General features: G+C 51.3%; 1 protein-coding gene across 1 annotated transcript; it reads left to right on the forward strand.

The window, feature by feature from the left end:
* Positions 1–419: 419 nt before the first annotated feature.
* Positions 420–60,655, forward strand: FERMT2 (FERM domain containing kindlin 2). The gene is given in 17 exon segments (XM_074148419.1): positions 420–534; positions 1,362–1,530; positions 21,722–21,955; positions 37,853–37,987; positions 42,431–42,648; positions 42,650–42,657; positions 43,404–43,506; positions 43,824–43,931; positions 45,748–45,882; positions 47,829–47,878; positions 50,627–50,751; positions 52,182–52,288; positions 53,235–53,456; positions 56,066–56,086; positions 56,609–56,733; positions 56,924–57,065; positions 59,122–60,655. Coding segments are annotated over 17 exon segments (2,136 nt in total). The 5' UTR covers positions 420–474; the 3' UTR covers positions 59,296–60,655.
* Positions 60,656–70,443: the final 9,788 nt, after the last annotated feature.

Below are 70,443 nucleotides of genomic sequence, written 5' to 3' on the forward strand. Positions count from 1 at the left end.
ATGGGAAAGCAGAGGAGCAGCCCTTTATAGATATCTCCATTATAACAGCAAAAGAGAAAAGGTGGCAAAGCTTTACCATCCCCACTCAGAGGGTTTTTGTTGCCTTCACGATGGCAAAGCTCCCACTGCCGTCCGCAGCCCAGGAGGCGGGAATGGCGCTCATGGACAAAGCTCTGGGCCAGCAGAGCCACCCCCGAGGTAGCCGGGGAGGGCACGGCTTTGTTGGGATGTGGCTTCCCATCGCCCGGCACGGCACGGGATGCATCCCGCCGCCACCACCGACCACCGCAGGCAGCCCTTTCCGTGTGGCGGTTTTTCAGGAAGCCCGGTTGCCGTGGCGGGATGTGTGTATCATTGGGTGGAGAGCTACAGGAAGCGGATAATATTAATTTATTATTTTTTTTTTTTTTACTCCATTTGTGCCTCTTCGGACCCTTATTTAAAGTCAGTTCCTATTTCCTAGATTCACCGAGGATGAGGATGGAGGGAACCACCAGCGTGGGCTCGGCGCGGGCCACGGACTGCGACGCTAAGGTAAGGGTTTGCCCAACGGGGAGTATTTTGCTTATGAATTAGTGAATTCATGAATTATGAAAATACGCTTTTTAAGGGGCAGCGTTAAAAAGAAGTAAGACACCCTAAAGGCAGCAAAAAACAAGAGACCCTAAAGGCAGCAGAATTGGGCAAGGGCTGCCACGAGAAGGCAGAACCGCGAGAGTTCGGGTCACCGGCTTGCTGGGGTGGCTCATGAGTCCCCCGCTCCGCTCGCCCCGGGACCACCGACCGCCGAGCTCAGCCGAAGCGGGCCGAGCTGGGCCGAACCTAGCCGGGCCCAACCGAGGCGAGGCGAGGCGAGGCGAGGCGAACCCAGCCGGGCTGATTCGAGCTGAACTGGGCCGAGCCGAGCCGAGCCGAGCCGAGCCGAATCGAACCCAACCGAGCCGAGCCGCCCCCCGGCGAGTCCCGGATGTTGGAGCTGCCCCGCTTGCTCCGTCCTTCGCTTCCATAAAAGGCCAAGGGGCCCGGCGGCGCAGGGCGCGTTTTTCCTTTAATTATTATCCCCCTCCTCCTCCTCCTCCTCCCGCCTCGCCTCCTCCTCCCTCTCCCCGCCCGCCCCTTCTCCTCCCGCGGCGGCCCCGCAGGCAGCGGCTGGGGGGCGGCGGGGCAGCGCTGCAAACTCCCCCCCCCCCCGCCTCGCGATCCCGCCCCACCGCGCCCCCATCCCACCCCCACTCCCACACACCCCACCCCCCCCCCCCCCGCCACCCCCGGGGCAGCGCTGAGGCGGGCCGGGCCGTGGCGGGCCGGGCCGAGCCGTGCCGTACCGGCGGGCGGGCGGTGAGGCGCGGCTGGCGGCGCAGGAGGCCGGGGCCATGGCGCTGGACGGGATCCGCATGCCGGACGGCTGCTACGCCGATGGGACGTGGGAGCTGAGCGTCCATGTCACCGACCTGGGCCGCGACGTCACCCTGCGGGTCACCGGCGAGATCCACATCGGCGGCGTCATGCTGCGCCTCGTCGAGAAGCTCGGTGAGTCCCCGGGACCCTCCACACACACACACACACACACACACACCCCCAGCACAGCACCCTGCCCCGGCATCCTCCCGGCATCTCGCCCCGGCACCCAGCACCCTGCCCCAGTGCGGTGCTTGAGGTCCCAGTACGGTGCTTGAGGTCCCAGCAGCCTGCCCCAGTGCAGTGCTCTAGGTCCCAGCACCCAGGACCCTGCCCCACTGCGGTGCTTGAGGTCCCAGTACGGTGCTTGAGGTCCCAGCACCCTGCCCCAGTGCGGTGCTTTAGGTCCCAGTACAGTGCTTGAGCACCCAGGACCCTGCCCCAGTGCAGCGCTCTAGGTCCCAGCACGGTGCTTGAGGTCCCAGCACCCAGGACCCTGCCCCACTGCGGTGCTTGAGGTCCCAGCACGGCGCTTGAGGTCCCAGCACCCTGCCCCAGCACGGCGCTTGAGGTCCCAGCACCCTGCCCCAGCACGGCGCTTGAGGTCCCAGCACCCTGCCCCAGTACGGCGCTTGAGGTCCCAGCACCCTGCCCCAGTGTGGTGCTTGAGGCCCCAGTGCGGCGCTTGAGGTCCCAGCACCCTGCCCCAGTGCGGTGCTTGAGGTCCCAGTGCGGTGCTTGAGGTCCCAGCACCCTGGCCCAGTATAGTGCTTTGGCTCCCAGCACCTTGCCCCAGCACAGTGCTTGAGGTCCCAGTACAGTGCTTTAGCTCCCAGGATCCTCCTCCAGCACCCAGGATCCTGCCCCAGTACTGTGCTTTAGCTCCCAGCACCCAGCATCTTGCCCAGCACCCTGCCCCAGTACAGTGCTTGAGCATCCAGCACCCAGAACCCTGCCCCAGTACAGCGCTTTAGGTCCCAGTACAGTGCATGAGTACCCAGGACCCTGGCCCAGCACCCAGCATCCTGCCCCAGTACAGTGCTTTAGCTCCCAGCACCCGGGATCCTGCCCCAGTACGGTGCTTTAGCTCCCAGCACCCGGGATCCTGCCCCAGTACGGTGCTTTAGCTCCCAGCACCCGGGATCCTGCCCCAGTACGGTGCTTTAGCTCCCAGCACCCGGGATCCTGCCCCAGTACGGTGCTTTAGCTCCCAGCACCCGGGATCCTGCCCCAGTACGGTGCTTTAGCTCCCAGCACCCGGGATCCTGCCCCAGTACGGTGCTTTAGCTCCCAGCACCCGGGATCCTGCCCCAGTACGGTGCTTTAGCTCCCAGCACCCGGGATCCTGCCCCAGTACGGTGCTTTAGCTCCCAGCACCCGGGATCCTGCCCCAGTACGGTGCTTTAGCTCCCAGCACCCGGGATCCTGCCCCAGTACGGTGCTTTAGCTCCCAGCACCCGGGATCCTGCCCCAGTACGGTGCTTTAGCTCCCAGCACCCGGGATCCTGCCCCAGTACGGTGCTTTAGCTCCCAGCACCCGGGATCCTGCCCCAGTACGGTGCTTTAGCTCCCAGCACCCGGGATCCTGCCCCAGTACGGTGCTTTAGCTCCCAGCACCCGGGATCCTGCCCCAGTACGGTGCTTTAGCTCCCAGCACCCGGGATCCTGCCCCAGTACGGTGCTTTAGCTCCCAGCACCCGGGATCCTGCCCCAGTACGGTGCTTTAGCTCCCAGCACCCGGGATCCTGCCCCAGTACGGTGCTTTAGCTCCCAGCACCCGGGATCCTGCCCCAGTACGGTGCTTTAGCTCCCAGCACCCGGGATCCTGCCCCAGTACAGCGCTTTAGCTCCCAGCACCCAGCATCTTGCCCCAGTACAGCGCTTTAGCTCCCAGCACCCAGGACCCTGCCCCAGTACAGTATCCAACCCCCAGCATCCTGCCCCAGTACAGCGCTTTAGCTCCCAGCACCCAGGACCCTGCCCCAGTACAGTATCCAACCCCCAGCATCCTGCCCCAGTACAGCGCTTTAGCTCCCAGCACCCAGGACCCTGCCCCAGTACAGTATCCAACCCCCAGCATCCTGCCCCAGTACAGCGCTTTAGCTCCCAGCACCCAGGACCCTGCCCCAGTACAGTATCCAACCCCCAGCATCCTGCCCCAGTACAGCGCTTTAGCTCCCAGCACCCAGGACCCTGCCCCAGTACGGTGCTTTAGCTCCCAGCACCCAGGACCCTGCCCCAGTACAGTATCCAACCCCCAGCATCCTGCCCCAGTACAGAGCTTTAGCTCCCAGCACCCTGCCCACCCCAGGTCCCAGCCCTCAGCCCGCCCAACACCCTGCCATATCACCCTCCTCCTAGCACCCCATCCTACCCCTGGGCTGCCCCATGCACCCTTCCCAGCTCAAACCCCCCCTCATCCCCCCAGAAGCCCCCACTCCCCGGCAGCACCCATGCTCCCAGACGGGTGCTGCCACCTTCCCACCACCTCAGCCCAAAACCACCCAAAATTTCACACCCCGAGGCTGGTTTCCCCGTGGCGGGGGCCTCACCCCCATCCACCGGCTGCTTTGCACGCTGGATTTTACACCCAGCCGGGAAACAACAACGTCATTTTTGGGGTGTGGGGGGTGTGGGGTGGATTTTTAGGGGTGCTCTGCAGTTTACAGAAAGATTTAATCCTGAAGTTGTCGCCGGCTCCGCGCTGCTTTGGAGGAGGGAAGCGCCTCCGAGGGCCCTTTGCGATTAACGGGGTGGCATGGGAGGGAGGGAAGGAGGGGACACACTTGGGGACAGCACGGTGCCCCGGTGGCTTTGGGTGCGCACCTGGACAAAGAGCCCGTTTGTCTGGGACGCGTGGGAACGTGCGGCCGAAGCCACCGGGGACGGCTTTGTGGCCGGAGGAGCCAGCTGGGGCCACGTTCCCGGCCGAAAAACCAGCGCCCCGAGACGCCGGCTGCGGGGAGCTCTGTCCCGCCAACCCGTGTGTCCCATTCCCCCCCCCCCCCCCCCCCCCCCCCGCCTCGTCTTTTTTTATCAGCTCTTTATGGCTCGGGTGTGTTTACTCAACGGTATAGTCCGGGCTGATGACTGTAATTGCGCAAATAAAATATTAATTGCGAGGTCCCCGCGCGTGCCTGCGGCTGTGGGAGTAGCGGAGCTGTCAGCTGCAGGTCCCGGGGAAATGCAAAGCCCTGGTGCGGCTTTAAAAATACCATCTTCCCCCCCGGCCCGTGCTTAGGTTTTGATTTATTAATTATCTGAAGTTAAAGGAAGGAAGAGACGGATATAAATATGCTTGTTTCGAAAGGAAGCGAGCGCTCGCATCAAAGGGTCTCGTGGTGGAGATAGCCTTGACTCTCCGAAAACTTGATTTGTTTTTTTATTTTTTTTGGGGGGGGGGAGGGCTGGAGCTGCGGAAAGATTTGCTGAAGTTGAGGACTTAGTGGCTCGGGAGAAAAAAAAAAAAAAAAAAAAAAAAAAACAAAAAAACCAGCTTTCTAGAGATGATAAGAAGCCATCCCGTTGATCACGGATGAATTAGCGATGCTCCCCTGGGTCTCGGGCTCTGCACTGCCTGTCGGGGCTGGGAGATGCCGGGGCCGAGTTGTGTGTCAAAAGCCGGGCGCCTGCACGGGGACGAAGCCCAGCGAGGACTTAAATTAGAGCCTGACGTAATGCGTCCCGTCCCCCCCCTCCCCGTCCCCCAAATGTGTTTGCCCGGATCCTCTCCACTTGTTAAATTAGGGATTGTATTAGAGGGAAGGAATGCAGCGGCCGCAGCGCCGGCCCCGGGCGGGGGGAGCGGGGATGCTGCTCCCCCGGGGGGCTCAGCCCCAACGTCCCCCCCCACCCGGGGACGGTCAGGAATCACAGATATCTCCGATTGTTGCCTTCCCTTTCCCCTTGGCTTTTGTCACCGAGCCAAGCTATACGTATTTAGTTCCTTTTAATCTTCCTGCGTGTCAGCTCTTCCAGCCCTCTCATTATTTTTATGGCTCTTCTTTGAGCTCCTGCCAGTTTATCGGGGTCGGGTTTAGCAGAGCGGGGTGGGACGGGACTCACTCCTCACCCTCCTGTGCCTCCTCGATGCCCTCCTTCATCCAACCTCTGCCGCTCCTTCCTCTCCACGTATATTAATTTTGCAATTTTTTCCCCGTTGAAACCCTTCCCCTGCGTTTTTAACCTGTTGCTCCCCCTCGTTCCTCTGTCCCTGACGGTGTTTGTTTCCCTTTTTTTTTTTTTTTTTAACAACACAGCGTTAAAAACATTATTCATTTTTTTTGCAAAGCGGATTTCTTTTACTGTGAGTTTTGAGGCGATGTCTTAAAAATAAAGGTTTCTTGTGGCACTGGGTTTCCCGATGGGCTGCTGGTGGGGGGGGGGGAAGGAAGGAGGAGCTGTGCCTTGGGCGAGGGTTTGCCGGCTCCATCCTTTGGGACAAACATCCCGTGGCTTCGTGCTGCCGGAGGACAGGGAAAGCGGATTTCTGTGGCCTGTCCAGGGTTTGGCTGAAGTTTTGGGGCATGTCTGTGAATCTGCATTAATCTGGCCCCATTCTGGTTGTAGAAGCTCTTCAACCATTATGTGCGTGGGGGAAATGCCTTCCCTCCTCCCAGCAGCAAGGAGAGCTTGGAAAAGGGAAAACGTAGATTTACATTAGTATTTTCAGGTGTTTTTAGGAGAAAATGACGGCAGTAAATAGCCCTTTGCCTTGGAGAGGGCTGGGGTGCACAGGAAGGTGTATTGGGGTGCTGTGCCCGGAGCAGGAGATCGGGAAAGTCTCTCTTCCCTAATTGCAAAGCTTCAGATATCGGTAAATCTCACCGACTCGGTCCTTGCCCGCCCGGAGCGGCTGCGGTCGGACTGTTTGGGAATAGGCAATTAAAATCTGTCACTTAATGCAGGGCAAGGAGTTGGAAAAAGCCCAAGCGACGGGTAGGGATTCTGGTTACTCAAGTGAATTGCAATGACCTGTTCTCTCCTCTGTTATTTATCACCCCGCTGGATTAAGCCACTTCGTTAATTGAGCCGTGCCGTGCGCTTGGCAGAGTCATCTCTGAAAAACAGGCAAAAAAAAAAAAGCCAAACCCATCAAAAACTGCTGAGGTTTTAAGAGCCGTAGTATTTAGTTGGTCCGTGCGGGTTGGGGTCTGTGCTGGAAGCTCCCGGTGCTCACCCAGGGTTTTTTAGGAATTTTGCCGCTATTGACTTCCAAACAAAAAAAAACAAACAAAAAAAAAGGCTTAAAATCACTGGGAGCAGAGGAAGGAAGGAAGTGAACGCAGGTTATTGTTGTTGTCAACTTAAGGCTGTTTTAAACACATGCAAGAAAAACAAACTGCTTTTTTCTTTTTTTTTTTTTTTGGAATGCACTTGGGTGAGTTTTGTGGGATATAAGTTAAAGGCAGGATGGGGTTTGAGGGACGCTCCGTACGGTAGCGGGAATAAAAGAATAGCTGACAGAAAAAGGGAAGGGGGGGACAAATGGTGGCTGGCAGAAGAATGGCTGAGGACAGATGACCTAAATGTGCACTGAGCAGATTCAGAAAGTCCACGGATGGAAGTTTTGCAGTGGAAACGCAGATTTCTCCCAAGGTTTCTTGCGCAGCCGGCTCCAGCTGTGAGGATGCGCTGGGAGCACTGGGGGAAGACTGGGCACCTTTAGGGGTTCGCACCTGAAGAAAATAGGTAAGAGAATGAAAGAAAACCCAACTAGGTTTGGAATAACAGCAGTCCTTCTGGACCCAAAGGCTTTAACGCCTTTAACTGCTGCATCGTCTAGCCAAGGCGGGAGGATGGCTCGAGGTGCTGCCCTGTGGTGACATCCCCGTTTTATCCATCCGGGATGGGCACGCAGCCTGTACCATGGATAAATGTCAAAGGAAGCCCCCTGCCCTCATGGATAGTGGATGATGACGGCAGGCAGTGATGACATCTTCTAAGGCCTTGGGGTTTTTTTGTGAATCACGTCTTCGATAAGGGTTGGGGCAACTGGTTTAAACTCCATGGTTCCCGTTGGCAGCTCCTCCGCCATCTCCTCTCCATCACGTGGGAGAGGGCGGGATGTCACCTGAGGGACTGGCACAGGAGTTGTCACATGCAGAGTGTTTCGCTGTAGGTGACAGAGCACGTCGAAGCACATCAGACTCTTTTCTTTTGCTGGTTTTAGCCTCCAAATGTGTCTGGGATTCACCCCAGGGCTCTGTTCCCCATCGGATGGACTCCGCCCATGTTATCTTGCCAATGGCTTCAGCTGTACTTTTTACAAGATCGATTGAAAATATTTAGTGTTCTCCCTCTAAAGTCTTATTTTCTTAATGGACCCCTTAAAGGGTTATGAATAAAACACCAAGAAAGTGCAGCGTCATTGATTTCCCCAGCTTTATGTTTGAGGTTCTGCAGCGTTTATAAATGCTCCGAGCCATCCTGAGACTTGCTGGGGAAATTCTTTGCCTTGAAATTGGAATGAGCTCTTTGATACAGCTTAAGGCTACGGAAGAGAAACGCGGAGTCCTTGCCCCAGCCCGTTTCTATTGCAAACACGAGGCAGGAGGAGTCTGCAGCGCTGGCTTGGAGGTGGACCTGCTCTTTTTCCTTGGACTTCTCCGGGGACGCTTGGGTAGAGGCTCATTAGGTGACAACGTGTTAGAAGAGGTGAGAGGAACGGGTTGGAGGCGAAAGAGAAATAAAGGAAGAGGTTTATTGTGGCCACGCTTTCCAAAAATACTTATCTGAGCATCAGTGCTTGGTGCCTGGAGTGTGGTCGGGCCGTTTCTCCGGTCCGTGCCACCAGGATGACAGCTGAGTATCTTCATCTGCAAGATCTGCAGATACTCCTCTGGCCGCCGGCTGTCGAGTCGAGACGAGAAGGATGTTTTGCTTTAAAATCAGCGCTCGGTCACTCCTCACTGTTGCTTTTCAAGTACATGGCGTCCACGAGAGGACTCTGAGTGCAATTTAATATGCCGGGAGGCTTGCGGGAAGCTGTTTGTGTTCCCTTTGAGGCGGGGGGTGGTGAGCGGTTGTCTCCAATAACATGATAAACGGTGGTGGCATTTGCTGCTTGGGGACAACTGGGGCTGCTCCAACCCTCCGTACCGACCCAGCTCCTCATTTCCCCCAAGAAACTTCATCCCAGGCTTTTTAACAGGAAAACCTGCACAGGTGGGATGGTGAGCCCAGAGGCTGGGGGGACCTGACATGCTGCTGAGCGCAGAAGTCCTCCTGCTTCAGAAACAAGCAGTGATTTTGGGCCATCTTGAGGCGAAAGTGGTACCCTGGAGGCTGCTGGATCATAGAATCATAGAATCATCCAGGTTGGAAGAGACCCTTGGGATCATCGAGTCCAACCATCTACCTTACACTACAAAGTTCTTCCCTACACCATATCCCCCAACACCACATCTAAACGGCTCTTAAACACATCCAGGGATGGTGACTCAACCCCCTCCCTGGGCAGCCTGTTCTAGTGTCTGACCACTCTTTCTGTGAAAAATTCTTTCCTAATGTTCAGTCTAAACCTACCCTGCTGGAGCTTGAAGCCATTCCCTCTCGTTCTGCCATTAATTACCTGTGCAAAGAGACCAGCACCAACCTCTCTACAGTGTCCTTTCAAGTACTTGGAGAGAGTGATGAGGTCTCCCCTCAGCCTCCTCTTCCTCATACTAAACAGTCCCAGCAATGCTGGGATTGATGCTCCAGGCTGGGATGATGCTCCAGGCAGAGATGCTCCCACTTCAGCATCTCCAACAGAGTTGGAGGTTTGTCATATTGCACCCTGCATTGACGTATTGCCACTTAATCCATATTTTTGCTAAGGACCTGTGCTGAATCCTTGTCCCCCGAATAACGCATTTTTTCCCGTCATTTAAGTGAGAATATACAAGTGCGTCTTAACACGCATCTCTGGCCGCGCACGTTTTGCTGCGTGGGGCTGGCTCTTTATTTTACATCCAGCATTTGCCTCCAGGAAGCTTCCACGTAGGCCCACGCCAAATTACAGGATTGTGGCTCAAATAATGTCCTCTTTGTTAGCCGAAGTGGAATATTCAGCTGAACTGCCAATGACCAGAGGAATTTGGGGTGGGGGTAGGTAAAAGCCGTACGCTGGCAGCCCCAAGCTGCGGTCACGGCAATTAATATTTCTACCCAGAGTGTGGAAGCTAGGAAAAAAAAAAAAAAAAATAATTAAATTTTAAAATTTTATTTGTATTTGATTTTTTTTTTTTTAAATCTATTTTATTTTTAATTTTTTTTTTTTTTTCACTCCGAGCCATCCGCTTTGGTTCAAAAGAAGCCGGCTGATGACACGGATCCCGGTTGGAGGGGGAAGAGAGCGGGGCGGGAGGCGGCGTTCCCGCGAATACCAGAGCCTGGGTTTGTCGTACCACAGACAGGAAATTGTTGGGTTTGCTGCTCCCACCCAGCCCAAATCAGTAGTTTCCTCTTCCAGCTCCTTCAGGTTTCGATTTGACGTAAAGCACGCGGGGAAGCCGGCGCGGGGACCTGCGTTCACGTCACTCGGAGGGAGCTGAAATGATAGAAATTGTCACGTTCACACATTTCCCTTTATTTTTTTTTTTTAGTAATTTATTTCTTTCACCCCCCCGCCACAGCCATCCTTTCTTTTTCCCCACCCTTCTCCATCAGGGCTTGTGTTTCACCCAGGCATCTGGCTGAGTCTCTCTCAACATTATAAAAACCCCAAACAAATTGTACTCAAAATAGTTTAAAATTTCTATATGGAAGCCAAATGCCTCCGGGTGTCCCCTGGCAGGGATTTCTGAACCCTCTTCCTTTGTTACATGTGCAATGGTTGCATCCGTAGCAGGCACCATCCTCCTCTGGGTACCGGGGTAAAATTCTGCCCCACCTCTGATTATTTTTTATTATTTTTTTTTTTATTTATTTAAAGAAATGGCTTTTTGTAGTTATCTGTCTGCAGCTTGCAAACCAAAAACCTGGGTTTTAACCCTTGGTCTCTGATTATATGGCAGGGGCAAAAAAAAAAAAAAAAAAGGATTGTGGATAACTGCATGAAATTGTGGATGTGTTTACCGAGTTGGGAAAGAGCAGCGGGAGTATTTGCACTGCAAACTCGGGTTGTTTCAACATCACCGGTGACACAGCCACAGCAAGCTCCTATTTTGGGTATTCAGGGGATTTTTTATTTTATTTTATTTATTTATTTATTTTTTTTAAGTCGTGGTTTTTCTTACAGACAAGGGGAAGGAAGGAGATTTACAGCGCTCGTGGAGTTTGTGGCACACCGACTTCAGCCCAGCATCCAACCCTGGGCTTGGGGGGAAAAAAGATTCCTCCTGTTAAAACATCTTAAAGAAAATGCATTTCTTCCTTCTCGTTTTGAAACGTCTGTCAGCTGATAGCTTACAGAGGGGCGGAGAAACAAAACCGAGCAAAACCTGTGAGCTGGTGGGATTCAGTTCTGAATGTTCTCGGCGGTTTTTCAGGTGTTATAATTCTGAAAAATACCGAGAACGCCGCATTCCTGCTGGACGGAGAAATAACGAGTATGAGCAGAGTTGCAATATCTTAGTTTTCTTGCTCAGCTTTTCTCTGTGCACGTTGCTCCAGGCTGGAGCTTCCACCAGGTAGATCTGATGGGGCAGGAGAAGAAAAGTGCCCAGCAAACCAGTGGAAAGCTTTTTTTATTTTCTTATTTATTTGGGGAGAACTCTGCTCCTGGGCTTTTTTTGCGCTGTTTTCCGGTGAGGTTGCAGCAGCTCTGGCTGCTGCTTACGCTCCGGGGCCATTCACATATCAACCTCGGTCGGGAGCTGTGGCATGTCCATGTGCCAGCCTTGGTCCCTCTTCTGATGACCAGGTGGGACCTTGGAAGCCTCCAATTTTCAGTAAAACGTGGCTGAATTAGGACAACAGGTTTGGAACAACGTTGGGAGGGGGTTCACGTAGGCAAACAGGGGCACCAGCAGATGTATAAACCTTCCCTTTTATAATCTCAGCTGGTTTCTAGCTTGCAAAACAACCAGAGAGCCACCAAAAATTCATCTTGCCAATTATTACATTTTAAATCTCTTACCAACTGATTATACGTGTTTGTGGGGCGGTTGTTTTCTTTCCTTTTTTTTTTTTTCCCCTCTTCCCTGCAGGCGTATGTACTTTTTGGAAGGGTTAATAGATGAAACTCCAGATTCAATTAGAAAGTCTGCATTTTATGAAATTGCCTGGAAAGAGCGTTATCTCTGTCTTGCTGAGCTTCCCTTCCTCGCTGATAATGCACAGAGCTTTGCTCGACACGGTGTCTGCCTCGAGAGCCGTCTGCGGCAGAAATTGTCTTCTCCACCCCACCTGTCCTACCCTACAGCTTTTGGGCCTGAGCTTGGTTGCATGATGGGTGAGGTGGACCCAAGCTCAAGGTTAGACATCTTGAAGCCCTTTAAAAGTGTGTTGTGTGCATCATAGAATGGTTCAGGTTGGAAGGGACCTTAAAGATCATCCAGTTCCAACCCCCTGCCCTGGGCAGGGACACCTCCCACCAGACCAGGTTGCTCAAAGCTCCATCCAGCCTGGTCTCGATGAGCTTGGGCTAAGTGATGCAGAAATAAATAAGAAAAATGGTGGGGTTTCATGGTGCTGCGAAGGACCCAGGGCAGAAACCAGCTTCACCCCACGTCTTGCTTTGCCCCAGGAGCTCATCCCAAAACACGTACCAGGGAAGGCTGGTGGCACTGCTGGGGAGGGACGAGGCTCCTTTCCCTTATGGTCTTCCCCAGGGGATGCGCTTTGGATGAAATCTGGATGGTTTGGTGTCCCTCTCCTGCAGACCAGGATCCCATCTGGTCTGGAGGAGAGGGACCAACAGGTTTGGTGTGGGGTGAGGCTGCCCGAGGCATCTCGAGGGTTGCAAACCTTGCTTTCTAGAGGGACTAAGCTTTATCAGAGAATAACCATCATTAAGGCAAATTGGGGAATTGCCTGGTGGGACTGAAGCTTCAGAGGAGAGGTTGGGAATTCAGGTTGCCCGTTCCCTCCTCCTTTATCTGCCCTAAGCATCCATCCTGCCAAACGTTCTCTGGCTCCGTCATGGGGTATGATGTCTTTTTGGCAGGGATGGGCTCCCTGATGTCTCAGAGGTTGGTTGGGGGTGAGTCAGGACTGCCGGCTGCTGGCACTGTCACCCCAGGACACTTTTCCTTTTTGGTGAGGGAAGGGAAGCATGATAAACGGCTGGAGGGTGAGGGAGCGCCTGGGCTGATAGTCAAGGCAGTTGAGTGCTCCCTGGAGAAGTGGTTCTTCCTTCCTTCCTTCCTCTGCTGCCGTGTTTTCTGTCCGATGCTTCCTATTTTGCGCCGGATGAATCATGGAAACCACGCTCCCTAATTGAGTTTTCTGCCATTTCTCTTGGTTCCGCAGGAGACAGGGAGCAGCCGGCGAAAGCCTCCTCCTGGAGGGGTGCTTGATGGGTGGGGGAAAACACACAGCAAAAATGGGGTTGTAAAGGTCCTGGTTTGATTTTTAAAAAATTTAAAAAATAATAATTCGCACTTGATTTTATTTATTCCCTCACGTAGAAAAATGAGCAAGCCAAATAGCTCTGGGGTGACGGTGCAGAGATTTAAAACAAGTCTGCACGGTGCTCGCAAAGACCTTCCTGAGCCGATTGGTGCTTGGGGATGTTGGGGGACTCAAGGTGGCCCCCGGTTCCAGATCTGCCAGAGGATTTCCTGACGTTTCAGCTGCGTTCAGCATCGCTGCAAAACTGTTTTCCCTGCCCAGGCGTTTAAACAGGGTTAGGTCTGGCTGCACTTTGCAGGTGAGCAGCTTGGAGGAACCCATAGACCTCCTGCTGCAAGAGATGCTGAGAAATAAAATAGATTTTATGATGTATATGTATGTATAATACAGAAAACCGTAATAAAAGTAGGTCATTACCTCTAGGCTTGGTTCACAGGCTGTGGTACAGGTTGCCTGTGCCTTTTCCATTTGTGGAGTAGCCACAAATGCTGCGTTTCAGAGGTGTAAAGCAAATTTAAAGGGGGTTTTGCTGCTTTTTCCACAGGCAAGTGGCATCCGTTCAGGGCAGAGGTGTTTGCCGGTGTGGCCGGCACAAGATAAATCATTTCAGCCCAAGGAGGAGGAGGAATTTGTGTTTCAGTGATAGCGGTGCAAGTAGTAGATCCTGCAGTGGCATCTTAATGAATTAAATTTCCAAGTGCTATTCGAGTAATGCTATTAACACTGAAAAGAGCTTCCTTCCTAGAGTTTACTTTAAACAAAAAAAAAAAAAGTAACTTTCAGGCTTGTTGGGGTTTGTTCCTCTCCTGAAGTGCGGACCTGGCTCCGGCAGAGATGCTCGAAGGCTCAGCATCCCACGGATGAAGGAGCAAAGCCTTGCGCTGCCAGGAGCAGGATTTTGGGGAGATTTGGGTTCAATAGATCAACCTCATGTTTTTACAAAGATGCTGATGGACAGTCTGGGCTTGTACAGCATCCCTGCTCCGCACGTGGGGTACAAAAGAACACCAGTGATTTATTAGAAACCAGGGGGTGATGTTTCATGGTGGGCTCTTCAGGAGGAGGGTTTGGGTTTGAGCAACAAAAAGATTGACAATTGCGTTTATTTTGTCACCTCTTTGGCCCTTCGCTTGCTCTCCCTGCCTTGTCGAGACGTGGACCTGCCCTTGGAAACCCCATTTATAAACCCAATAAAAGGACACTTCTTTTCCCAGCAGCATGTTCCTTCATTAGCAGAAGACGCTCCGTGATCTTTCCCAGCAAGGACACGTTGAACATCTGCATTCAGCATCGTCTCCCGATGTGCTCAGTGTCCTCCACAGGCTTTTTTTTTTTTTTTTTTTTCCCCCTCTCCTCCTTTTTTTCACGGCTTTTGAATAGCTCTCTGCGACTACATGGCGTGCTTTGACGTCAGGATTTTGTGGCGGTGAACCATGAGCGTGTCCCCTGGCACGCCGGGACAAGAGGGAGGTCTCCTGCGCTCACAGGAATCGCAGTGTTGGGAACAAGGCTGCTTTTGTCCGTATTTTTATTTATTTATTTATTTATTTTATTTTATTTTTTAACCAATCAAACTATTTTTCACGCAAGAAATGTTCTTCTTAAATTTAAATTCCAGCACAGGTCTGCCCTGTTTTGGACGCCTCCGCGGGTGTGTGGAGATGTTCTCCTGAATATTTGTTCTCCTGGAAACAAAGCAGGATAAAATAGCGGTGATAGTTGGTCGTGGTGGTAGATGCAGGAGAATTTGAGGTATCGCTTTGTATTTAAGCCCTTCTGCAGGTGGTTGCTGCAGGGTGGCTGCTCTACATTGTATTTTTCGTAGCCTGTGTCAAACACGTCTGGGGCACCCGATTAAAACCCCCTGTTAAATCTCGTTAGCACCAAGAGCGTCGGATTGTTGTGGCCGCAGCTTTATTACGGCGGTCTGATAATAATAATTCCGTAGGATATTTATCGCTGTGTTTCAAAGTATAATTTTTCAAGCGTCGTGACCGGAGGCTGGAAGGATTTTTGTTCCGTTTTGAACTTTGCTCTGCGATTAAATCCCCCTTGGGGGGTGGAGGAGAGTCTGCTCCAGTTCGTACCATACCCCAAAAGACTTAAATCCACACTAAAAATTAGATTTTGCCCCAAGACATTGAGGGTGTCGCTCAGCAAAACACAGCAGCGTTTCTGCTGGACTCAAGATAAATGAAACCACTTCTGGGTTTTATTTTTTATTTTCCCATAATTGTCCTAGAAGGAGTGGCTTTGGCATGTTTAAAGGAATCTGTTTTTAAAGAGGTCGGTATGAGCAGCGAGGAGGTGACGTCCTGTCCCTCCCCATAGGGAGCAACGGGGCTATATAGATACGTGTGTACGTGTGTGTATATATATACACCCATAAAGTACTGATACAGCTTTAAATGTACCCATATTTTTATATATAAATATATATTTACGTTTGCATGTATAAATAGATATTTGATAAATACATTATATAGATGTACACACCTATATATATGCATATATATATTTTTTTTTTTTTTTAAAATTAAATATATATCCCTGCATCAGCATCCTTGTGTGGGGGAAGGAAACACAGTGGTATTTAATGGTTATATCAGTAGTTTTTGAAAAGTAAATAATATTAATGACCAGGAGAGCGGGCGCTGGCTGGAGCGGGACCTTCAGCAATGCTCTCGGCTATAAAAACCCTTCTTTATTCTTTTCCCACCCCAGCCCCTCTGTCCTGCTCCAGCCACCAGATTAGGCATTTTTTGGTACTTCCGAGTCTTTTGGGAGCATTTGCGATATTCTCTGATGTTTTTCGTGATGGGAAGATGTGCCTTCAGACCTCATTGACACACACCTCTTGATCGTATGTGAAAAAGGAAAACCTTCCAAAGCAACCAGATGAGGTTACACGCCACAATTTTTGGGGTGAGGTTGGCTTTTTTCCTCCCCTCTTTTTTACTTTTAGACTTCAATTGCTTTCCTTTTCAAGTTTTTACATATTTCTGCCTTGCTTTCCGTGCGCGGTGGCCGTGCGGTGCATCCCGAGGGGACAGGAGGGCGGAGGGGAGGGAACATCCCATCCCCACCAGCTCGCCCAGGACACAGCGGCACTCCCCAGCTATTTATTGCTGGAAGTCTCTTTTATTTTATTTTATTTTTTTTTTTCCCCTTTGAAGGAGTTTTTCTTCCCCGCTGGCTTCCCAAGTAGGGTGTGTAACCAGCCAACACCCAGCCTCTGGCTTGGAGAGCCCCTGGCCGCTCCTCGGGGCTTGCGAGCGCTGGATTAATGTGTTATCAGCAGGTATTTGAGTTTAAAGGTACTTTAATCCCCCAACTGCCTCTCGAGCTGTCTGCTGCCGGCAGTCGGGGTTTTAAACGTGCTGCCCACATCTGTATTTTTTTCAACAGAATGTGTATTCCTTGTTAATTAAAAAAAAAAAAAAAAGAAATGCAACCCACTTTTTTTTTTTTTTTTCCTTCCATCCTTATAAAAACCCTCGACCAATTCCAACCCAGGCTCATTGAAAAGCTGGAAAGTTGTTTTTCCTTGGTGGTTTATTAAGTTAAAAAAAAAAAAAGAAAAATCACTTTTTGCAAGAGGAAATGCTTGGCTTGTGAGTTGGTTTCAGCCCTTGCACCACATCTTTTACGTAGCATTTATATATATATATATTTGTGTGTGTGTCTGTGTAAACGTGTGTGTATATGACACCTATGTATGTGTGTATATATTTTATATACGCATACATTTTATGTGTGTATATGCATATATTTTATATGTATATATATGATGTAAATGTGCATATATATATTTATATGCATAATATATATTTTTTAATCTATATATGGATCAATTTGAGGTTTTGTGTGGGTAATGGAAAGGCATTTTACTACCTCGACTTCCCGAGCGTGACTAAACCAGAGCAGGAATAATCCTCATTAAAGGCCCCCCCGGCACACGTTCCCCGCTGGGGAAGAGCCAGGAGCGGGGAGGGATGCTCTGCTAATTCTGTTCCTACGGAAAAACAACCGGTGGGATGGACGGGCTTTGGTTCTGCCCTGTTTTGTACCGGAGGCGGATGATCCTTTCGTATTGCTCCCCCAGGAGGGCTGAAGACTTGAATCCATGGCTCTAAAAAGCCATCAATTATAATTAAGAAATGAACTGAAACCTCTGCTTTGGCTGCCTCTGCCGCCCCTCCTAAGGTGAAAAGTATTGCAAGGGAAACCAGCTTCAGCTGCAAGTCTTTGTTTCCAAAAATCAAACAGTGATGGAAACCAGGTTTGCAGAAGTTCCCCACGTACCTACCGAAGTTTATGCAGGAGCTTTTTAATAATCTGCCTGTGATTTTTAAGGTGATGGAGGCGTTCACGGGCTCTTTGCTGTGCGGTGGATTTAATCAGGGATGTGTGTGTGAAAGGGGATCCGGTGCTACCCCGTGGGAACCTTTCCCAGAGGTGGAGACCACCGCTGCTGGAGATTGCTGCTCTCCAAATACCAATCGAGTGGGGTTTAACCGTGTGCCAGGGAATGGGGGAGGGAGGGGAAAAAAAAAAAAAAAAAGTTTTATTCATTATATATTGAGTTTTATTCAGGGCTCTTTTGTTCTGAGCGGTGCACGGAAGGAGGGCCCATCTGCAATAGGGGATATCCCAAAATAACAAGGCAAATACAGTGTTTATTTAACGCCGGAGACTTGTATACTATTGCTCGTAAGTCATAAGCCCGCGCGGAGAGCCTGCCAAGTGACGGCAATGCTTCTGAAGAAGGGAGGTTCAATAGCTGCTGCAGGAGCGAAGCAGAAAAGGGACTTTTAAAATCCACGGATAGGCAGAGGGGAAGGCGTTTGGAGCAGCCAGCTCCTGGGACAAATGGGATAAATGGGCCATCGGGCAGAGCGGATGGGGCTGCCTCGATTTTCCTGGCCAAAATTTAGCTTTGTGGCTGAAATGGTAATTGTGTACGTGTGTGTCTGTGCAGTAGCAAGCCCAGGATTAAGGTACACTTTGTCTGCGTCTCAATTAAGACTTATTTTCTGCTGCTTGAATTGTAGATGTGGATTTAGTGGTAGCCGTGGGAATACAAACGGGCAGTTGTAATTACGCTGGACAAGCGGGTGTGATGTGGCTGCGGCGAGGCACCGGCACGAATTGAAAACGAAGGACGTTTAAAGTTCAAAACACTATTTATTGAGCAGCTCTTCGTCTCTTCTCGTAATGTTCTGTCCTCTGCAGCCGTCTGGGTGATTTAAGGTGCCTCTTGGATTTGCAGGGCCGTCTGAACAGCTTCTCAAGGTGGGCGGCGAGCTTCCTCCCTGGGTTTTGCTGTACAAAATGTCCTCAGCATCACCTGTCCCACGTCTCTGCCTCTTGGCAAATGCAAAATCAGGTTCTTCCTCAAAAAAAAAATAAAAATCCTAGCCGCGTCCCCCACACCTCCTGGGCTCCCGGCAGGCGAGGTTTCCCTTCAGGCTGCTCAGGGAGGTGGAGGAAGTGGGGAGCAGGGATTGTTTTTGATGCCGGGAAGGAAGTGCCGTGTTTCCCTTTCCCGCTGGGCTCCTGGAGCTCCCCGTCTCCTCCGCCACTGACAGCTCCAGCCTCCCCGAAAGCCCCACAGCCTTCACCTGGCAGGTTCCCTGCCTGGAAGGGTCGCATCGGTGGCAATGGTTTGCCCTAGCAAATGTGTACAGCTTGTTTCCAAGCATCCCTCTGTGCTCTCCAAGATGACCGTGGTGGGAGGATGCTTCTTCATTGCACTGAGGACACCTAAATCCTGGTGGCTCTGGTGTTCCTCTCCCCTCGCCGTGCAGGAATCAGCCTGATTTGGAGTAATCTGGGTGGATTTTCCCACCTCACCAAACAATTCCATTTCTTTTCTTATTTGCTTTGATTGAGATGCTGATGGGCACTTGCTGGCTTTGACCATTTCTGCTTCTTTGCGTAACAGCGTTGCCAAAAGGAACCTTCCAACCGCTTAAAGGCTGGAAACAGCAGCTCAGGGATGTGCAGGGAGCATTTAACAGCTCAGAGGAGCTTCTGGATCTACAGACCCCTCCGCTGAGCTTTGCAGCGTGGCTTTGGACCTGTAGTAACCACATAAATTTGAGGTTCTGGGATCTCTAAAATGAGTTTGTGGTGCTGGGAGACTTACCCGGGCTCTGATAAATATGAAAAAGCCAGTCCTGCAGCCCAGGGAGGTGATGGAGTCTCCTTCTCTGGAGACAATCAAAACCTGCCTGGACACGTTCCTGTGCAACCTACTCTAGGTGGACCTGCTTTGGCAGCAGGGGGGTTGAACTAGATGATCTCCAGAGGTCTCTTCCAACCCCATATCTGTGATTCTGTGACAGTAGTTAATGGGCAAAGACAGAGCCGAAACAATAAGCCTTGTCGTAAAGCTGTAACCTCGACAAATCAGTAACTCGTGAATTGGGACCCTGGTGAAGATTTATGAACCTTTGATCAGATTTAACCAGGCGGTTGGCGTTCCCCGGTGTGCAGGGGATTGCTCCGAGCCCCGGGTCGTGCCTGCTGCCTCACAAAGCACCGGAGTTTTTCTTGTCAACGTGTTAGTGTTAAACTCGACCCCACAACTCAGCTGCTAAACATTTGCCAAGCTCTTTTATATGTAACTACCCCGTGGGGCAGCCGCAGACCTTTACCTTTCTGGGCATAGCCAACATCTCACTGTTAATTCAAAGCGTTAATTACTCTCCGGCCGAAAGACGATGCTGCGCATGGCCTGAAAGGTTAATCTGCAGCGCAAACCCAAATCCCCTCTGTCAGGAATAAGGTTTAGTGATTCAAAATGCCTCTTTTTCTTTTTTTCCCTCCCCCCGGACTTTCGGTGCCAATTTGTTCAGCTTTCAGTAGGGCAGAAGTTGGACTTCATTACCAAAGTCCATTGTAATGATTTCTCAGATTTTTTTGAGAGTAGCCAAGGCTTGTGCAAGTTTGCATGCTTTTCTATATTTGGTTTTGTTTAATTTGATTGTACAAAGCTGTTGAAAAGTCTAGCTGAACATTTCCACTTTCTGGCTGCACGACTATACCATTATACCAGGAGTTCAAAGGAAAAAAAAAAAAGAAGAAAGCTTCTGCTGGCTTTTCTCAGTAACTCCGAGCTCGAGATCCCTTTTTCAGATAGGAGCAGAAAATAGTTCATTTGTCACATTGTTCTCATCTCGATCAAGATCAGACGTGGCTCGTTGGGGAATAGGCTTCATGCTGTCTGTCCCGGAGTGTGTTCTTCGGTACCTTCAGCCTGTTTTGGCTGGTGTGTCTGCTGGGATTTCGCTCCTGGATTCTGCTGGGTTTGCCCCTGGCTTTTCTGGCTGGTGCACGAGCGTTGCTGCCCAAGGACGGAGGAAGGAATTTTTGTAATAAATGTCAGCTGGCAGTTTTCGTTTGGGTTAAACTGATGTTTCAGGTTGGGAACCCAAGATCTGAAGAGCATCTGGAGCTGAAAACAGAATTATTTTTTTACTGGTGCCTTAACCTGCAAAGTGCCTTGCTTTCCAGCTCTGTTTTTATTATGAAAATTAAAATAACCTTATGCAAAGTCCATAACCTCAAAACTTACTGATAACTCTTCCGTTCGCAATATCAAGTGCAGAAATGTCCCTGTGACTTGTCCTGCAGCATCTCGAGGCTCTCATGTGCTTGCCCAGATGGCATCCTGCGGAAACGTTTGCTTTTTCCGTTGAAACGAGATCTTTGGCTGTCCGCACTGCTCTCACTGTCGATGCTGACTCCCCCCCTCGGTTGGTATTTTTGGGGAGGAGATGGAGGGTTTAGGCAAATCAGAGCTTTGCTAAATGCACCTGCAGCGTCTGGATCATACCCTCTCGTTCTTCTTGCCTTTCTCCTGCATGGTGGTGAGACCCTGGCCCAGGTTGCCCAGAGAAGCTGTGGCTGCCCCATCCCTGGAGGGGTTCAAGGCCAGGCTGGATGGGGCTTTGAGCAACCTGGTCTGGTGGGAGGTGTCCCTGCCCAGGGCAGAGGGGGGTGGTACAAGATGGTCTTAAAGGTCCCTTCCAACCCAAACCATTCCATGATTCTATGACATTGCACCATTAATGCCGGTCAGTGGTTGTTGGACTGGAAGATGCTCCACAGGAATGGCAGGGGGCTGTAGGGAGAGCAGGGCAGGTGTTAGCGGAAACTACTCCAGGTGTTAGGGAAAATACTGCACCGTGGCTGTCTTTTGGAGTTATCACCAGGCTTTGGCTCCCAAAATGCTTCCCAACTCAGATGTGACCTTCAAAGAGCCCGTGGTTATGCCCCTGCTGGAAGGAGATGTGGCCGTTGGGTTTTGCGCTGTTGTTCCTTTGGGAAGTAACTTCAGTTTCATTTGGGAATTTTCCAGTTTTGTCTATAGAAACTGAAAGCCCTGGAGAAGACACGCTGTTGAATTCTTCTCGCAGACCTCCTCCTAGTTCTGCTTTCTGTGTATGCGCAGGTGGCTGCGCTCACCGTCGGGTAGCACAGGTTTCCAACACAGTGCAAAATCCCTCCCGGGGAAGGTGTGAGGGGGTTCATGACCCCCTTGGCTTCATGCTCCAGCCTCATTGCTGCCGGGCTGAGAGATCCACAGACACGTTGTGTCTCACCCTTATTCCTCTTGGGTTCTTTCCTATTTTTATTTCCAAGGTAACTTCTAGATGCTGTTGAGTACAGGCAATTATTTGTATCTGAAAAGGGCTGCCGGCATTTTTGGATCGATAGTCACTTTGTAGTTAAATGCATTTAAACTTCTGCTTTTGTCTTTTGAGGGCTAATTCTGGTCCTGGCTTTAACTGGTAAAATGCTTTCTTTGTTCCAGATGTCAAGAAAGACTGGTCGGATCACGCGCTGTGGTGGGAAAAGAAGAAAACTTGGCTCCTTAAAACACACTGGACGTTGGACAAATACGGGATACAGGCTGATGCCAAGCTCCAGTTCACACCTCAGCACAAGCTGCTTCGCCTTCAGCTGCCCAACATGAAGTACGTCAAGGTGAAAGTCAACTTCTCCGACAGGGTCTTCAAGGCGGTCTCTGACATCTGCAAAACCTTCAGTAAGTAGAGAGAGCCAAAAGCCACCGGTTTCCTGCTGCCGGTGGGGAGGTCATCGTTTGGTTTGGCTCCTACCTGTCCTTCGACATGTGTCCTCATCTCATAAACTTCTTAAATTAACGTTATTTTCCAGCTTCAGCCACCCAGCGGTCACCTGGGCATCAAGCAGCTTGGGTATCTGCTATTTTTCCCTTGCAAATCTAATGTTTTATGTCTAAATACTTAAATAACGGGACAGATCATACCACAAACATGAGAAGAAATACATTTTTTATACTGAATTCTGTTTCGTAGGAAGGCTTTTCTCGGTTTGGTCTTAGGCAAGGTGGTAGCAGCCCTGCTTTATGTTAAAGCTGCTGGTGCTGGGTCGTGTATTTTTTCCTGCAGATTTATGTGCTAGATGAAAAACAAACCCTGAAATAGGAAACCTGCCAGCTCCGTGGGTTCTCTTTCAGTGGAAAAATCATATTAGAGATTAAGTGATGATGCTTCACTGTAAAACTGTCTGGTGGAGGGAAGGAACTGAGCCTCCCCCTCTCCTCTCCAGAGCCTCTTCGTGTTCTTTTCCCTTGTTGAGGAGAAGCCCCAGTAGAAAGGGTGGATTATTTCCTACCAGGTACCAAAGGCAATCAACGAAGGCAAGTGTAGGGTGCTGCAGCTGGGGAGAAATAACCCCCTGCACCAGTACAGGTTGCTGGAGAGCAGCTCTGAGGAGAAAGACCTAGGAGTCCTGGTGGACAAGAGGATGACCATGAGCTGACAATGTGCCCTTGTGGCCAAGAAGGCCGATGGCATCCTGGGGTGCATCAGGAAGAGTGTGGCCAGCAGGTGGAGGGAGGTCATCCTCCCCCTCTGCTCTGCTCTGGTGAGGCCCCATCTGGAGCACTGTGTCCAGTTCTGGGCTCCCCAGTTCAAGAAGGACAGGGAACTGCTGGAGAGGGTACAGCAGAGGGCTACAAAGATGATGAGGGGCCTGGAGCATCTCCCTTACGAGGAGAGGCTGAGGGACTTGGGTCTTTTTAGTCTGGAGAAGAGAAGGCTGAGGGGGGATCTGATCAACACCTATAAATACTTAAAGGGTGGGTGTCAGGAGGATGGGGCCAGTCTTTTTTCAGTGGTGCCCAGGAACAGGACAAGAGAAAATGGGCATGAACTTGAATATAAGAAGTTCCACCTAAACATGAGGAGGAACTTCTTTCCTGTGAGGGTGGCAGAGCCCTGGAAGAGGCTGCCCAGAGAGGTGGTGGAGTCGTCTTCTCTGGAGACATTCAGACCCCACCTGGACACGTTCCTGTGCAACCTGCTGTAGGTGGACCCTGCTTTGGCAGGGGTGTTGGACTAGATGATCTCCAGAGGTCCCTTCCAACCCCATATGATTCTGTGATACCCAGGGCTCGTCATCGGCTGATGCTTTGTGCGTCACTTTTTACCCGTCTTCACAAATTTCTCTTCCCAAAAGCTGGTGCTTCTTTCTCCAGTCCCCAGAAAACCTCCCCAGGAGATGATAACTCCGCTCCGAGGAACTCGGCGTGGGCTCCGTACCATGTGTCCTTCCCGCTTGCTCCCCTCCACAAAAGGATCCTGCAACCCGACCTCAGCCGTAGTAAATCTATTTCTGCTCTCCAAAAGCAGCCAGGGTTCCTCTTGGCTGACCCAGTTATTTCGTGCGGCAGGAAGAGCTCGGCCGTACGTGCGGTGTTACGGCGCATCTGTGGTTAGGTCGGTATTATATATAGCTGATTACGAATTTCTGCTATTTCTTTCCTGGGTTGGTTTTTTTTTTTGTGTTCTGTTTTTTTTTTTTTTTAAAAAAAAATATAAATATTGGGCAATTTCTCCTTAAAATAGAAAAGGCTTAGCCAGCGTTATTTCTTCCCCCGCCCCGTCTCCCATTGCCTTTTTTAATGCCATGCTAGACGGAGAGGTCTCAGGCGTCTGCGTGGTTGCTGATGAGTCTTTCTAGCAGTGAGTCACGTCAGGAAATTCTGATACAGTTAATCACGTAACAAGAGGTCTTTCGCTGGCGACGCCGAGCAGTCAGAACCTTACATGGGCCTGAAGCAGCTCTTTATTCAACTCCAGGGCTCTGGGTGTATTTATGAACAAACCGGCAGAATCGTGCTAATATTTAAAGATGTGGAAGGGGGAAAAAGCCGCTGGGATGGCGGGAACCCAGCTGTGGTAGGAGTTCTTTGCAGCAGGGGGAGGGGGGGACGCATCTCTCGAGGGTGGTTTCTGACTTCCCTCCCATGGCATCCGACCTGCTGGAATAAATATTCCAGATTTTGGGGAAGGCGGGATTTTTGCTGGGAACATCGCTCTCCTTTTAGTGACTCTTAACTAGTGAGGACAGACGGAAACTACGTGGCCCAATAGAGCGATTAAATCTTGTTTAGCCCTTGTCTTTGCGTTTACTGGGAGACAGATGTTGAGCAGGGAAGACGGCTCAGCATCAGCTCGAGGGACGAGGGCGTCGGGATGCGGGGATGTGGCAGTGCTGGAGCTGGAGGGGCTGGGAGGCTTTTCCCTGGACCACAGAGATGTTTGGACACCTATATAATATAGATAGAATAGGTGTATTTGGACCTATATGTATTGGTATATATAATAGGTGTATATGGTGTCCAAATAAGATATACACCTGTGTATAATGGATGTCCAAATACACCTATTTAGGTGTCCAAATACCTTTGCAGACCGGGGAATTTCACTGAATTTCACTGAATTTTTAGAGTTGGAAGGGACCATAAAGATCATCTAGTCCAACTCCCCTGCCGAAGCAGGATTGCCCAGAGCGTGTCAGAGCATGTTACTCAGGACTGCATCCAGGCGGGTCTTGAAAATCTCCGGAGAAGGGGACTCCACACCCTCCCTGGGCAGCCTGTTCCAGGGCTCTGGCACCCTCACCGTGAAGAGGTTTCTTCTCATATTTGAGTGAAACCTCCTATGTTCCAGCTTGTGCCCGTTGCCCCTCGTCCTGTCACTGGGAACCACTGAAAAGAGTCTGGCTCCCTCCTCCTTCAACCCACCCTTTAGATACTTATAAGCATTGATAAGGTCTCCCCTCAGCCTTCTCCTCTCCAGGCTAAAGTGTCCCAGCTCTCTCAGCCTTTCTTCATAAGGGAGATGCTCCAATCCTTGAATCATCCTCGTTGCCCTTCGCTGGACTCTTTCCAGTAGTTCCCTGTCCCTCTTGAATTGGGGAGCCCAGAACTGGACGCAGTATTCCAGTTGTGGCCTCACCAGTGCAGAGTAGAGGGGGAGAATGACTTCCCTCGACCTACTGGCCACGCTCTTCCCTAGGCAGCCCAGGATTCCGTTGGCCTTCCTGGCCACAAGAGCACACTGCTTGCTCATTGTCATTTTGCTGTCTACCAGGACCCCCAGATCTTTCTCTTCAGAACTTGACTCCAGCAGGTCCACCCCTAACCTGTATCGGTGCCTGACATTCTTCTTCCCCAGGTGCAGGACCCTACGCTTTTCCCTGTTGAACCTCATGAGGTTCTTCCTTGCCCAGCTCTCCAGCCTGTCCAGGTCTGGCTGGATGGCGGCACGGCCCTCCGGGGTGTCAGCCACCCCTCCCAGTTTGGTATCATCAGCCAACTTGCTGAGGATACACTTGGTCCCCTCATCCACGTTGCTGATGAATATGTTGAACGGGACTGGACCGAGTATTGACCCCTGGGGGACATCACTGGGGGTGGAAGAGTGGTGTCTTCCACTTCCGCGTGGAAGAGCTTCCCAGTGGGATGACACAGAGATTATTAATTATTTTTATATATATATATATATATATATGGTATATAGGAACAAAAAGCTCCTTGGGGCAAACACCAAACCACCCCACGCAAATCCCAGTCGCCGTCCGTCCTTCCTTCCCCTGTGTGTGACCTTGGTGCTGTGCCGTGGGTCACAGACCTCCCCAAGCGCGAGGTCCCGGAGCCGAGCGCTGATGGAGGCAGGAGCTAATCTCGGCCGGGAGGTCACGCGCTTGGCGGGCGAGAGGCTTTTTGCCCTGCAAAATCATCCGGGGGCTGTCACGCTGATTCTCCGCAGGGCGTTTCCTTCCTGGAAGGCGTGGGGAATATCTGCCCCACGCCTCGGCGCCCGCTGCGGCTTGCCAAAAATGAGGATGGGTGTAGAGTGGTGGGGTCATCTCACCTTGGGGAGCTTGCATTGTCCTTTTTCTCCAACACAACCATCTCTTGGGTACTTGCAGGCCATGCTATAGCAGGCTTTCCCAAGCCTGTTTTCCTCTTTTTTTCTTTTATTTTTTCCCTGGGTTAATGTTTATGCTGCCCCATTTTTCTCCATTACTGTTTTCCTGCCCTCCACAGCATCTCTGCACAGGAAAACTCGTACCCCCTATTAATCATGCTAATTGTCTCCCCAAGGAAAACTGGGTAGATATTTCAAGGCAGAAGGGAAAGAAGTAGTCCCTGCTCTAACAGCGTAGCTCTTGTCTCTGGAAATCCCTTGATTTCTAAAGTTAGGGTCCGATGTGGCCTGGACCCATGTCCAGCAGAGAGAACTGTGCTTGTGAGTTGCTCGTATTTTGGCTATAACTGTTTGCTGTCTTTGCCCCCCGAGCATTTAATTACACGCTTCAGTAACTCTAGCATATGGCATGATTAATGAGTAATGTAAGTAATTCCTTGTGTTGCCGGGACTATAGCTGGTTGCGTTTATAAAATCCTCAGTACGCAAGTGGGAACACACTTGGGTGAATTATTTAGGGTTGTGCCTTTTTCTTATATTCCTTTTAAATTGCACCTAGAGGTGTCACCTTTGCAGCGTGTGGTTGCTTTTTAAAGAAAAGTCTCTGTTCTCGTGCAAAGTTACTGCAAAGGGCAGATCTCGCCGCGGCTCCCGGGGGACAGCCCGGAGGTGGCTGTGGGAAGACGCTGGAGCCTCTCGTACATCCCTCGCTTCCTTGGAGGTCGTGCGAAGCCGGAAAAAACCTCGATCTCATTCCCAGTGGCTGGATCGCAGCCCCTCCATTTTCCCACAGCAACCGGTGGGGAGGGTTAACGGCAGGGATTGACCCTGCCTGCGGCAGGAGGAGGCAGGAGGAGAGGATCCGGTCGGTGGATGGGGATGGGCAGCCCTCACCCGAAGGGTGGCCTGGAAGCCTGCCCGGAGGCAGCTGCTGGCAGGCAGCGCTGGCCTGACGGGCCGGCTTTGATCTGCAATTAAAGACCAGAGAAAGAGAAAGTAAAACTTGACTTATGATGGGGTTTTTTTTATTATTTTTTTGGAGCGGCAGGGATTTGTGCTGCCTGTCTGACCGGCTGCGGGCCACGGAGGTTGGGATGGGATGCTGCCTGTGGGGCTCCCGCTTGCCCCCTCTCCTCTCCTTGTCCCGCTGGGGAGATAGTTCTGCCCAGCAGACAAACGGCCCATCAAATACACAAATGGAATTTGATGGGGCTGCGGTCAACACTTTGGGGTGGGTGGGAATATTTGAGACAGTCTCCCACAGCATCCTCATAGGTGAGCTTAGGAAGTGTGGATTAGAGGAATGGACAGTGAGGTGGATTGAAAACTGGCTGAAAGACAGAGCTCAGAGGGTTGTTATTAGGGGCACAGAGTCTAGTTGGAGGTCTGTAACAAGCGGAGTCCCCCCGGGGTCACTAGCAGGTCCAGTCCTCTTCAGTATATTCGTCAATGACCTGGATGAGGGGATGGAGTGTACCCGCAGCAAGTTTGCTGACGATACAAAACTGGGAGGTGTTGTTGACATGCCGGAGGGCTGTGCTGCCATACAGCGAGACCTGGACAGGCTGGAGAGTTGGGCAGAGAGGAACCTGATGACCTTCAATAAAGGCAAGTGTAGGGTGCTGCAGCTGGGGAGAAATAACCCCCTGCACCAGTACAGGTTGGGGGCTGAGCTGCTGGAGAGCAGCTCTGAGGAGAAAGACCTATGAGTCCTGGTGGACAATAGGATGACCATGAGCTGACAATGTGCCCTTGTGGCCAAGAAGGCCGATGGCATCCTGGGGTGCATCAGGAAGAGTGTGGGCAGCAGGTGGAGGGAGGTCATCCTCCCCCTCTGCTCTGCACTGGTGAGGCCCCATCTGGAGCACTGTGTCCAGTTCTGGGCTCCCCAGTTCAAGAAGGACAGGGAACTGCTGGAGAGGGTACAGCAGAGGGCTACAAAGATGATGAGGGGCCTGGAGCTCCTCTCTTACGAGGAAAGGCTGAGGGACTTGGGTCTTTTTAGTCTGGAGAAGAGAAGGCTGAGGGGAGATCTGATCAACACCTATAAATACTTAAAGGGTGGGTGTCAAGAGGATGGGGCCGGTCTTTTTTCAGTGGTGCCCAGGGACAGGGCAAGAGGAAATGGGCACAAACTTGAACATAGGAAGTTCCACCTAAACATGAGGAGGAACTTCTTTACTTTGAAGGTGGCAGAGCCCTGGAAGAGGCTGCCCAGAGAGGTGGTGGAGTCTCCGTCTCTGGAGACATTCAGAACCCACCTGGACACATTCCTGTGCAACCTGCTGTAGGTGGACCCTGCTCTGGCAGGTGGTTGGACTAGATGATCTCCAGAGGTCCCTTCCAACCCCATGTGATTCTGTGAATATCCTCAATGGAAAGCGGGATTTGGGGAGATAGGAGATGTGGCTCCATTGCAAAGCTCCCGCTAAACCATCATCCTACATAACAACAAGCAGCAAAATCCTCTTTTCTTCCATAATGGTTTCATTGCAAGAGCTCCCGCTAACCCATCATCCTACGATGTGGAAAAATCCTCTTTTTCTCCTCAACAGCTTCATTTGATTCCAGGAGAGCGGACGCCTTGCATCTGCTGATGCCCTGAAGCTGCTTCCTCACGCCATCCCCTTTTCTCCTGCTGCCGCCTGTATGTTTTTTCCATGTGTCCTGGGAGCAGTGAGGGACTCCAAGCAGGATCCGCTGCTGCTGTGTGGGCACGTGGGAGAGGAAAAGCAAACAGCGAGATGGAAGTGTGAAGGTTTTTTCCCATGCCTCGGCATTTCCTGCCCCGGTGATGCTGCTTCTCCTGGGGAAACGGCGTGTGTTGCAGAGCCCCAGGGTGAGGGGAGATGCTGGGAATGGGGTAAAAGCTTCCATCCTTCTCCTCTTCTGGCTGTGAAGATTTGAGACCTGTGCTGTCCTCCAGCCTGAGCAGAGAAGCAAGGATCATTCCAGTTCATGCTGGCAGGAGCTGTTGGGGTTGTTCAGCCTGGAGAAGAGAAGGCTCTGGGGAGACCTTAGAGCCCCTTCCAGTCCCTCAGGGGGCTCCAGGAAAGCTGGGGAGGGACTCTTGATCAGGGAGGGGAGCCATAGGACGAGGAGGAACGGTTTTAAACTGAAGGAGGAGAGTTTACGTGAGATATTAGGAAGAAATTGTTGACTGTGAGGGTGGTGAGACCCTGGCCCAGGTTGCCCAGAGAAGCTGTGGCTGCCCCATCCCTGGAGGGGTTCAAGGTCAGGTTGGAGGGGGCTTTGAGCAGCCTGGTCTGGTGGGAGGTGTCCCTGCCCAGGGCAGGGGGCTGGAACTCAATGATTTTTAAGGTCCCTTCCAATTCGAACCATTCTATGATTCTCTGTGGTGCTGGAGCTGGGAGGAGGCCGCTCTGGGAGGAAGCTCTCCAAAACTCATGACTGCTCCCTCCCTTACCCGCCCTGAGGCTGTGCAAGAGGAAGAAATTCCCTTCAGGTCTTTTATTATATTTTTTTTCCCCAGAGGCTGGTAGGGCATCACACCCAGCTCCTGCCTCGTAACCCTCAAAGAACTTCGTGTGAATTAATCACCTGTTTTGGAAGTTGAAGTCTGGGGAGCATCCTGTGTTGGGCAGTGACAGTTTCCATGCCCGCATCCCGTCTCGCTCCAGTCCCCAGCTCCCCGGGGGGCGAGGGACACCAGGAAATTGGGACCCCTCTTGCATAGGGTAAGGGTGGTCCTATCCTGCGGAGCTTGTGGGGCTGAGGGAGGAGGGATGGGATGCCCCAAAAACCATGAGGTGCCCGAGGCCGTGTGACGGATGGGAAGGCGACAGCCAGTCGTCCTTGCTTCAGCCTCCAGCAGCCTGAGGTGACGGTGGCATTTGGCAGCAGCGTGACACAAGCCCAGCCCGAGGAAGGCGACACCATCCAGCAGTCTAGACACCGAATATGAACCTACCTTTTTTTTTTTTTCTTTATAAATGGTCTCCGCTCCAGTACAGAACGTCCTCTGACTTCTGAAGTATTTGTAATATTTCCACGCCCTCAGTTGCCAAAAAAACTTCTATAAAAAGCCGCTGTATTTTATTTTTTTTTTTTATTTTATTTTTATTTTTTTTTTGCAAAACTGAAACCCCTTGGTACTCCAAGATGCTCAGCGTTCCCAGGGCTCTGCCCGTGCCCGTTAGCACGTGGAGCTGCGGCCCCGGCCCAGTTGCAGAGCTTCCTGGAGTTAATCCTTGCTCATTGCAAACCTATTTTCTTCCTTCATGCTCCACCGGAAAACGAAGCAGCGTTTTTCCTAAAACGGCGGGGCTAAAATGAAGTCCTGGTGGATGCATGTGAGCATCTCGGAGGGTATTTGGGGGATGACACCACCATCTTGTGATACAGCCTCTGGATGCTGAGTAGCCTCCGTGAGGATGCTTGGGGACGGCGTTCGTGTCCCGGGAAGGAGATGGACGTGGTGAAACGCCGAGGAATGGTTTTGCTGCCTTTTGCTGCTGCGAGCAGAGAGGTTTGGCAGTAGCGCAGCTATTTCTAAATATGTCTAGGGGATGGGTGGGGAAGGAAATCTTACCATTTAGAGAGTCGGCCAAATTGCAATGTACTCAGCTTTTTAAATTGCGAGGCCCAAGTGTACCGCTGCCAGCTTCTTCATTTCGGTCTTTTCCTCTTTTCTTGCTTGCCTTATATTCATCTGCAGCTGTGGCCTAGCATCCAGACGAACACCAGAAACTGGTCTGTAAGGGAAATAACGAGATTTAATTGCAAAGCAACTGAAATGGAAACAAAAAAAAAAGATTCCCCTTTCTCTCCCCCCCCGTCCCCACCCCGGTCCCTGTTCTGCCTGTCGAGTAGCGTCAGGTTGTATGTCACCGCGTGAGTCAGTGGATTTTTTCATCCTCACTCCGCTGTTGACAAGAGACCCTTTAAATAGACTTTCATCCTGAAGACATTAGGAGATGCTGGCAAACACAATGCCACCTCCTTCCTTAAGATTACTCTGATTGCTCTTTATGGTCCGATGCAGACAGTATAAGTGGATTTTTTCCTCTTGTTTGTGGTGCCTAATTTAATTGAGTTTGATTTGACTTCAGCTGCAGTTCAGATGCTGCAGAGGAAAGGCTGGAAGTGCTGTCTGTGCTCTGAGAGGCATCCGGATAACTGGAGTCTGGGGATTTCGTCCCGCTTGTGGAAAAAAACCCCATCCAAACATTCAGCATTTGTTGACTCTTTCTCTCCGACGGCCCTTTTTATTAGCCTTGCAATAACGCCTTGGCTCCATCGCCACTGGTTGCCTCTTCCTCCTCCTCCTCTTCCTCCTCCTGGGTCCCTCCTGGCTGATTTCGGCTCTGGGTACCACTCACAGGCGGCACTTGTGAGCAGCGGTTGCACTGCTACAAACCCCATTGATCTCGGTTTTCGGGTGGTTTTGCAGGTGGCTACTGCGGTGGCAAGTCAATAAGTCAATGGGCACTTGGGTTTTCCACGCTGAATTTGGGAAGGCTCTGGTAAAGCCCCTTCCCAGGGTCAGCCCCAGTTTGGCCTGCGCCCGTTGGGCATCTCAGGAGGCTTTGTGGGATGTCCTGACAGAGCTGCATGGCCCGGGGCAGCAAGTGGAGAACTTGGCTTGTACCCAAATAAATATTTAAGCAACCAGGCAGCTGAAGAACCCATAATAAAATGTTCTGAATGTAGGCGGGGGTACAAACCTAGTAAACTCTGCTAAGGGGGGGTGAGGGCCAGCTCCGCCATCAGATACTGCCCAGCGCCCGGTACAACCGCGGTCTTATCTCCAGGCTCTTCAAAAGTCACATAAGTATTTTTAAAATTTTTTTTTTTTGCCTCTGGTTTGTTTTGCAAAACTTTATCTTGACCGAATTTATGTTGAAGAGAAGTCGGATACTTCATTCTCTAAACTCAGGAATTCTGTAAATTCAGGAACCACAATCTACAGAATTCACTCAATCCAAAGAAAAATTTTTATTTTTTTTTTTTAAAGTCTGAAATGGGCGAGAAATGGGGTTTGAGGTCTCATTTTTCTAGGAATCGTCATGTCGATGCGCAAAGGCTGTAATTTTTATGAGTCATTGCTTCGAGACAGGGGTGATCCAGTCCAGAAATATTCCACTTCAAAACACATTCCCTAATGGAGGGCAGCTGGATCAGCATTAAAGAGAGGATTTCCCCAAAATGCTGTCTGTGCTACACGTAAAATTATGGAGTTTTTATGCTTCAAGGGCTAACCAGGCAATCCAGCTCTCTGGCCTTTAAAGGGAGCCAGAAATTAGGTGGAAAAACGGATGCTAAGAGCTTCTTTGGATATTCAGGTTTGATGTATAAGAAAAATTAATATATCAAACCTGAGTATCAAAACTAGTGTGTTTTCCCATAATTTTAAATTTTGGGGAAGTTGGTGCACGCTCAGTCGATGGTGCCGTGTTGTGTCTGTAGGTCATGCAAGAAAACCACAAATCTGATTTCTCCTGGGAGCGAGAGCCCATCCCTCAGAGCACCAAAATTGTTGCCCTGACCCCTTGGGGTGCTGCTTGGTGGCATCTGGGGACCCCGCATCTTGGATGGGGACAAAGCAGCCAAATCACCCCTTCTTCCATGCCGAGACGTGGATTTTGGTCCCATCTCTGACCACAGTTTTTTTTCCCATCACAACACGCATTGGTGGTTAAAGATGCATCAGCTGCAAGGTTTCCTTGGTGGATTCAATGCAAAAGGGTGTAAATTGTGAATTTTACACCCTGGAAGGTGGATATTTTTCTTTAAAACCATTTTTCTGGGTGGACTTGGCTCGGTGTCCTGTGAAGAAGGAGGGTTTCATCCCTGTTTGTCTCTGGCCTGGAGATAAATGGGCAGAGCTGGGACTGGGTGAGCTGTGCAGGGGCTGGACGAGAAATGAGGGGTTACACGGTGGGGAAAAAGGCCAAGGGTTTGTCTTCAGCGGGACACGGCAGAGACACAAGGAGGCTTTTGCAGGGAGAGGGAAAAGAAGATGCTGTAGGGAGTAAAATCATCCAACAGTTGGAAAAACTTTTCTGGGAGGTTGAAAGCCACCTTCCTGGTCGCATTTTTGAAATGCCACCTATGAAATGCGTTTGCTCCTCTCGCCAAAGGGCATTTCCATGACTTGATAAAATCACTGAATGGTTTGGGTGGGAAGGGACCTTTAAAGGCATCTAGTCCAACCCCCTGCCATGACCAGGGACATCTTCAACTAGATCAGGTTGCTCAGAGCCCCATCCAACCTGGCCTTGAACACCTCCAGGGATGGGGCATCCACAGCCTCTCTGCGTGGGATGAAGCCATTCTGCTGGGATATGGAGCTGCATCAATGTTAGGGCTCAGCTAGTCCAGCGTGGGCTGGAGGAGATGTCAAAATACAAAGGGTTCCCAGTCGGATCCAGCTGAAAAGTGGTTTTGGACCAGTTTTTGGGTGGTGCTCTCCCCTCCATATGGAGCACACCACGCATCGTCGCAGATGGTTTCTGCTGGTGGCTGCCACCAGGAACGCCAGGGACGCTTAGTAAGAGGCTGGGTGGCTGCGTTTTCACTCGCTTACACAATAAATGGAAGTAAAATGCTAAAAGGATCATTTACAGTAATTTCTAGTAGATGTTGCCGTTGCCATCTGTCTCCTGCGTACAGACAAGGAGTCTCTTAAAGCAAACGCAGACCCTACCAGTGCATCAACTGGAGAGTCAACACATCAGCCTTGTTCAGAAGGTGACTTCTCCTGGTCCACCCATATTTCACTGACTCCTTTTTCCTCCCAAGTGACCTTTGGCAGGAGCAGCTTGGCTTCAGCTGGAAAACATGGATGAGATAGTTAACAGAGGGTTTCGAGGGGGAATTTGGGGTTGAAGTCAAACCCAGGGGAGATGTTTTACCCCAGGTGAACAACTCCAGCAAATGGGCTCCTCCAGGTGCAGCGGGACTTCGTAAAAAACCCAGACCTATATAAAGGACTTAAAAGGCTGAAGGACTTGGGTCTTTTTAGTCTGGAGAAGAGAAGGCTGAGGGGGGATCTGATCAACACCTATAAATATTTAAAGGGAGGGTGTCAAGAGGATGGGGCCAGTCTTTTTTCAGTGGTGCCCGGTGACAGGACAAGAGGTAGCGGGCACAAACTTGAACATAGGAAGTTCCACCTAAACGTGAGGAGGAACTTCTTTCCTGTGAGGGTGGCAGAGCCCTGGAAGAGGCTGCCCAGGGAGGTGGTGGAGTCTCCATCTCTGGAGACATTCAAACCCCACCTGGACACGTTCCTGTGCAACCTGCTCTGGGCGGACCTGCTCTGGCAGGGGTGTTGGACTAGATGATCTCCAGAGGTCCCTTCCAACCCCATAGCATTCTATGATTCTGTAATTTTTTTGCACCATTTGGATACTTTAAGAAGCTTTCTCTTGCTCTTATGGCCAGAAGACAGGAGCTGGGGCTCTGGAGCAGTTCCTTGTCCCAGTTTCTGGTTAACTGGAGCCCTACCATCTGCAAGCCCTTACACCCTGGGACAGTCTCTGCTAAACACCAGCTTTGCCAAGCCACCCTCTGTTCAAAACACGCTTTAAGACCCTTTGTACACTTATTAATCATAAGCAGTGGCAAATATTTTTTCCACCAGCCGTTTGCTGAAAGATTGAAGCGTGCAAAGTGGCTTCTGGCTTTTTCTCTTTATTCTGGGGTGGGAAATGAAACCAACGTCTCTCTTTTGCTGCTTCTTTGCTTTTTACCACGGTGAGCTTTATTGTTAGTTTCCCCCACACCCGTCGGTTGGGTCCAGTGGGTTTGTAGTCTCAGAGACGATGGTGTATCACAGAATCGTAGAATGATACGGGGTTGGAAGGGACCTCTGGAGATCATCTAGTCCAACCCCCTGTCAAAGCAGGGTCCACCTACAACAGGTTGCACAGGAACGTGTCCAGGTGGGGTTTGAACATCTCCAGAGAAGGAGACTCCACCACCTCTCCGGGCAGCCTCTTCCAGGGCTCTGCCACCCTCACAAGGAAGAATTTCCTTCTCATGTTTAGATGGAACTTCTTATGTTCAAGTTTGTGCCCGTTACCTCTTGTCCTATCCCTGGGCACCACTGAAAAAAGACTGGCCCCATCCTCCTGACACCCACCCTTTAAGTATTTATAGGTGTTGATCAGATCCCCCCTCAGCCTTCTCTTCTCCAGACTAAAAAGACCCAAGTCCCTCAGCCTTTCCTCATAAGAGAGATGTTCTAGTCCCCTCATCATCTTTGTGGTCCTCTGCTGTACCCTCTCCAGCAGTTCCCTGTCCTTCTTGAACTGGGGAGCCAGTGTAGCCATCAGAACGATGTTCGGGAGAAATTTGCACCTTATCAGTGGGAAACGTGCCTGCTGACGGGGAGCGGGGATGCTCCGGCGTCGCAGGGATGCTCCAGCATCACAGGGATGCTCTGGCGTTGCAGGGATGCTCCAGCATGGCTGGGATGCTACAGCCTTTGCCGTGCCCCGCAGCCCTGCGCCGTTTTCCCAAGCAGCTGCCGAAAACTTTGCCCGTATCCTTTGTAATCCGACGATAGCGTCATGAACAACTGAAGGACTATAAAAAGTCGCTTTGAAATCAGATGGTCAAGCTTTGGGCCGCCTCCAACAGATCGCTTTCAGGAGCCGAGCTTGGCCTGCAGCCCTTCTCTTGGCCTCTCTGAATGGTTTCAGCTGAGAGGCTGTATCGGTTGCTAATGCACCATAAATAAACACCAGAGTATAAACCTCGCTAACAAAATACCAGGGGAACTCCTCATTTTAGGGCCGCGCTCCGCGTCGTCCCTCGCGCGTCACCCTGGTTGTCCCAGCAGATTTTTTCGTCGTGAGGTAAGCTGGCTGGGATAAATGGGAATGGGAATAGCCTGCCTGGGTTCATAGGCTAGGTATTTATTGCTAGAAATGGTCAAAAAGTCGCACGGTGAAGCTTAACTGTTGGTTAGTGGGTGCGGGGACAGAGTTTAGCATGATAATAAGTATGTAGTAATAATAAATCGGTGTTAAATTAAAGCTTAAGTGAAATAAAGCTTATATATAAAAGTAAATAATATACATATATAAAAATATATGTATATAAATTCATAAGTAAAAATAAAGCTTAAATTAAAGCTATGCCAATGATGTTTTGGGATGGGAGACCCATGGTGTGAGAAATACTTAAATCCAGAGATTCCCAACCTTAAAAAATTTGCCCAAGGAAATTTGCCCAACCTCTGGATTTGGGAACGCCAAGGCTGGATGGATCCATCCCAGGAGGGCACCTAAAATCAAATCCCCTCAAACGTGACAGGGGCACGGCGGGGCTGGGGGGATGCACAGGCTGTTATTTAAAATAGCAGAAAAAAGGGGAAAAGCACAGGTTGGTATTTAAAATAGCGTGGCAGGGGGGCTGTCACCGTGTCCTGCTCGGGAGGGACAGCCCAATGCTCAACCGTGTCTGCAAACAGGAAAAAAGCCCAGGGATGTGAACTGTCAGGGAAGCTGTGCTTTAATAATTCTGTTTTTTTTAAAAAAAAAAAAAAGCAATATTTGGAATGTGCTGGTTGTGACAGCAGCCATCCCCTGACAAATGTGGAAAAGCACTTCTGGTTAATTGGTAAGGAAAGATGCTGCATGGTGGGGGGTGGGGAGCGGGAATTGGGGCAGATCTGTCCCGTCGGGATCAAATACTGGGGACCAAATTCCAGTTTTTAATTCTATTAATGATATTCTCGCGGCTGGGAGCGTACAGCAAACTCTGCTGCTGCCAGCGCAGAGGCTGTGCCGGGGCGGGGGGGGGTATCCAGGGTGAGATATGAACCCTGTAACCTCTCCTCGTTAGAATAATGACTTATTGTCTTGCTCAGCGTTCCTCTTGGTGGGAAAATACCAGCCTGGCCACGATGCAACCAGCTCCGTCTCCCAGTCTCCCTGGCGGCTACGGCTCTGGGCTTCCATGTGGACCAGACTGGGGGCTGCCGGGGGCTGATTTCCTTAGGGCATCCCGAATTTCCATCAGCCCCCCCCCCCCCTTCCCCATACTCCCATGGCTTAAAACACAAACACACTGTGATGCCCTTTATTTTAAATAACATGGTTTTAAACTTATTCCGGCTGGTTCTGGGCAGGGAAGTGGGAGAGATTTGCTGCGAAAAGGAAGCACTTTGGCCAAGATGTCTTTAAAAAGTGGCTGCCTTAAATACAGGCTCTAAAATTTCCATTCTGATGTGGAAATAAACGGCTGGAGTCTTGGATTGCTCCTGTGGAAGTGAGAATACCTGGATTGTGACCTTGGTGCCTAAATAGGGGTTTACATGCTGATTAATACAAATAATTTTATATTTATATTTATATTTATATTTATATTTATATTTATATTTATATTTATGATAACAGGGGGGGAATGGTGCTAGGCTCTGTGGCAGGGTCTGGCAGAGCTTGTATTTGCATTTGAGTGGCTGTGCCTGGGAAATTGTGCATTTTACCCAAATGCTGTGTTATCTCTCCAGCCAAGGACAGGGCTTGTTTCTGACAGGCTTGCAGGGAAAATATTCTCAACTTGATTTTTTAACCATCACAAAGCAGGAAATTCAGCCGAGGGAGACACTGCACGTTGCTGGATGTTGTTCCTAAAGGAAGGATATTCATTTTTTCCCCCCTTTTTTTCCATCCTGCCTTTGTAAAAATGGTCCGTTTTCTCCCCAGACATCAGGCATCCAGAAGAACTCTCCCTTTTGAGGAAACCCCGAGACCCGTCGAAGAAAAAAAAGAAGAAGTTGGATGATCAATGTGAAGACGACGCCTTCGAGCTGGAGGGTCCTCTGATCACACCAGGGTCTGGTGAGCCAGGGCTCGCTTTGTGCAGATGGGCTTGGAGGGAAGGGGTCAGATAATAAAATAGGGGGGGGGGGGGAGGGAGGGAAATGACGTAGCGATATCGATCTGACCTAATTCCTTAAGGTCTGTGCGAGAAACAGACCCCAAATAAATTCCACAAGTCATGCCGGGCTGCAGCACTGGGTGGCGGTGGCACGGATGCATGCCTGAAGCTGTCACGCACGCGGGGAGGGGGGAGCAGGGCAACTCCAGACTTCATAAAACAAAACAGAAACCCAGTGCGACCAGTTTAACGCTCAGCTTGTGTCACTGGAAGGTTTGCTTACCCTGTTAAGAAAGAAGTTAAATGGAAAAATTGTTCCTAATGTCAAATTCCAGGTGTGTTTTGAGGCAGTACCACCGTTCTACTCCATATTTATTATAGCCCAGCAAAACCAGTATTTTATTAATTGCATTACTGTTTCCTTATGTTAAGGGCGTAGCTATAGATTTTAATGCTTAAAAAAACCCTGCTTTTTATTTCAGGGGGGGGGATAGTTTGCCAATCTGGCTTACAGAACCCCAGCAGAGCTACTTGGAGAATTGCTCAGGGAGTAACGTCTCTGATGGAGTAACATCTCCGATGGAGTAACGTCTCTTGCCACAGGCAGAAAATGGATGCAGGGAGGTGTTTGCAAGCAGAGAGGGGGGGGGGGCCTTTTCGGCTCCGCTCAGCGGCTGCTGGAAGTCTGGTGGTTGAAGGCGAAAGGCGGGAGCTGAATCTATAAAGTCTGTCAAGTGGGAGCACTTTAGCCCAAATGGACTCGTGGAAAAAGCCGCAGAGACGCTGCCGGGCGAGCGAGATGTGTCTGGCTGCCAGAGCCCTTGGTTTTATATCCAGCAATGAGCAGGAAGCAGGGAAGCTTTAATGAAAAAAAAAAAAAATCTTGGAATTCAGTAAACTGGTATTAATTGGCTTAAATTAACTGAAGTCCAAGTGAAGGGAGGGACTCTTTATGAGGGAGTGGAGCCATAGGAGGAGGGGTAACAGTTTTAACCTGAAAGAGGGGAGATTGAGATGAGATCTCAGGAAGAAATTCTGATGGTGGTGAGACCCTGGCCCAGGTTGCCCAGAGAAGCTGTGGCTGCCCCATCCCTGGAGGGGTTCAAGGCCAGGCTGGATGGGGCTTTGAGCAACCTGGTCTGGTGGGAGGTGTCCCTGCCTAGGGCAGGGGGGTTGGAACTGGATGGTCTTTAAGGTCCCTTCCAACCCAAACCATTCCATGATTCCGTGAAGGTCATGCAGCGTGGTTAAAGTGCTGGTGGCCCTGGGCTTGCAAGGAGAAAGCAGGGCATGAGGGTGATGATGCTGTGGAACTGCCATGCCAAAGTGATGTGCACCACAGGCTCTGCAGCAAACCATCAGCACGGGTCTGTAGCAATGGAAAAACAATCCTTCTTTTGCTTCGGTCTCGCTTTTTCTCCTCTAAGTTACTTAAAAATACTTGTGGGCGAGTCCTCTCCTCTGGCTCAGAGAGTTTTCCCTGCATTGGGCAACGCTCCATTCAGTTTTCATTTTCATCTTGGAAGTCCATAATTAGCCTTTCCAAAAGTCAGCGTTCGCAGAGAGCATCTCCATTAGATGAATAGGAAATACTTGGCAACCTTTGGGGGAAATGTAGGCAAAAGATATTTTTTAATTTGAATTATTTACTGGTCTTTCAGCGAGTCACTTTGAAGTGTCTTGCTGGTTTTGCTTTCCTTGCAAATGAGATGACTTGCTGCAGGTTTCATCGCCGCAGCTACCTGTGAAGTTTAGGTCCCATTAGTTAAAAGTCATGTTTTTTAGTCTGAATAAACCCTTTCTAGCGTTGTTCCGACACCGGTTTGCGTGCCGAAAGGCTTCTGTAAAAACAAGTTTCTGGTTTCTGAGGATTTCTGGTGGTGCTTATTTCAGTGCGTGTGGATTTAATGGGTGTGTTTTGTCACTGAGCGCCCCGTACCTGGCAGGGAAACCCATTTAAATCACTGCAGGCAGAGCTGTCAATACACCCACAGCACACGTTGCCCAACATTTTCCATTACAAGACTTGCATTCGCCTGTTTATAAGTTTAAGCCCAAACTTATAGTTATTTCAACTGGAACTTTCCATGACATTGCCTGCCTCGGGCAAATTTTTTAAGAGAAGCTTCTCCTGAGGTGTTTCAGACGTTTGGAAGTGATGAGGAGAACATCCGAGGGGAAGCTTTGCTCCTCTGGGGCAATCAAGCGGAAGGATGTGGGGGGATGTCCATAGGACAACCTGCCCGATTTGGGGCAAGAATTGAGTTTTTCTTTTATTGGTCCAGTTGATGCTCAGCCCTGGCTGCGTGAGCCAGATGAAGGTCAGAGGCTGGAACACTGGGCGGGCGGATGGGGAGGAGGCAAGAGCATCTTTCGGGATGCAGTTTATGGTTCTTGTTGGGTTGCTGTGCTCCAGAGTAACAATGGTCCATGGAGAGAGCGCCTTTCTGCTGCTTATAGAATCACAGAATATCTCAAGTTGGAAGGGATCCATAAGGATCATCGAGTCCAACTCCCAAAGTATAAGTACCTGATATAAATACCTGGCAGGTCGCCCCCAAGTATGAAGGTTGAAGGTGGATATCTCCATCTCTTGACCATTTCTGCTGCTTTTTTGCTCATGCCTGGTTTTCTGGGTCTGTCTTGACGGCAGGTCCTTCCTGGTCCCCCAGGTTGTTAATCCAGACTGGGATGCCAGGAAAACCAGCAGGAGCATTAAAAGCACCCTGGTGGTTTTCTTGTTTGATGGCGACTTATATTTTCCATCCTATCAGTCAGTTTAGAACCATGTTTCTGAATTATTTAAATTTCCTAACCATGGTGTTGGCTGTCATTGGGGTGATGCTGCTGATTCAAAGTGTTCTTTCTGCTCCTTGAGATGCCCGTGGCAAAAAATGAGAGTTCGGAAAGGTTTTTCTGTTGTTTTGGTCTTAGATTTTCCCAGGTATCTAGCTCAGCTTTCTGTCATTTCTTGGGCATTCAGGAAGGAGGGATTGTTTGGAGTGAGGGGCTGGAGGGTGGCCCGAGGTGGCGGTTCAGGGCAGCAGGAAGAGGTGGCACAGAGGACCTTGCTTGTGGCAGCCACATGCCACCTTCAACACCCTTAATAGCGCTCTTGGAGGTGGAATGTTGGTGCATCAAATGGCACGTCTGAATAGGCTCGTGATTTTAAAAGGACACAACTCTGTGCCAAAAAGCCAGTTATTGGTCCTTCTCGGTACTGGTGAGCAGATTTGTGCCCAGCAGAGGATGCTGAGCTCATTGCCTGATGTACGTACGCAGCGGAATTCCTGCCATTAGGATACGGTCATTGAACCTCCCTTATAAAAATCCATATTTTATATTCTTAATGTAAAAATCAATGTTCCCGTGAGAGGAATAGGGACTGTTTAGCTCTCAGGTGTGTTGGGGTATGAGATACCAAGCTGGATCCGCTTTCTTCTCTTCAAATTTGTAATTTTAAAGGTTTTTGGGTTGGGGTTTTTTTTTTGTCTGCTTGGAGGCTGTACGAGCTGTAAAGCTTTCCAAGGCCTGGGGAATGATGTGTGCTTCGGGATCGGGTTTGCACCAAACAGCACCACTTGCTCAGCATATTAATACCCAGTTTGTTTGGCCGTCTCAGCAAGCTTTTCCGTCCGTGAAATGTCGTGTTTCCGTTGTTTCCCAGCTGTTTTTTGTTTTTTGTTTTTTTTTTTGTAACGTGAATTAAATAACCGTGGAGTCACATTTGGTTGCTTTGCCTGCCGAGCCCACCGGCGCTGCCGCAAACGCTCCCGTTTGGGTGGTGAAACCTCACCTGTGCTATTCCACCCTCTTCCGAAAATGCCCATTTTTGGCTTCTGTCCTTTCCTACTCTCCCGGTGACTTTCTCTCGCCTTCTCACTTCCCTCCTTTCTTTCCCTCTCTATAGGCACCGATATTCTTTACATCGGCCCCGTCAAAGGTGAGCTCCACCTCAGTAGGACTTTTACCCTCTGCCTCTGGTCTCTTTGGCTGCGCCCTTAGTTTATTTTCCTGCTCCTCTAAAACTTTTGACTTCCAAAATCTTTAAGCGACAGGTAATACCGGTAAGTCGGGGGCCCTTCGTGTCCCAGGTTCTGCAGAAACGCAGCGGGGCAGGATTTTTCCCAGCGTGGGAGACCTGCCCTTTTTCCCATGGATTTGGGCTGGAATGAGTTTTCCATCAGTTTTGCTCTCGGAGAAGAGCGGAGAGAGAGGGGCAGCTTTTCATGGGAAAACAAGCAGCGCAGTGTTTTCCCATCGTGGAAAGAAAAAAATGGTAAAAAAAAAAAGGGAAGGTTTTTCATCCTCTGGCTTCGGGTTTGTGCCTGAGTTGGCTTGGTTGGGAGCAGGCAGGGCTTGGCCGTGAGCTAATTCCAAGTTTTTATTCCTCTTACCGGTAGGAAACATATATTCGAGCCCAGGACTTTATAGCAAAACGATGACGCCGACCTACGACGCTCACGACGGCAGTCCCTTGTCACCCACTTCAGCCTGGTTCGGTGACAGCGCCCTGTCGGAGGGCAACCCGGGCATCCTGGCCGTGAGCCAGCCCGTCACCTCCCCAGAGTCCTTAGCAAAAATGTACAAGCCACAGGCGCTGCTGGATAAAGCCAAAATCAGACCAAGGGTGAGTTAAGGATTTGGTTTTTCTGCTTTTTTTCTTCTTTTTTCTTTCCTTTTCTTTCCTTTTTCCTTTCTTTTCCTTTCCTTTCCTTTCCTTTCCTTTCCTTTCCTTTCCTTTCCTTTCCTTTCCTTTCCTTTCCTTTCCTTTCCTTTCCTTTCCTTTCCTTTCCTTTCCTTTCCTTTCCTTTCTTTCCTTTCCTTTCCTTTCCTTTCCTTTCCTTTCCTTTCCTTTCCTTTCCTTTCCTTTCCTTTCCTTTCCTTTCCTTTCCTTTCCTTTCCTTTCCTTTCCTTTCCTTTCCTTTCCTTTCCTTTCCTTTCCTTTCCTTTCCTTTCCTTTCCTTTCCTTTCCTTTCCTTTCCTTTCCTTTCCTTTCCTTTCCTTTCCTTTCCTTTCCTTTCCTTTCCTTTCCTTTCCTTCCTTTCCTTTCCTTTCCTTTCCTTTCCTTCTCTCTCTTCTCTTCTCTCTTCTCTTCTCTTCTCTTCTCTTCTTCTCTTCTCTTCTCTTCTCTTCTCTTCTCTTCTCTTCTCTTCTCTCCTCTTCCTTCCCTTCCCTTCCCTTCCTTCCCTTCCCTTCCCTTCCCTTCCCTTCCCTTCCCTTCCCTTCCCTTCCCTTCCCTTCCCTTCCCTTCCCTTCCCTTCCCTTTTTTTTTCTTTTTTACCCAATATCTGGTTTTAAGTTGCATTCTTGAAAGCGTCACCACGACTTCGCTGGAGCTTTTTGTGTGTGTTATCCCCTGTTGACAATTTACAGATGGCTGGATTCGTCCCGATCTCTTATGGAGCAGGAGGTGAAAGAAAACGAGGCTTTGCTGCTCCGGTTCAAGTACTACAGCTTTTTTGACCTGAACCCAAAGGTACAGAGCTCTTTATTTCACTTGTGTCTTGCAGGCAAAGGCCTTGAGCAAAGGATGCTCTATCTCTAATGGGCTTTTGTGTTGAAAATTGGTCTTGCAGGCATCAAACCTGGCTTTGGGCGCTCCCACGCGCCGGTTTGCTAACGTTCAGGTGTTGCTAGAGATGCTTTAAGGGTCGCTTAGAGCCACTCTGCTTCGGTGGCAGAGGCTTTCCAGTCTCGTTGTACTGAAGTAGAAGATAAAAGCGGTTTGTCTTGAACCGGGCTCGTACATTTTACAACCTTAACGTGTTTCTTTTTTATTGCGCTGTGCCATAGTACGATGCAATCAGGATCAACCAGCTGTACGAGCAGTCCAAATGGGCCATTCTGCTGGAGGAGATCGAGTGCACGGAAGAAGAAATGATGATGTTTGCGGCGCTGCAGGTAGGAGATAGCCCGAGACGCTTATGGTTTGGGTTAAACTTGGGTTTGTAGCTTTGCAGATTTCTCTGTTGATGAATATTGATTAACATAACAAGGGAAATTGCTGTAACTGGCGTTTTAAGCCTCACTTCATCTTCGGTGGGAGCTTGGATTTCTCGTGCTGGTAGAAGCCGGATCGTTTCCCATCTCCTAATCCTCTCTTGAGCTTATTAGGTAATTTAAATACTTGCTGCTGATTACTGCTCGTGAAAAGGAACTTGGCCTTCTTTTACCAAACATGTTTACGTCTATCTTAACTTTTAATTTTGCCCTTCTTAAAAAAACCCAGCAAGTACAGTAGGTTACTGAACTGTGCCTTTCTGGCCCGCTGCCCCCCCAAACAGCTGGTGATAATCTGTGGCTTTCCCAGAACTATTTATTTATCTGTTTTATGGAATACTCGGTGTGATTTGGCGTAAATGCTACACCTGCTATTGACTTCTGCAAGATGGATGGCAGGCCATTTACTACGTGTGGTCTGGCGCACCTCATCGCCGTAAGATGCAGAAATATCCCCATGAAGAGCAGGGCTCTCTGGCCCTAGGGCCCCTCCTAGGAAAAAAAGAGTGAAAAACAGAAATATAAAGACTCAAGTTTATCTCTCCGAGAAGTCCAGAGTGGGTTGGGCTTGGTCCAACGTGTGAGATTTTATGGACATTTTGGTTTTCTGGGCTAAAAACAGATGTGTGGCTGATACGCCAGAGGGTCGTACTGCCATCCAGAGGGACCTCAACAGGCTGAAGAAACGGGCCAACCTCATGAAGTTCAACAAGGGAAAGTGCAAAGTCCTACCACCGGGGAGGAACAACCCCATGCACCAGTATATGCTGGGGGTCACCCTGCTGGGAAGCAGCTTGGCAGAAAAGGTTCTGGGGGTGTTGATGAACACCAGGTTGACCATGAGCCAGCAATGTGCCCATTAGACAAAAATGGTGAATGGTGTCCTGGGCTGCATTGGGCAAAGCACTGCCAACAGGTTGAGGGAGGTCATCCTTCCCCTCTACCCAGCACTGATGAGGCCACACCTGGAGTACTGGGTCCAGTTCTGGGCTCCTCAGTGCAAGGGGGACATGGACATACTGGAGAGAGTACAGCGAAGGGCCACGAGGATGACGAAGATCCTGGAGCGTGTCCCCTTTGAGAAAAGGCTGAGGGAGCTGGAACTGTTCAGCCTGGAGGCTGAACCTGGAGGAGGCTCAGGGAGATCTTACTAATATATGTAAATACCTGATGGGAGGCTGTAAAGGAGATGGACCTTCTCAGTGGTGCCCAGTGACAGGACCAGAGACACAGACTGAAACACAGGAGGTTCCCTCTGAACATCAGGGAACACTTTTTTACTGTGAGGGTGACTGAGCACTGGCAGAGGTTGCCCAGAGAGGTTGTGGAGTCTCCATCCTTGGAGATACTCAAAAGCCGCCTGGACATGGTCCTGGGCAATGGCTGTAGGTGGCCCTGCTTGAACAGTGGGTAGGACCAGGTGATCTTCAGAGGTTCCTTCCATCCTCAACCACTCTGTAATGCTGTGAAAAGAGCAACTCTGCCCCGCGGGGACCAGAGCGGTTCTTCAGGGTTTGTACCGCTGACTCCTTGGGCTGAAAAGAACCAAGCCGATCATTCCTGACTCAACTGCACTCAGGTCTGAGCGCTTACCAGGCTCTGCTCCTCTAGAGCTCCGGTTTTCCACTCTGCTTCCCAAGAGTGGTGACTGTGTTGTGACAAGCCCACGGCATCTGGCAGGAGCATCCCAGTTGAAATGCTGTGCCTTGCCTTTCAGTACCACATCAATAAGCTGTCCATCATGTCCTCGGAAAACCACCTCAACAACAGCGACAAGGAGGTGGATGAGGTGGATGCTGCGCTCTCGGATCTGGAAATTACTTTGGAGGGTGGCAAAACGTCGACGATCCTGGTAAGGGTTGCGGGCTTGCGGTGACAAGGTGGCTTGGGCGTCCCCCTTCGTCTCACCTCGCACGAGGCAGGAATAATCACCCCAAGATGGGAATTTTTCCAGGCATCCCACCTTCTTTATTTCCTTCCTCTCCCTTTTTTTCTACTTCTGCTTTTATAGCATGAGAAGGTTGCCCAGAGCCCAGTGGAGCAATGCAGACCCCAGTCATGTTTTCTTAAAAATAATATTTTTTTAAAATACTGAGGGGTAGTTCTGGTGGGAGGGGGCCCTGGGCAGAGTCCATCACGGGCCAACACCGAGCTCTTCTCTGAGCCCAAAGCAGCATAAAAACCTCTTTGAGCACATGCAGGTTTTGAACCAAAAGCTTCATTTAAGCTGTAAGACCACCTTCTATTTTTTGGGCGTTTTACAGCTAATTTAACAGGGAGTGCTCAGCCCATCCCACATTCCCAGCCCTGCAGAAGTCAAGTGCAATATTCCTTTTTTTTTTTTCCTGCTGGGACCATAAGACCAAATAGTGCTGGAGAAATCCCAGAGGAGCCGGGGTTTTACTGAAAGCCCCTCCTACACCAAGCCACCTTCCTGGTGAAATAATGGAAAACTAAATTTACATTATTTTGGTCTCTGTTCTCGCTACTGACTTTCCAAAATACTGAATTCTTCACACTGAGGTTTCTCTTCCAGTGTTTCTAATTCATGGCAAAGTTGGACAGTACTTAAAACAGCTGCTGCGATTTTCAGAAATAACTTACACTTAGGAAACCTTATTTTTATTAGACTGGATTTCAGCCTGGAGCGGGCTGTGACTGGATTTCAGAGGGTTTCATTATTTTTTTTTTTTTTTACTGATATGCTGTTTTAACAGTGGTTTTCCACCTCTAAAAATGTAAAGCCCAAAAACTAAACTGCAGAAAAAGGGAGTAGGTTTGGTGTGACTTGGCAAAGCCCAGCTTTTCCAGGCGCTTTGCACATTTATACCATCTCTGAGTTACGTTTTAAGTTCTTTTCAAACCCTAAAACCCCTGAAATTTTCCAGTCTTACACTTCATATAATTTTTTTTTAAGCGTTTACGAAGGCTCTGTTTGAAGTTGAAATCCCTACTTAGCCCTGATTTACCAGCGTTAATTACGACAGGGATTTATAATATTGACCAGTCGCCGCAGGGACGAGCAGCGCTGCTTCGGTGCCACGGAAATAATGACGGATTTTAATCGCCAAGTGATCTTTTATAATTTCTTTGCAAAACCAGATTTGAAGCCCAGTATTAAGGAACACTCCCTGCCGGATAGGAGTGAAGAGGACAATGATTCATCAAAAAAAAAAAAACCCCATCCCTTTCCGTAGGGGTTGTTAGGCAGTAGCCATTTCCAGATGCATTCGAGTAATTGAATCGGGATAATGGGCAATTACTGGATTGTTTGTTTAGATTCTGCATTTTTTTCCCCGTGGTATCTATAAACAGCATTTGCTCATTGCAGACAGAAAGTAAACTGTTTTGCTACTAGAAGCTGCTGGAGCAGCTTTTTCTGCCCTTCGAAAAACCCTTTAGTTCGAGCTCGTGGGAATTGAAAGTGCCACCCGGTAGATATTATTGCTCATCCAAAACGTGAAGATAAACTCAATATTAAAAAAACTGGGGGGAGGAAAGCCTTTCCAGAGCGTCAGAAAGCCCTTCCCTGGAGCTGCAGAGCAGCATCTTTTCCTTTTGTTCGGAGTGTAAGTTCAAACTAAGGGAGGAGACAAATCCCTGTGCGAGCAGGAGCCGGTGTGACCGCCGGTGACCTCGCGGGTGGGAATTGGCTCCGGCGGCAGCAGGAATTCCTCAAAGAAAAATAAAACCTTATCCTCTGGTTTCCAAACAGCACTTCTGTGCAATAGATTTTTCTCCGTTCGCTTCTCCCGTGAAGCAGATGGGACTTTCTCAGGAGCCTTCTTTTCTTTTCAGGGTGACATCACTTCCATCCCAGAGCTCGCCGACTACATTAAAGTCTTCAAGTAAGTGCTGATGGGAAGAGGTGCTTGTGAAACTGGTAATGTCTATGAATAATTAATAGTCCTACTGCCTAAATATCCTTTTTTTTTTTTTTTAATCTCCTGGTTTAAGATCACACCGCTGCGTTATCTCACGTAAAAAGCCACTGAGCAATCGCTGTGTAATACCGCAGCTCAGAGCATCTGCGCTCTCCTGCTATTAAATCAATTTACTTCTTTATCTCACGCGTGGTACAGTCCCTAAGTATCTCACGCTATTCCAAAAGAACCCATTCCGTGCTGAAGTTGATCTTAAATATAAAAATCCAGGATATTTTCTCACTATCGCCACCCTGACAGGTAACACATCCCTCTGGGAGAGCTCGCTGCGTCCCGTAGCCAGCAGCACGTGCTGGGATATTTCTCAAACGCAATTAATGCTCAGGAGGTGATCAAGCCATCCTAAAATTAGGAGTGAAACCTAGAATCCTTGCTCAAATACTTCTCCCAGTTCGCAAGAGGCCGGATGAATTATAAACAGTCGGGATGCTGGTCTGTCTGCCCTCTCCTTGCCAAGAGGAGCAGGTTAAGCTGACTCTGCTCCTCTTCCAGCTCACTCAGGATTTAGAGGTGGTTTTTTTTATTTTATTTTGCTTTGACTTGGACGCTGGTTGTGTGGAAACCGGGAACGGCAGCGTCTGGACTTTTAAGTAACGTTTTGGCAGCCGCGACCATCTTTTGCAATTTATTGCCTGCTGCGGCCGAGGGTTACAGTGAAAGTTCTGGAAATAATGATGAGATTTCACAGCGTAGCTATAGGATGCAGAAGAAAAGCTGTAGGCAGCGAAATAGCTCTGGAACAACCTTTTATTTTATTAATCGTTCAGTTCTGGAGCCAGAACCTGCCGCTTCTGTTCTGAAAAACTCTTTTCTCCCTCTCCGAAGGCAAATTAATAAGGTCTCCGTGTTCGTCTGGGTCTGTCTTAATTGGGGCGAAGTTTCGGGGCTGCAGCCTGTGCCCTGTGTTTTTTTCGCCCCTTGAACAAACAAACAAACAAACAAACAACAAACCTTGCTCTTTCCTTTGATGTCCTTATTCCCCAATAAAATTAGGCACGGCTCGGGGAGCTAATTGCTTGCAAATTGGATGGGCCAGTCGGTGGGGCAGGAGATGGAGCGGTGAGAAGCTGCTGGTTCCCCCCCCCTCGCCCGAACGCCGGGGTTGGGGTTTGAGGCTGTCCTGCCGCGGTGGGGAAGCACGGAATTGCCATTTTTTTCCTAAAAATGAGGGCTAGGAGGTATTTTACTGCCAGAAAGCCAACTAAATGACGTGAGGAGCTGGCCCAGCTTTAGATGTGCCTCTTGTCACACTTCAGTGGGGAGGAGCTGCGATATATGTACCCACTATGCCTTATATATAAGTCCTAGATATGTGTCCTTATACATGGGATGTTTTTCTTGCCCCTACCAGCCAGGTTACTGCCCGTGCCAGCCAAAATCCCCTGCCTGCAATTTAAAGGAGTTCCCCCCAAAAAAAGCTCAAGGCAGTAAAACCACATTAAAACATCTTTAGAGAAGGATGCAAAGCAGAGGATGGAAAAACCTGCACGTGTAGGATGGCTTGGCCGGAGGCTGGTGACTTCTCCTGCAGTGGGAGGTGGCTTTCGAGGGAAATTGTGGTTGTAAAGTTTTCACAGGGCAGGGCTGTGTGTGCCAGGGCTTTAGGAGGAGGAAAACCAGGCAAGGCAGGAGGAGGTGGCAGATGCCGTGAGCTCAGATGCCCATCAGAGGTGTGGGAGCAGTGAGGTTCAGGCAGACACCATGTTTCTCCCCCATCTCCCAAATTTCCTGGAGCAGCCCCCAGCACGCGTTTGCTTGGAAATGAAAATTCAGAGCCTGGAGGACGAGCAGTGGGGGCCATCATACACTTGATCCCTACAGATGAGGGTTGAGCAGCTATTTCAGGGATGGAGATGTGAGAAACGCATTGCAGTGAGAGGCTGCGGGTGCAGCCTTTGGATAAGGTTTAGAAATTAGGGAGAGGGTTAAGGAATTCATAAACTTTCAGCTCCACAAAGGTCCTGGGCTCATGGTAGGGTGAGTCTGGTGGCCATCTTGCTTTGCTGCAGGCTTGCAGCATCAGTTCTTCAGAGAAGCTGTGGCTGCCCCATCCCTGGAGGGGTTCAAGACCAGGTTGGACGGGGCTTTGAGCAACCTGGTCTGGTGGGAGGTGTCCCTGGATGATCTTTAAGGTCCCTTCCATCCCAAACCATTCTATGATTCTGTGATTCTTCTGCAGAGTCAAGCAAAATCCATGTTTTCCATAGAAAAGAAAAAGTATTTAAAAAGAAAGCAAGCTACTCATGCATGTGCTTGACCAAGAAGTCTTTTAGAAGTACCTCTTCCTTTCAGAGCTTGATCAAAGAGGTTCCAGTTTAATGCAGCAGGTGAAGAGGTGTGTATTGCAGCGGTTCATGGACATGTCTTATTTTTGTAATACAGTTCTCCAGCTGCCCCCACCTTGCCCCAAATCAGTGGGGCCTCCATGGGATTGAAGAGTCCCAAATTGCAATTGTAGCTCGATTTCTTGGCCCAACATTGTAGTGAACGGATGGTGAGTGGGGACCGAGCTCCCAGGCAGGGACTGTCCCAGAGGTGGCCATATCCCAGGCTGCTGACACCAGGTTCTCAAGGGTGAAATGAGTTTCCCCAGTGCAGTAGCTTGGTTTAGGAGCTTAAACCAAACATAACGTCCCTCAACCTGTCTTGCAGGCCCAAGAAGCTGACGTTGAAAGGCTACAAGCCCTATTGGTGCACCTTCAAAGATACCTCCATTTCCTGCTATAAAAGCAAAGAGGAATCCAACGGGACTCCTGCACACCAGATGAACCTGAGAGGTAAGAGAATCATAGAATTGTCGAGGTTGGAAGGGACCTTTCAGATCATCGAGTCCAACCATCAACCCAACACTGACAAAACCACCACTAACCCATGTCCCTCAGCACCACGTCTGCCCGGCTTTTAAATACCTCCAGGGATGGGGACTCCACCACTTCCCAGAGCAGCCTGTTCCAGTGTTTGATAACCCTTTTGGTGAAGAAATTTTTCCTAATATCCAATCTGAGCCTCCCCTGGTGCAACTTGAGGCCGTTTCCTCTTGTCCCATCGCCTGTTCCTTGGGAGAAGAGACCGACCCCCCCTGGCTACACCCTCCTTTCAGGGAGTAGTAGAGAGCGAGAAGGTCTCCCCTCAGCCTCCTTTTCTCCAGGCTGAACACCCCCAGCTCCCTCAGCATCTCCTCATGAGACTTGTGCTCCAGACCCCTCACCAGCTCTGTTGCCCTTCTCTGGACCCGCTCCAGCCCCTCAATGTCCTTCTGGTCGTGAGGGACCCAAAACTGGACACAGCCCTCGAGGTGGGGCCTCACCAGTGCCGAGAAGCATCAGCGCCGTTGCATTTTATTCCAATAATTGGCTGCCTTGACACTTTTTCCCTCCTCTCCCTGGTGCTGGTTGTGAGCAGCCGCACTCGAGCCCTCCCCGCGCGCCTTGCACAGGAGTTTTTAAATTCCTACGGTCGCTGGCTTTTCTTAAGTTAAACATTCCTGCTCCGGCAGCCACCAAACAGCGGAGAGCTCTCTTTTTTTTTTCCCCCAGTGGAGGCAGGAGCAGATGCCAAACGACCTCGGGCCTTGCAGGCAGAGCGAAGCCCGGCCCGCGGGACCTTTTTGGGAGCTTTTGTCATATCTGCTGTGACGGCACTTTGAAAAAATCTCGGAGGCGGCGTTGAAGCGGCGCCCGGGCTGAGTCGGCTGGATCTGTTCATCACCCCCTGGTGTTTGTAGAACCACTTGTAGTTCTCTCCAGACATGGAAAGCGGGATGCTCGTACCTCGCCACTCGCTATAGCCCAGCCAAAATAACGGATAGGGGTTTCAGGGTGAGAGCCAGCACCCATCCGGCCACCTTTTCCTACCCTCTCATGAAAATTTCAGGGACACGGGGCATTTTTCAGCCATCGGGTCCATTCGCGAGGCCAGGCAGGATCTGGGAGATGAATCTTCTGTTGCTTTCAGATCAGGTCTTGCTTTTTTCCCCCCCTTTTTCCTGTCACTTGGAAAAGGAGACATCTCCCTCAGTTTTTGTTCCCGCTATGTAGAGCATTCATCCCTTCAGAGATGTGGCATACAACCTTTGCAGCACTTAGATGCTGTTGGACACCCTTTAGTTGGAGTGTTTTGCTTCATCTTTTCCTCTTTTGTACTTTTTTCCCCCTTTTTAAAGTGCAGTTCTTCACACCCCCGTTAAACACTGACTCCCTCGTTGCAGGATGTGAAGTTACGCCTGACGTGAACATCTCTGGTCAGAAGTTTAACATCAAACTTCTGATTCCGGTGGCGGAGGGAATGAATGAAATCTGGCTTCGCTGCGATAATGTAAGTTTATCTCTTGGTCCGGACCCCTCTTTGCCCTTTGCCCACCATCAGCTCACGCTTGGATGTGCCATGAATCATAGAATCATGGAATGGTTTGGGTTGGAAGGGACCTTAAAGACCATCCAACCCCCTGCCCTGGGCAGGGACACCTCCCACCAGACCAGGTTGCTCAAAGCCCCATCCAGCCTGGCCTTGAACCCCTCCGGGGATGGGGCAGCCACAGCTTCTCTGGGCAACTTGGGCCAGGGTCCCACCACCCTCACAGCAAAGACGTTCTTCCTGAGATCTCATCTCAATCTCCCCTCTTTCAGTGTCAAACCCTTCCCCCTTGTCCAATGGCTCCCCTCCCTGATCAAGAGTCCCTCCCCATCTCTCCTGGAGCCCCTTGAGGGACTGGAAGGGGCTCTAAGGTCTCCCCGGAGCCTTCTCTTCTCCAGGCTGAACCCCCCCAACTCTAGCCTGTCCTCGAATGCAATCACCTGTGGCTGATCTTGATGTTCAGAGCCCACGTGTGAATTTGGAGTAGAAAAATCAGCCCCTGCTCTTCCTTAGCTTTGTCCCACAGTTGTACATTGCACATTGGCTGGGTTTCTGCCCCTCTCTGCCTGTGCTTGAGTCTCCTGGGGCTGGGAGGAAAATAGAATCATGGAATGATTGCAGTCCTGAGTAGCATTCTCTAAGCAATCATGCTTCAGCAGGGGAGTTGGACTAGATGATCTATATGGTCCCTTCCAACTCTAAAAAAATTCAGTGAAATTCAGTGAAATTCAGTGAATGGTTAGAGTTGGAAGGGACCTTAAAGATCATCAAGTTTCAACCCCACCTCTCACTAGACCAGGTTGCTCAAAGCCCCATCCAGCCTGGCCTTGAACAGGCTCCCTGGAGTTTTATTTGGGAGGGGGGAAGGTGGCACCCCCACCGCTCTGACCCTCCGTTTCGGGGGCAGGAGACACAGTACGCCAGCTGGATGGCCGCCTGCCGCCTGGCCTCCAAGGGCAAGACGATGGCCGACAGCTCCTACGGCATGGAAGTGCAGAACATCCTCTCCTTCCTGAAAATGCAGCATTTGAACCCAGACCCGCAGCTGATCCCCGAACAGATCAATACCGACATTAACCCCGAGTGCCTGGTTTCTCCTCGCTACCTGAAAAAGTACAAGAACAAGCAGGTACGTGCTGGCCCGCTCCCCCGGCGCGGTGTTGGTGTTGGTGTGGAACCGGGCTGACCCTGCACCCGTTCCGGCGGTGGCCGGCGTTTTAACACTGTGTGGTTTTTGGATGTTGTCACTTTACTCGCGGCTGCCAAAATGTTATTACTAAAACGAAACGCCGACTGAAACGTGTGGTTTCGATCCAGCACCTGGGGATGGCACCCGCAACCTTCATTACGCCATACATAGCACGCCACGGTGCATGTACACAGCCTCGTCAGCGGGGAACCACGTCCTTCAAATACGTTTTGAATTTATTTATATTTATTTTAAAAATAAAGGGAATGGTTTAAAACAGGGGAATGGGTTTTTGGCCCTGCTGATACCGAGCGACGGGGACAGCAAAGCACGGGTAATCTCTCCCCGTGCAGACGTAGAAGCAAAGAGACAAACTCGGTCCTCGGTGCTGGGATTAAAACCCCTTCCCTTGCCCGGAATCCCTGCAGAAATCCTCAGGATCAGCGGAGTGGCAGTTGCTTGCAGTGCTTTATCCGCACACTTGGCTCTTAATTCGGTTTGCGTATTTCTCTCTTTGCTTTTCCACCACTTCCAAATGCCAGTCCTCGAGACACTGCTTCATTCTGAGTTGCCGTGACTTGCGCTTGAACAACCCCCCCCTGCCCCAGCCCCGCGCTCCATTCGGGTCCCTGCATGACAGGGCTGAACTGTTCCGCACTGGAAATAAAACGCATGACTTTCTGAAAGGCGTTATATGTCAGGACAGCGGCAAAAAAATAAGGGAAGGCATTGCCCCGTGGCCTTTCGGGTGACTTCATCGTTCAGCTGTAGCTCCGCAGCCTTCGGGCTGGCTGCGGCTGGGTCCGGTTTCTCAAAACCCAGAAGAAGGCTGCAAGTCAGAGAGGCAGGAAAAATATAACTTTTTATTGGCACGGCACGATGATTTCCTGGCAGCGGAGTCATATTTTATATAGCCCTTATTATTCTCCTGAATAAGCCTTTATATCCACTTGGATGGAGGAGAGGCTGCATAAATATACCGCTTTAACATATATATATAATACCTTCTAGGCTTGAACTCGGTAAAATGGAGGCACCTGGAAAAATATTAGCTCGCAGAACTTGCTTACCGTGCAGGTACCCTCGTTAGGAAAATAACTTCCCTCGAACCACAGGGGTGGGCACGAGCCCTCGCCCTGCTCCAAGCCAGGCTAGCGGCCACGGTGCCTGGGTGGACATCAGCTAAAGAGCAGATTTTGGCTTTTCCTTGATGGCCAGAGGCAGAGCTTGCAGCAGCGGAGGATGTTTGCGAGGGACGGAGGCCGCGGGAATGCAAGGAATTCAGCCACGAGGGTCCCTCCGCGCCCTGGCACTGGGAGGAGGAGGAGGAGGAGGAAGAGAAGGAGGAGGAGGTTGTGCAGCCCACAAACGGCGCCGAAATGGGAATTGGCAGTGGGCCTTGCTGGAGGATTTATAGATGCTCTTGGTCCCACAGCAGCCCGGGAGCTGCTCGGGTGGTGTTTGTCTCCATGTGCCCTTGCAGCAGCCATAGGTTGGGTTTCGGGAGCTCCAAATTGTAAATGCAAAAAAAAGAAACCCAACCTAAAATCAGCGTTTTCACAGCTCTCGGGTGCCTCGATGGGGTTCGGTGTCAGAGCGGCCTCCAGCCGCCTTTGCAGGGGCAGATGCATCCCCAGGAAGCCCGGCTGATGTTGTTCTCCAGCCGCTTCTTACCCCGAGCAACATCCCCTGAATTTCATAGAATCATCAAATGGTTCGGGTTGGAAGGGACCTTAAAAATCAGTGAGTTCCACCCCCCTGCCCTGGGCAGGGACACCTCCCACCAGACCAGGTTGCTCCAAGCCCCATCCAGCCTGGCCTTGAACCCCTCCAGGGATGGGGCAGCCACAGCTTCTCTGGGCAACCTGGGCCAGGCTCTCACCACCCTCACAGCGAAGAATTCCTTCCCCAGATCTCATCTCAATCTCCCCTCTTTCAGTTTAAATCCGTTCCCCCTCCTCCTATGGCTCCCCTTTATGATCAAGAGTCCCTCCCAACTTCACTGGAGCCCCTTTAGGGACTGGAAGGGGCTCTAAGGTCTCCCCGGAGCCTTCTCTTCTCCAGGCTGAGAAATAAAAAGGATCTATTGAGCTAAGAGCTTTTGAGCCTCCTGTTGAGCTTCCTCTGCGAGTAAATGGGCTTGAGTTTGCGCTGGGGCGTGGAGAGGAGCGTGAGGGCACTAATTCTCCTCGGAGCCGGCAGCTTCTCCCTCCCCTTCATCCACCAGCAGGACCAAAGCCATCCCCAGGACCCAAACCATCTCTCCGTGATGGCAACCAGCCGGGACCGCGCCGGTGCCCGGGGCCGAATCTCTGCCCGCTCGTCCCCTCTCCGTCCCTAGGGTCACTTTGGCTGCTTTTCTGCCTGAGAAATTGTGCATGTGGATTTTTTTTTGGTTTTTTTTTTTTTTGCTTGAACTTTGGTTTGCAGTTAATTTACACTTTTTTTCTTTGCTTTGTTGCCATATTTCTGATTGCTTTTTTTTTCTTTCTGCCTCCTTTTCTTTTTCTTTTTTTTTTTTTTTTTCGTTTTCGCCTTGCCATCTACAGCCAGGCTATGTAAGAGACTTGGTAAGTGACAGCAACGATAAAATTAAGCTAAATTTAAGATGCAAAACCTAAAGTAGTCTAGAGCCCCCTTTGGTTTAGAGAGCAGCAACGAACAGACTAACCAAATCCACCCCCCCACCCCCCGCCCTGCAGGAACTCGGGCCCTCTTTGGTTTTTCTCGTAGTCCCCGGTGGTTTTTTGCTGCGAAACTGGAAACTCTACACCAGAAATTCGCCCCGTGGTTTGCTCACATCCTGCGCCTTTAAACCCAAACGAGCCTGAGCGGCTCTTGGCCTCCAGACAGCCCCCATCTATATTTGCTCTTACGTGTCTGGAGATACGGAGCCAAAGGAGCTCCACGTCCCTCAGCCTTTGAGCGGTGGTAGCTGAAACACATCCTCGGGGTAGAAATTACCCATTATCGGCGTTGTTTCCATCCCAAATCCCTCCCGAGTCGTTAACTCCCGTTCGCGTGACGGTCCTTGGTGCCCCTAAGGAGCCCCCCCACCCTCGCCTAACGCCGGTGTCTCTGGCCGCCCGCAGATCACCGCCCGCATCCTGGAAGCCCACCAGAACGTGGCTCAGATGAGTCTCATCGAGGCCAAGATGCGGTTCATTCAAGCCTGGCAGTCGCTGCCGGAGTTCGGCATCACGCATTTCATCGCAAGGTCGGTGGCTCTGAAGAAAAGGGGGAATTTCATCAATAAATCCGTGGGATACATTAAATACGCGGCGCGTCCTTCGCTGGGGATGCTGCGCTGCCTCTGAAATTAAAAGCATTAATCGCATCGACTTACAAAACCGATTTTGTACGCTGAATTTATCGTGCATTTATTCATCCCTTGCCCCTGTCTGCAGGTTCCAGGGGGGCAAGAAGGAGGAGCTGATCGGCATCGCCTACAACCGGCTCATCCGGATGGACGCCAGCACGGGTGACGCCGTCAAAACCTGGCGCTTCAGCAACATGAAGCAGTGGAATGTCAACTGGGAGATTAAAATGGTGAGTTTCCTCACCTTGGCCAACCATCTCAGCCTTGGTGGACAACAGGATGCCCATGAGCCAGCGATGTGTCCTTGTGGCCAAGAAGGCCGATGGCATCCTGGGGTGCATCAGGAAGAGTGTGACCAGCAGGTGGAGGGAGGTCATCCTCCCCCTCTGCTCTGCCCTGGGGAGGCCCCATCTGGAGCACTGTGTCCAGTTCTGGGCTCCCCAGTTCAAGAAGGACAGGGAACTGCTGGAGAGGGTCCAGCAGAGGGCTACAAAGAGGATGAGGGGCCTGGAGCATCTCTCTTATGAGGAAAGGCTGAGGGACTTGGGTCTTTTTAGTCTGGAGAAGAGAAGGCTGAGGGGGGATCTGATCAACACCTATAAATACTTAAAGGATGGGTGTCAGGAGGATGGGGCCAGTCTTTTTTCAGTGGTGCCCAGTGACAGGACAAGAGGGAACGGGCACAAACTTGACCATAAAAAGTTCCATCTAAACATGAGGAGGAACTTCTTTCCTGTGAGGGTGGCAGAGCCCTGGAAGAGGCTGCCCAGAGAGGTGGTGGAGTCTCCTTCTCTGGAGACATTCAAACCCCACCTGGACACGTTCCTGTGCAACCTGCTCTGGGTGGACCTGCTCTGGCAGGGGGTTGGACTAGATGATCTCCAGAGGTCCCTTCCAACCCCATAGCATTCTGTGATTCTGTGGCCACTTCTCCTGCTCCCCTCACCTGAGATGGACGCTGCTCTCGGGGTGGGGGGTTTTAAGGTTGGCTTTGTTATTTGGCTTTTAAAAAAAAATCCGGTTTTCCCATCGCTGGTTTTTAAAGCATGTCCCATCCGGCAGCGTTGATGTAATGTTGTTTTTCCTCCTCCCTTTTTCACCCTTCTTGGAGATCCAGCAGAGCTTGCCCTAACTGCTGGGAGAGTTCAGGACGACCCTTAAAAAGAAGAAAAATTTTTAAAAAAAAAGAATCTTTAACGCAGCAGGTTACGCACTTAACGCATAACGATTTTCTCCGGTCTCTGACCACCCACTCAAAGGCAGCTAAATAAAATCCAACTTCGGAACTGCTGCTCGGGCCTCATCCTACCCACTAACATGAATGCTCTTCCCCATCCGAAAATCCATTTTATTTGCAGGACAGCTCAGACTTTCATCCAAGTAATGAAAAGCAACAGCAGACCCTTCACCGGGCTCCGCGATGGGCTTTTACCCAACCGTCGCGTTTGGATGCACAAGGGTTTTTATGCTCCTTTTCAGCCCAAAAACCTGCGGAAAACTGCCCGGGATCGGGAAGGGCTGTTCTCCGGGGGTTTGGCGGCTCGTTAAGAGCTGCTGGCGAAATTATTCAGCTTCCCCTCTGCCTGAGAGCCTTTGTTTTGACCCAGTTGCAAGCCCCAATATCCCAATTATTGAGCTCGGATACTGTGCTGGGAATCCCCCTCCCTCCCCCCGGAGCTGTCGCTGCTGGGGGGGCGGAGGGGGCGATGATAAAATAAGGGGCAGTCCCTTCAGTCACGCCAAAATGAGCTTCTCCAGTCCCTATAAAGCGATTTCTAGCACCAAACTTCCACTTATAAAACCAGAGTGAGTGGAAAGAAATTCAGGAAAACTGGAAAGAAATCCCAGCCCTCGACAGGTTTCTCCGTTCCGTTTGGAGCGAAGAGGATGCGGCCACGTGTCACCGCCGAGAGCAAACACAGTTATCGCTGAGGGAAGGGAGAATAAAAGGTGTAATGATAATTTAAATAAATAGAGAGAGAGGGAGAGAGAGAGGAAGAATAGAAAATTCAAGAAAAGAATCAAAAAGCCATGAAAGGTATTGCTCCATCTAAACATTCACACGATAATCCTGGTGTCATGGAATGTCTCAAGCCGGAAGGGACGGGATCATGGAGTCCGAGTCATCGTTTGAATCCCTGGTTTTTGCTTGGGCCACGGGAAAAATAAAAGGCGTTTGGGTTAAGAGAAAAGAGAAATCGGGTAAAAAGGGGAAGGGAGGGGGGGTGTCGGTGGAAACCCCCCCTGTCCCGGTGGAGGTAACCCCGCTGTGTTTGCCCCCTCCAGGTGACGGTGGAGTTCGCGGACGACGTGCGGGTGTCCTTCATTTGCACGGAGGTGGATTGCAAAGTGGTTCACGAGTTCATCGGCGGCTACATCTTCCTGTCGACGCGGGCCAAGGACCAGAACGAGAGCTTGGACGAGGAGATGTTCTACAAACTGACCAGCGGTTGGGTGTGAGGCCCCCACCTCCTGCGCACCCAGAGGAAACCCCACGGCCATATTAATATTTAACTTTAAAAAGCTGTCCTTTTGAAATATGCTGCTTAATAAAGTAAGCTTGAAATGTATCTTTTTTTTTTTTTTTTTTTTTTTTTTTTTTTTAAAAATACGATGACATTTTTTTTGCATTACCAGACCAGTTAATCTGTGTGCACTAATGAGCACTTCTCTTAATTTGCTATAACAAGCCCGTGGCCGGGTCGGGTGTTCCTGCCGCTCGCCCGGCCCTTGGGATCCAGAATCCGATGGGCAGATCAGGAATAAGATTTGACTGACTTTTAAACCGGCCGATTTTCGAAGAGAACTCTAAGCCATCTCCTCCTAAAGCCCGCCGGGGCTTACCCTATATGAAGTCTATTTATCATGTTTAACGCATGAGTGGGTTGGTTGGGTTTTTTGGGTTTGGTTTTTTTTTTCCTTTTTTTTTTTTTTTTTTTTCTTTTTCGGTGGTTTTTATTCTGTACATTTGACCTCTTTTGAAGTCCAAGTAGAATTCCCATCTCTCTTTTCTCACACTACGTGCACCGGGGGGGGGGGGGGGAGGTTGGGGCCGCTGCAGCTGCCGGACCTGACTTTGGAGACAGCTCATCCTTCTGTTAGTCCGTTAGAGCTCGGTTTTATTCGTTAACTTGCCTTTTGATAATCATTTATATTGTCTTTTTTTTTTTTTTTTTTCATTCGTTCGTTCGTTTGTTCATTGATTTTTTTTGTTTTGTTTTTTTTTTTTTTGTTTTGGTTTGGTTTTTTTTAATTTTATTTTATTTTTACACCGTATTGTATTATGACACTTTTAGTATTCACCAGCATAGTCACTGTTCTGCCTATGATATGCAAACTTTTTCATTACAATATGAAGTAAAAGGTCTATGAAGTAATAGGTTTTGTGTAACTAATGTAAAAAAAAAAAAAAAAAAACCACAAATTTTATAAAATTGTACAGTTTTTTTTAACTAGTCTCACAAGCCAGCTAGAATATTGCATAGATCTGGTGTATCAGCATTAACTATAGGATGCCTGTAAAGGGCTACGGGGAGTAACCAAGAAACAAAACGAAAAAAAAACCCCAAAAAAACCCCTCGATTTCAGTCCAGTAAATTTTTATCTTAAGTTAAATGGGATTTCAGAGCCACGACACCCTCCAGAACTGATACTTGGGGCCGGGGTCTCCCCGGTCCTTCGTTAACCTCAGCGTTAACGCTAACGAGGAGCGACCTCCTGCCCCGCCTAATTCCGGGGAATAACCAGTGTTGCGTTCCTGTAGTCTCTGGTTTCAAGACTATGTACAAATGCATTTTATTTTAAATAAAAGTCGAATCTTTTATTTAATATTCAGCTTTTCTTTGTGGTTTAACTGCGCTGCCCCAACTCTCTCAGCCTGTCCTCACAGCAGAGGGGCTCCAGCCCTCCCACCATCTCCGTGGCCTCCTCCGGCCCCGCTCCAACAGCTCCGTGTCCTTCTGCTGTTGGTGGCCCCAGAGCTGGAGGCAGCACTGGGGGGGGTCTCCCCAGAGCGGAGCAGAGGGGCAGAATCCCCCCCCTCTCCCTGCTGGCCACGCTGCTGGGGGTGCAGCCCGGGATGCGGGGGGGACTTTCCTCCCACTCCTTGGTCCCACCCCAGATGGGACCGTGGCCAGGGCAGAGGTGTGCTCGGGACGTGACGGGGATGCTCCCAGCCCTGCCCCACACCCGTGGGATTGGGTTTTTTTGGGTGCTGGTAAGTCCCGACAGCCCCGGGAGGCAGGGAATGGGATTTCGGCTGGATGAGGCAGGGCAATAAAAGCCTGCCTGGCCTGGAATCGCACCCAAGCTGGGCGTGGGATGGGGAGGGCTCACTGAAAAGTGTTTACTTCCTATTTCACAGCCTGAAGTTATGCAGGATCGAGGAGAGGAACAGTGGGGGTAGAAGATACATCCATCCATCCCCCCCAGCATCCATCCATCCCCCCAGCATCTATCCATCGCCCCCCTGCATCCATCCATCCATCCCCCTTAGCATCCATCCATCCATCCCCCCCAGCATCCATCACCCCCCCCAGCATCTATTCATCCCCCCAGCATCCATCCATCCCCCACCCATCCATCCCCCGAGCATCCATCCATCCATCCCCCCCCAGCATCCATCCCCCCCAGCATCTATCCATCGCCCCCCAGCATCCATCCCCCCCAGCATCCATCCATCCCCTGAGCATCCATCCATCCATCCCCCCCCCAGCATCCATCCATCCCCCCCAGCATCCATCGCCCCCCCCAGCATCTATTCATCCCCCCAGCATCCATCCATCCCCCACCCATCCATCCCCCGAGCATCCATCCATCCATCCCCCTCCCAGCATCCATCCCCCCCCAGCATCTATCCATCCATCGCCCCCCAGCATCCATCGTCCCCCAGCATCCATCCATCCCCAGCCACCTCTGCAGGGCTTCGCTCAATCGGGGCCCGGTTTTGCAGCTGATACGGCAGGAAACACGGAGCAGAGAAGCAGAGGAGGTCGGGGAAGGGGCATGGGAAGGGCAGAGCCTGTTTTTTTTTGACCTCAGCCCTTTTCCCTGTTGTGTCCCACCCCCCCACCCCCAAGGACGGGAGCCGGGAGAAGCTGGGTGAGAAGCGGGGAGCAGCGAGGAGGGTCACGGGGGGCTTCGAGGGGATCCAGAGGAGGCCACCACATTTTCTAGGATCTTTCTCCTGGGATGAAAAGATGCGTCTGAAAAAAATGAGCTGTGGGAGGGAAGGGGGCAGGGAGATTTGAAAAAAAAAAATATATATATCTGTGGTTTACCTAAAATCTGGAGAAACATCAGATAAAACAGAGCTGGCCGGCACGGATGGGAACTGCCCCACGGCAAGGATGGACACGGGCGTGAGGAGGAAGCATGAGGAGCACATCAAGATGGTTTGGGGAGGGAGGTGGTGGGAGCTGGAGCCTGCGGGAGGGGGACAATGAGCCACCCCCGGGGACAGGTGGCAGCGAGGACAAGGACCAAAGGTGTTTGCCCTCCGGCTCCTCCCGGAGTCATCGGACATGGCTGGTGGGATGACGCTGAGTCAAGGGGCAACCAGGAGGTGGTGGGTCTCCCCAGGGTTTCCAGCGACGTGCTGGGGAGAGGTGTGTGAGGCCGGGCGAGTTTGGGGGTGTTTGGGCGTTAAAGCCCCCAATGGAGGATGAGGAGGGTCTTGGCAAGCGCAGGTTCCCCCAGTTCCCGCAGCAGCGGGGCTGAAGAGGGGGAGGTTTGTTCTGCTGATGCAGAGGAACCCGGCTGCGGTTCACCCTGTAAATGAAAAAGTAAAACAACTTAAAAAACAAAACAAACCCCAACCCCAAAGGAAGAGCCAGCCCGTGGGTGTCCACAGCGCGCCCCCCCCCCCCCCCCGGGGTGACTCAGCCTCAGGGAGGAAGAGCAGTAGCCGTCTGGCAGCCACGAGCCGGTGGCTGGGATGAGGGGGGAGGGGGGAGGGGGGGAAATTATCTCCAATTATTTTGATAAGCACACGATGGGGAGGGAGGTTGGGAGCCAAGGGGGCTCCTTAAACCCCAGGTTAACCCAAAAAGCATCAGAAGTGCCCGGAGACGGGATTACTCCATCCCCACAGCAGCGGGAAGGGGGATGGATGGAGGGATGGATGGATGGAGGGATGGATGGATGGAGGGACGGAGGGATGGATGGATGGAGGGATGCATGGATGGATGGAGGGATGGAGGGACGGAGGGATGGATGGACGGAGGGACAGATGGATGGAGGGATGCATGGATGGATGGAGGGATGGAGGGATGGATGGATGGATGGAGGGACGGATGGATGGATGGACGGAGGGACGGAGGGATGGATGGACGGAGGGATGGATGGACGGAGGGAGGGATGGATGGATGGATGGATGGATGGATGGATGGATGGACGGACAGAGGGATGGAGGGATGCATGGATGGATGGAGGGATGGATCGATGGATGGATGGATGGAGGGATGGAGGGATGCATGGAGGGATGGAGGGAGGGATGGAGGGATGGATGGATGGACAGAGGGATGGAGGGAGGAAGGGATGGATGGATGGATGGAGGGATGGATGGATGGAGGGATGGAGGGATGGATGGATGGATGTTCCTCCTCTGCTGACCCTCCCGTGGGAGCCTGGGGGGGAAGGAAAAAAAATAGTAACTCACTTCACCAAAAGGTACTGATGCAAACCGGCTGCTGGGGTGAAAAAAAAAAAAAAATAAAGAGAAGCCCACTTCTTTTAAGGCAGGCAGGGGATTTGCATCCCTGTCGGAGCGAGGAACTGGCCGGGGGTGTCGGCTGGGAGCCATTCGCCTTCTTAAGCCCCGAGTAATTTAATGCCGTGCAGATGGGCAAGTCCCGGAGCGGTTTTAAAGCCGGAACGGCGGAGTTCTGTACGGGGGAAGAGCTTCGCAGATCCGTGGAGATTTTAAAAAACAAAGCAAAGAGAAGGAATCTCTCCCAAAGAGGGCTGGCGCCTGCAGCACGGCCCGGGGTACGGAGGCGCATCCCGCTGCCATGAATCAACGGAAAGGGGATGTTTGGGGAAGCCATTGGGTTTTGGGGGGCAATAAGGCAAAAGGACCCCAAGCCGGGTCGTTGCCTGCGATGGGGACAGGCGGGAGCACGGGGGGCGGTTTCCAAGGATGCGGGGAGCCGGGGGGGCGGGGGGGGGGGGTAAGGCTGTGTCCCACGGGACGGCCCCCCCGGGCAGCGAGGCCACCCCACAGCAGGCAGGGGCTGAAGAAAAACTCGTCAAATTAATCCGTAGTAAAACCAAGCCAGATGAGTGATTCCAGCCTCTTGGCCCCGCAGGAAGCACATCTGGGGACTTCCCAGCCTTTGGGCCGGGAAGGGGTTCCCGGTGGCCAGTGCCAGCTCCCCGGGACCTGCTGGGTGCAAAGGCACTTCCCAAATTCCTGGTGCTCCCACCCCGGGGGGATGCCTCATCCAGCCCCTCCAAAGCCCTCGCTTGGTCGAGCGTCGGGAGCCCATCTTTCGCCCTGGGCTGGTGGAGAGGAGCCCTGGGCAACCCCGAGGGCTCCCTGGGCCACCGGGGATGTAGCCGGCGTTGACCAGGGATGCAGGAAAAACCAGACCAGGCGTCACCAGGATCCAGCCCAGGGACAAAACCACACGTGGATGCGAGTTGCCAAGAAACCTTCGCTTCCCGGGGGTATTAACCCTCGTCTCCAACGCAGGGAAGGATGGGGAAGAGCCGAAGCCCCTCGGCGGCGGCACCGACTGGGCCGGCGGGAGTGGTCTCATCAGTCTAATTAAATTCAGGCTGATGAGTGGCCACGCTCGCAGCGCTCACAGCCGTGCTGGAAACCAGGGCGGGGGGGGGGGGGGTGGTTTGGTGTTTTTGTTTTTTTTTTTCATTTGTTTGCTTTTTGTAGCATAAAAGCCCGGTCCGCTTTTATTCGTGGCACCGAGGCACTAAAGAGATAAAAGATCTATAAATATCTGCTGGATGGTATAGATTTTGATTAAAAAAGGAAAGGGGAAGGGGAAGGGGAAGGGGAAGGGGAAGGGGAAGGGGAAGGGGGAAGGGGAGGGGGGGGAAGGGGAGGGGAGGGGAGGGGAGGGGAGGGGAGGGGAAGGGAGAAGGAGGGGAGGGGAGGGGAGGGGAGGGGAGGGGAGGGGAGGGGAGGGGAGGGGAGGGGAGGGGAGGGGAGGGGAGGGAGGGAAGGGAAGGGAAGGGAAGGGAAGGAAGGGAAGGGAAGGGAAGGGAAGGGAAGGGAAGGGAAGGGAAGGAAGGGAAGGGAAGGGAAGGGAAGGGAAGGGAAGGGAAGGGAAGGGAAGGGAAGGGAAGGGAAGGGAAGGGAAGGGAAGGGAAGGAAGGGAAGGGAAGGGAAGGGAAGGGAAGGGAAGGGAAGGGAAGGGAAGGGAAGGGAAGGGAAGGGAAGGGAAGAAGGGAAGGAAAGGGAAGGAAAGGAAAAGGAAAGGAAGGAAAGGAAAGGAAAGGAAAGGAAAGGAAAGGAAAGGAAAGGAAAGGAAAGGAAAGGAAAGGAAAGGAAAGGAAAGGAAAGGAAAGGAAAGGAAGGAAAGGAAAGGAAAGGAAAGGAAAGGAAAGGAAAGGAAAAGGAAAGGAAAGGAAAGGAAAGGAAAGGAAAGGAAAGTGCTTCTTCCCCTGCTTGTATCTTTTCCCGTAAGGCCCAGTGGGATGTGGTCCGGGCAGCCCAGCCTCACGCCTGCTCCCGTTTGGATTGGCATCCCAGCCTTCCCTTTGAAATCCCCTGCATCCCTCCAGCTGTTCCACATATTTCAGTCTTGAGTCCTCCCCCCGCCACCACCCACCCCCAGCTCCCAGAGATTGCTCCTTTGGTTTCTGTGAAGCTGCCCGGTCCGGGTTCCGTAGCCGCAGGAGGCAGACGGGGATTTTTCCCAGGGCGTTATGGAGGCCGTGGGGCCACGACGCCCCCGGGGGACGCAAACCCGGACCTTCTCCATGTGGGGAGGCGAAAATTCACCCGGGGAGAGCTGTGCCCACGGGCTGGGGAGATGGGAAACACCCGTTTCAGAAAAATTAAAAAAAAACCCCAACGTGGCAAATTCACCCCCAAAAAGCTGGGGGGGGGGGGGGAGGAGGGAGGAGCTTACATGGGTTTGATCGGCATTTGGTCTGATCCATGTAAGAGGCTGCAGCGTTTGCACTTTGGGAGGGGGCGTGTGTGTGCGTGTGTGTACGCACGTGTGCGTGTGTGTGTGTGTGCGTGCGTGTGTGTGTGTTCTCTTTTTAGCTTGGCACGGGAGCACCAAAAAGATTTTCCTAGAGTCCAAGCGCCTCGGAAAGGCCAACCCCATATTTTAAAGTGACTCCTATCCGCAAGAAATCCCAAAATAATTCGGGAAGTTTTCCCCTTCGATCCACAGTTAAGACAAAAAAGACCTGGAAACGCGGCTCCCCGGATCCCCGGCTGGTGGGAAGCCTCCGGCTGGAAGACTCCCACTCCCCCTCCGCTGAGAAAGCGGCAGTTTGAGCAAATAAAGCGTTTGCTCCGGGGTTTTTTTTGTTGTTTGTTTGGCTTTTGGTCAGCAGCTGGGCAGCCCCTACGGAGCGAGCGGGGCTTTGATTTCCTGCTGGGGAAAGGGGGCGTGAAGCAAACGGGAGAGGATCTGGGTTAGAAATTTGACTCAGGCCAGAGATTCCGGCTGGGAATTGCTCCCCGTCGTCCCTTGGCCCGGGGACGTGTCCCGGAGGGAGGCACGGGATGGGCGCTGGGGCAAGCGAAACGGGCCACCGGGGAATCGTGGTGGTGGAGGGGGACAGTGAAGCCCCTTGGCCCCAGCCTGCCCGGGGAGAGGCACCGGTTCTCCAAACCGGGCTGGTGGGATGGGACAACAGCTCTGTTACTCCTCATGCAATTCCTTCATCCCAGGGGGAAGCCCCACGGCTGGTTACCTTTGCCCCACTGACACACCGATGGGCGAGGAGGTGCTGGTTCCCCCACCACCACCAAGAATAAGCCCCTCTAAGTTCTGCTGGCACCTCTCACCACCATGTTTCCAGCTGGGTCTGCTGCCTCCTCGCCCCAGGCAGAGAGCAGAGGGACAAGCCCAGGTCCCACACATCTGCAGTTGTCCCCTGCCACCTCCCCGGGGCTCCCCTTAGGGCTTTTGCGCTCCCCACGTTGAGCATCCCGGACGCAACTCATCAGTACAGGTGAGGGGGTGACCTGCTGGAGAACAGCTCTGCGGAGAAGGAACTGGGAGTCGTGGTGGACAACAGGTTGACCATGAGCCAGCAACGTGCCCTTGTGGCTAAGAAGGCCAATGGCATCCTGGGGGGCATTAAAAAGAGCATGGCCAGCAGGTGGAGGGAGGTCATCCTCCTCCTCTGCCCTGGGGAGGCCACGTATGGAGCACTGGGTCCAGTGCTGGGCCACCCAGTTCCAGAAGGACAGGGAATTGCTGGAGAGAGTCCAGAGGAGGCTACGAAGATGGTGAGAGCCCAAAGCATCGCCCTGATGAGGAAAGGCTGAGAGACCTGGGGCTGTTCAGCTGGAGAAGAGCAGACTGAGAGGGAACCTCGTCGATGCTGAGCAATATCTAAAGGGCGGGTGGCAAGAGGATGGGGTCAGACTCTTCTCAGCGGTGCCTGGTGACAGGACAAGGGGCAACGGGCACAAACTGGAACACATGAAATTCCATCTGAACATGAGGAGGAACTTCTTTCCTGTGAGGGTGGCAGAGCCCTGGAACAGGCTGCCCAGAGAGGTGGTGGAGTCTCCTTCTCCGGAGACATTCAAACACACCGGGATGTGGTTCTGTCCAACCTGCTCTGGGTGGACCTGCTCTGGCAGGGGGGTTGGAGGAGATGATCTCCAGAGGTCCCTTCCAACCCCTACCAATCTGTGATTCTGGGATTCAGTGATCCACAGTACCTTATCCCGGCCAGGCAAGACTGGAGTTACCAGCAAGCCCCAGCTGATGTCTCCATATCCATCCTGGGAGCAGGATGGTGGGGTTCTCAGCAGCCCAACTGTCCTACCTGTGTCATGCAATGCATCCAGGGGACCTTCTGGCTGTGTTTGGAGGTGGTGGAGCCCTCCCTTGCCCCTTCTCACAGCAATCGCGTGTCTTGTCTCTCCCAGGTGGCAGGGACGGCCAGACCCTTGGGAAAAATCAGGTTCCTGGTTTCTCTGATGGCTCTCAGCAGATTTCGGCAGGAGGGCAAATAAAGAGCTGCTCTTCACTCTCGGTGACCTCGAGAAAAGAGTTTTGGGTGTTTTGCTTTTGCCCCGACGAGGCAGCGAGGGTGAGGAGGGCTCTGGGGAATGGTAAACCTGGAAAGACAGCAGCCCAGAAAGTCTTGGAAAGGCTCTGGGTGTAGCGCTGGGAGTTTGGGACGTGCCCAGGCTCAAGCAAAGCAGGATGAGGGGGCCACTGTGACAGGGGTTTGTATATATTTGCTCCGAGACTGAACACAACCCAAACGGGAGATGTCCCCACCTAAAGCTTGGGTCCTGGCCTGCCGATGAGACCAGCCTGGCTCCCCCCACGATGACAAACACCCCAAGATGCCTCCTCCCAAAGCAAAAACACAGTGAAAAACGCCCTCGGCCAGCCCAAACCGCAAGGTGTCCCCATCCCGCTGGAGGGACAGAGATGCCCTGAGGCCACCTCCAGCCCCCCCATCTGCCCCGGGAGGGCCGTCTGGAGGGACCACATCTGATTCACATCATCCCACAGCGGAAAATCATGCGTCAGGCACTTCAAAGGACACGGCCCTTCTAGCCAAGGGGCTCCCCTTGAACTCAGTGGCAAGTCACCCTGCCGCGGGGTCTGGGTGATGGCCGGGGGAGGCTGTTTTATCTCCCGAACGTTTTTCCCCTTCCCATAAACAGAAGGAGCGGGTGGGAATGTGTCTGGGACCAAAGATGGGGAAACGACGGGGGGAGGGTGTTAAATCTTCAAAAGCAGTGAAGGGCTGGATCCTGGAAGGGACGCTGAGAGCAGGGAATGTCACCGGAACGAGGGCGAGCACGAGGTGAGCACTTCCAACGTTCTTCTTTTACGCAGAATTGCAAAAAAAAAAAAAAAAAAAAAGGGCAAAAGAAAATACTTTCAATGACCTAAAAGATGAGGGGACCGACCCCCCCCAGCCCTGCAGCACCAGCTCGTGGTGGGGACAAAGGGCCACGCTGCCCTGGCCCTGTCACAGCGTGTCACACAGTGCAGAGTCTGGCCCCGACTCACCCACAGCCAAACCCTGCCCTATCTCGGATGTCCCCGTGGCCTGGGAAAAAGCACATCTGGAAACGACGCCTCCTAAAGTGTCCTTCAAGCCCTCTGCGGCCAAGCCAATCCCGGCCCCTTAACGACGCTGCTAATTAATCCAGAGTACAAAAATAGCCCTGCAGGATTTCCTGCCTCCCCTCCCTCCCCTCCAACAGCACCACAAGGTAAAGGGAAGAAGGAGAAACTCGTAAAGCAGAATTTAAGGGAAGATGCTCCATGGAGCCCATGGTACGTCCCTGCGTTATCGCTCTCATTTCATTTGGGGTGACCCCCCCCCCGGCCCCCGACCTTCCCCTGCCCACGCACACCCAAAGCACAGCTCATCCTTCCCAGCAACACGCAGATAAAAGCCTTCCAAGATATTCTGGGTTTCATTAAATCCAAGTCATTGAACTCCCGGGAAGCACCCAGGTGATAAGGACACAGGCAGGGTGGCAGGGACCTCGTCACCCACCCGGCTGCTCGGTGGGAGCGGGTCCAGCCACGGAGCGAGATGAAATCTGGTGTGTAATAACTCCACCTAGAGGGAAAAGGGATGGTTGGGTGAGATGGGCCATGTCCCCGTCACCTGCCAGCTGGGTCTGAGGAGGGATCACTGCCTGGACATGGGGATGGCCCTGCTGCAGGTGGCCCTGGGACACCAGATTGGGCATGGCTCGGTGTGACAGTGCCACGATGGTCGGTCCCATGGGTGTATCAGCCGCTGTCAGTGCTCAGTGAAACTACAGTCTGAATGCCCCACTGTCCCTTTCCACCCCCAGGAACAATTGCCACTCACCGGTCTCACACAGGAGATTGGTGGCCATCCCATGGGTGATTCTCAGGATCCTTCACTCAGGGGGTTTCCCTCTGTTGTTATTTCCTTGCTGTCACCTGGAGTTTCACTCCTCCCCAGCACTTCCCAGGGCAGGGACATCTCTGTGGAGGGACCGCACAACAAGTTCAGAACTGGTGGGGAACTCAGAGCAAACCCACATCTTGTCACGGTCCCCCTCCCAGTGCTCCGATAGTGCTAAAATACCCCCCAAATCTGAGAGTTGGTTCTCCACATGTTCTGATTTTCTTTCCTTTCTATTTTTTTTTCCAACAGTAGATCCATCTGCAGTTTGGTCAGAGATAATAAAAGCTGGGAAGTGCCTCCTGTCTCATCCAGACCCTCTGGCCATCTCCAGCCAGGACCAACTCCACCAGAGCTGGGGTTGGGTTGGCCACAGTCTCACCGCCCCGTGAAATGGGAGGCGAGGGTCCTTCTGAAGGAAATTTGGGACTGCTCTGCCCACCCCTGGCTGCATCTGGCTGAACCTCAGCACGAAGGGGTCAGGGATGGAGGATGAGAATGCACCCAGGCATGGATGGATGGATGGATGGATGG

Source organism: Numenius arquata, chromosome 6 (assembly GCF_964106895.1).
Source record: "Numenius arquata chromosome 6, bNumArq3.hap1.1, whole genome shotgun sequence".
NCBI classification, from domain to species: Eukaryota; Metazoa; Chordata; class Aves; order Charadriiformes; family Scolopacidae; genus Numenius; species Numenius arquata.